Source organism: Nuphar pumila, chromosome 1 (assembly GCF_984573655.1).
Source record: "Nuphar pumila chromosome 1, dmNupPumi1.hap1.1, whole genome shotgun sequence".
NCBI lineage: Eukaryota > Viridiplantae > Streptophyta > Magnoliopsida > Nymphaeales > Nymphaeaceae > Nuphar > Nuphar pumila.
The window spans coordinates 35423954-35496042 of record NC_143249.1 but is presented as its reverse complement, the minus strand read 5'-3'; the positions used below and the strand labels follow the sequence as shown (position 1 = coordinate 35496042).

General features: G+C 38.7%; 2 protein-coding genes across 2 annotated transcripts; one reads left to right on the top strand and one right to left on the bottom strand.

The window, feature by feature from the left end:
• Positions 1-19564: 19564 nt before the first annotated feature.
• LOC149848672 (uncharacterized) lies at positions 19565-41573 on the bottom strand. The gene is made up of 9 exons (XM_090004996.1): positions 41553-41573; positions 31693-31743; positions 31310-31360; positions 30648-30707; positions 30462-30544; positions 24142-24289; positions 21787-21837; positions 20717-20821; positions 19565-19717 (listed from the first exon to the last, which is right to left on the bottom strand). Exons 1-9 carry the CDS (start codon positions 41571-41573, stop codon positions 19565-19567), a joined length of 723 nt encoding a protein of 240 aa, XP_089861122.1.
• Positions 41574-43480: 1907 nt separating this feature from the next.
• LOC149848671 (putative HVA22-like protein g) lies at positions 43481-51096 on the top strand. Its single transcript, XM_089996819.1, has 6 exons — positions 43481-43621; positions 43738-43836; positions 47350-47406; positions 48655-48718; positions 48827-49033; positions 50671-51096. The coding sequence occupies exons 1-6, from the start codon at positions 43590-43592 to the stop codon at positions 50680-50682; spliced, it is 471 nt and encodes a 156-aa protein (XP_089852945.1). The 5' UTR covers positions 43481-43589; the 3' UTR covers positions 50683-51096.
• Positions 51097-72089: the final 20993 nt, after the last annotated feature.

Below are 72089 nucleotides of genomic sequence, written 5' to 3'. Positions count from 1 at the left end.
ATGAAATCATGCATATATGTGTTGTAAGATTGTAAAAAAACTGTCATAGTGATTCAATCATGCATATATATGTTATAAAGATGTCATAAAAATTGTTTAGTGAATCAATCATGCATATATGTGTTTTAAAGGTGTCAAAAAAATTCTTAGTGAGGCAATCATGCATATATGTATTCAATCATACATATACTAGCTTGAAATCTAACAAAATGAAACAAATGACATGAATCTTTATACTTGACGGGCACCAAAGCTCATGTTGAATGCAAACAAAGTTTTCCTATCCCGAAAAAAGTTGCACAACTCATTATGAACAATATTGAGAATGACTTCATTTAAAAGGTACAATATTTTGTCCTCAAGACACTGACAGACACCATCCCAAGACATAGAAGGGTCAATCGGACGTTGGGAGTTGATGCTGGCGGGAGAGCTCTGAGAGCCATGGCTGCAGGAGGCAACGACTGTTGTGGTGTTCATGTTTCTCCTAAACCCAAACACACGACCCTTTTTGGGTTTACCGGTTATAGTCACCCATGTTGCAGGATCAAAAGGCGGATTCTGAGTGGAGTCATCGTCTTATCACTCTACCATTTGTTGCTTGTATGACTCCTACAAAGTAATGATTACAATATAAATTAATAATTAAGAATTACAATATTTATGCTAACGTAATTTATGGTAACTTGTATATTACAATGTTTATTAATACAATAAATACATACTGATGTCGCTCTCGTCTTCTTTGATACAAAATCTCTCGTGCTTTTACGTTTATGTGTTTCAAGAAACACATCCTTGTAAGGCACAATGTCTCTTTTTTCTGCTTCCTGCAATGTTAAATAAAAAAAATTAATTAATAAGTATGCAGAAATACTTATAAATTTGACTATATATATATATATATATATATATATATATATATATATATATATATATATATATATATATATATTGATGAGTTACCATTTTCTTCTGGTGGCTGTCAAAAGTCCTAGATCCACCTGTGTGTAGATGGACATCAGGTATCTTCACTCAGTTTTGTGCAGCCTTTGCTGGGCGGTTTTGAAATTCAATGCTCGCCCACTAGTCGCACATGCCCTCCCAATAATCTCTCCTGATAGTAGAAGGCCTATGACCCTTCCACTACAGTGGATCATCTATCCCACCAGCTGTGTTTTTTGTTGCAGTCTTCATATTGTACAGTATGTCGGCAAATCGATTGACAGTCACCTTCTGCCACACTACCCTCGCATCTTTCTCCTCATTCACAGTCGTGAAGTGATGTGAAGCCTACAAATACTTTTAGAAAGTTAGCACACATGAGTATAACAAAAAAATAAATATGAAACACATTAGTAATGATAAACGATTGCATACCATGAATGAGGACATTAATTTGTCCAATACCTCTGTCATGTACTCTTTTCATTGCACTATCGGTCCTGGAAGATGCTGCAATAGTGACTTCCTAATTTCTCATATTACTTCTTGCTGCTCGAACCTCGTACTGCACATGAATTGATATACATTAACAGTCGATTGTCGATATACACTATTTATAAGATAAGTATTGGATAAGTGACAATAAAATACTTACGATCGACTATCGATATACACTATTTAAACAAGTCATCATGTGTCACACTAAGAATACCCTGCATCTAGCGTTATCTCGTCATGTGTATGAGTAGCTGGTGTAGGTGGGTCATGTGTAGGCGAAACATCACATACAGAACAATGAGTTAGAAATTCAAATAATGCATATTTAAACTAATCAAGTAGACAATTATTTAAATGATATACCTATCGAAGCATTGCGTGAAGACGAAGGCTGAGACTGCCTATCACTGAGCTAGGATCCTATAAAGATGATTAATAAGTAACAATGTTTATATCAACAAATAAGAAAAAACATAATGAATGCCTATATTTAAATATAATACAAAGACATTTACCTAATGATGTCCCACGGCCTCCACTTAGTCATCGACCACTGTGACCTCCACAAACCATATTTTATAAATAAAAATGTTATTTGGATCAGTTACATGATATGCAATTTCATGGATACATATTCAAATAAAAAATAACTTCAAGCAAGCATGAATACAGTCACATCAAACGTGGCAATACATTAAAATCATTCATAGCATATCAATATCAAACACGTACATGCAGCAAACACACTCTAATATTCTGTTAACTACTACCTCATCAAACATAGCAATACATTCAAATCATTCATAGCACTCAAATATGTATTTCACTAGATCGAGTATGCTTCACACAGAAAGAATGCATATCATCATCCTTACCAACTCCTTCATCCATGACACAAACTTATTTTCACGTGCTTTTTGTAATTCTGAATCAGTTAGATGTGGAAGTTCTCTTCGTAACTCTAGATCAAATCGTCTGCATTTAACAAATAATTATATTACCCAAACATGTACGTAGAGAACTAAGTGTAACATATTATGTATACTTACTCGATGTAGGGGTCGATCTTTGAGCAATTAAAAAAGATATAGATTTGTGATATGTCTTGCTCTCGATCTTCCAAGAGTCTTGATCGACAACTGCCAAAAGCCTTTTCAAGTGGTTTAAATATCGATAGTTTGTCAGTCACAATAACTTGTTCTCTATCATCATTACGAGGTGGGCAAGTGTAACATATTGGAATGTGAGGCTCAAAGTATATAGATGAGAAATTTGAAATCTCTTCTAAAGTGTATGTCTCACAAATTGAACCCTCCACTCTTACTTTATTCTGAACCTTTTTTATTAGATCAAACATGCATATGTCAACAACATACATCTCATAATACAATAAATTCTCAATAGCATTAGAGAGAAAAATATAAAATAAATTTTACCTTTCAAATGGACATCCACCGATATTGCATAGGACCACCAACTCTAAGTTCATATGGCAAGTGTATGATCACATGTTTCATAATATCGAAAAATGCTGAAGGAAATATCCTCTCTAGCTGACAAATAGTAGTGACTCCAGAATCCTCAAGATTCTTTACCTCAGCTACTACAACTTCCAATGCACACAATGTTCTAAAAATCAACTAAACTCGGATAATACCCCCCATATAGGTTTGTCTAACAAATCATGAAATGCTAGGAGAATCAATCATTGCATGATAACATGATAATCATGGCTCTTCAACCCATACAATTGACCCTCGTCTATCTTTACAGCCCGTGCAATGTTAGAGACGTATCCATCCGAAAATCTTAACTGTCTCAACCACTGGCTTACCTACTTTACTTGATCTAGTCCAAGTGCGTACCTTGCCTTTGGTTTCAATAATTTGTCATTGTACTCTTGGAGTTCCAATTCTGGTCTTTTACATGTTACTTTTAAATCCATATGGGCCTTCATATTATCCTTCATTTTTTCTTTGACATTCATTACCGTATTGAACATATTATCAAACACATTTTTCTCTATATGAATCAAATTCAGATTATGTCATATCAATAAAGTTGGTCAATATGGTAGTTCTCAAAATATAGATTTCTTTGTCCAATTATGATCCTTCTCAAATCTAAGGAAGGGCCTCACACTACGGGCATCTGTCAGTCCATATGAAAAGTATCACAATCATCTTAAAATCTCTATGCCTGACAACTTTGCAGGTGGACCTTCTATTTCAAATGTGCTTGCTTGGAACACATTCCTTTATCGTCAGAACGCATGATCGTTGGGTAAAAATCGATGGTGACAATCAAACCAACATGTTTTCCTTCCATGCGTCAATCTAAAAGATTTTGTATCCTTCATGCAATACAGACATGCCAACCTCTCATGTGTGCTCCAACCAAATAACATATCATATGAAGGAAAGTCACTAATTGTCCATAGAACAACAACCTTCATATTGAAGTTTTGTTTTTTGTAGGCATTGTACGTGAGAACATTGCCATCCCACAGTATTTTCAGTTCATCAATCAATGGCCTTAAATATACATCAAGATTTTAGCCCGGAGCAGTTGGACTAGGGATCAATAGAGAAAAGAAAAGATTTTGACTCTTCATAAACAAGCTTGGAGGAAGGTTGTATGGGGTGACAAATACTGGCCAACACGAGTATGAGGTTGATCTACCCCCAAATGGATTAAATTCATTTGTACATAAACTGAGCCTATCATTTCCCACTTCCATTGCGAAGTTCTGATGAGTACGATCAAAGTGCCTCCAAGCTTTCACGTCAACAAAATGTATGATCTTGTCTTCATTATGTCGAACTTTATTTGCATGCCATATCATTTGTTTAGTTATCCTCGATGAGATATACAGTCGTTGCAATCTAGAGGTGAGAGGGAAGTAGCGGAGTGTCTTGTATGACACTTCTTTTGACCTCGAGCTACCATTTCCCCTTGTCTTTGGTTTAAACCGAGGATGCCCACATGACGGATATGATTTGTTATTTTCTTGATCTTTGAAATACAGCATGCAGTGATTTGGATAAGCATTTATCTTTTGATACCTCATACCTAGAGCGTTGACCATAACCTTTGCACGGTAGAGAATTTCTTACAATTTCTTATCTTTGGGCAACATACTCTTCACAATAGAGCACAGACGGTCAAAACATGATTGACTCAAATTATACTCTGACTTCAAATTCAGTAGTTGAAGAATTGCAAACAAGATAGTGTGACTCTCGCAACCATTTCACAGTAACTCATCAGCATCTCTAAGTAAGTCATAAAATCTACTAGTTGCATCATTTGTTGCTTCTTTCTCTATCCCAGTTGGTGCATCACTAGGTCTCATAGCAGAACCCATTTCTTGTTCTACGACATAAAATATCAAATCTATATATAGATTATCGTGCAATATATTTACCCATGTATCAAAAATATTCTAAAATTCTTCACCATGAAGCGTCCAATTCTGATAACCACTAACAAAACCCTTTTTGTATAGGTGATGTCTAATGCCATGAGGTTCTACAAATCAGTTATTCTTACACATCGTGCAGGGGCATCTAATCTGACCGGTTGGATCCATTGTACTGACACTTACCGTTGCGAATTCAATAAAACTGTCAATATCATCCATATATTCATGCGACTCCTCATTAACAATTATCCTATGGTACATTGATTTACGATTTGCAGTCATTTTATCCTATAATGTTATAGATATTGTCATCACTAGTTAAAAGAGAATCATAATAATGCTATGATGAAAAAAATATCTAATTAATCTATTAATTCTTGTTTGGTGATTGTTTGTGAGCAATTTTTTTGTTTCAGTTAATGCGTAAATTTTCTTCCTCTCTATACCACAAACATGCTTAACATAAAATGCAATTCCATAAACTATTATACATGCATTGATAATTCAATATTTTTTTGTGTAACACCATCAAATCATATGTATACACATCACAAGAATATTTAGAAATATGAAATCATATTCATAAAATGATACATTCATTTTAAGCATGTTTTCAACATACAATTTCACATGGAAGGCATAATCAAATAAAAAATAACTTCATGCAATCATGGATACAGATACATCAAACATTGCAATACATTCAAATCATTCATATCAAAACAATGTCAAACATGTACCAGCAGCAAACACACTCCAATATCCTGCTAACTACTACCATGCCTAGCATGGAATCCGAACTCCAAAAATAAGAACACTTCTATTTTCATACATTAAAATCATGCTCAGCATGATCTCCAAACTCCATCAAAGCAGTCCTAGTTATCCACAACTAAGTGAGTGTGTGAACAGAAAAGTATTGCATCCAAAAAATTAGATAACGTATGATGTGCTTGCATCACTTACTCACCATGGGTATTTACCTGATTTGCATTTTGCTTGTTTATTTTCGCATAGCATTTTAAGCCGCATGTGATGCTTAGCATTAAGCATCGCATATTTTGCTCTATTACGCACCTGCAATGCATATTACTCTTGCCCGCCAAAGACAAAGACACAATAAAGTACCAGCACAGCAAAGCAAACACAATGGTAGGTGGCAGATCCCTCTGTCGTTGTTGCTTAAACAAGTGCAGGGGGTGGGAGCCCCTTGTTGAAAAGTATCAGCGGTAGGGGTGCGGGCCCCCGTGCCGACCGAGCAAACAGAACGGCAAGGGGGAGGATCCCCTTGCCGTTATTGCTTAAACAAGTGCAAGGGGGCTCTGGCCCCTGCCAAAAAATACAAGCGACAGGCGGGCTCCGCCCCCTGTAGGCAGATTCCCCTGCCACTGGAAAATAGGAGTGGTAGGGGGGCTCCTGCCCCTGTCGGGCGAGCAAACAGAATGACAGGGGGGGTTATCCTTTTGCCGCCCTTGCTTAAACAAGGGTAGGGGGCTCCGCCCCCTGCCGGAAATACCAGTGGTAGGGGAGGCAGATCCCTTGTCGCCCTTGCTTAAACAAGGGCAGGGAGTCCGCCTCCCTGCCAAAAAATAACAGTGATAGGGGGGTTGATCCTTTGCCGCCCTTGCTTAAACAAGGGCAGGGGGTGCGCCCCCCTACCGAAAAATAGCAGCGACAGGGGTGGTGGATCCCCTGTCGCCCTTGCTTAAACAAGGGCAGGGGGTCCACCCCCTATCGAAAAATAATAGCGGCAGGGGGGCGGATCCTCTGTCACCCTTGCTTAAACAAGGACAGAGGGTTCGCCCCCCTTCCCGAAAATAACAGCGGCAGGGGGCTTCAGCCCCCTACCAGAAAATACCACCGACAGAGGGCGGGTCCCCTACCGACAAGTTAGAAAGAGGGACAGAGGGGAGGCGCTGGTATGGGAGGCGAGCTCACCGGTGTACTTTCCTATTGGTGGGTCGCTGGAGAGCGGGGGCAGTCGGCGGAATAGCAGGGGTGAAGATGGTCAGGGCGATCGCCGGATAGCGGGAGGTGGCCAAGGCAGTCGTCGGATAGCAAGAGGTGGTTGCGGCGGTCGCTGGATAGCAAGAGGTGGTCGGGGCAGTCGTCGGATAGCAGGAGGTGGTTGGGGCGATTGCCAGAGAGTGGGAGGTAGTCGAGGCAATCGTCGGAGAGCGGTAGGTGGTCGGGGCGGTCGCCGGAGAGCGGTAGGTGGCCAGGGCGAGAAGCGCGGGGGTGGTTGATGGAAGATCGAGTGCGGAGAGGGCCGAGGCAGTCACCATAGAAAGGGAGGTGGTCAGGGCAGTCACCAAAGAGCGGGAGGTGATCAAGGCAGTCACCGGAGAGCGAGAGGTGGTCAGGGCGGTCACCAGAGAGCAGTAGGTGGCCAGGGCGAGCAACGCAAATGAGAGAGAGAGAGAGAGCAAACACAATTTCGTGCCTTAGATGGGTGTTTTACATAAAAAATTAGCGACATATTCACGATGGAACAATTCTGTCGCCAACACCGACGCTAATTAGCGTCGGAATAATATCCATCGCTAATTTGTCATTGAGTTCTGACATATTTTATGATGGAATAATATTCGTTGCTAATCCATTGCTAAGTAGCGATGAATTGTGCGACGAAATTATTCTGTCGTAAATCCCCCAACTAATTTCAATTTTAGGGATGACTCATTTTCTCTCGCTAATCCGTCATAAAATTATGACAGATTATTTCTGTCGTAAATTTCTGTCGCTAATTGGCATTTTTCTTGTAGTGAATCTTATTGTCGGTTTTCAGAAAAATCAAAATTTTTAGAGTCCTAGTCGAATTAGGACTCTATCTCAGAGTCTTGATCGGATCAGGACTCTGTTCTGATTTCTGTTTTAACTCCCATGTTCACTTGTTTTTAAAACCTTTTCGCCTATTTTTTAAAAAAGGTTCAATTTTGTAGAGTTTTAGACAACTTAGGACTCTATTTCAAGAGTTTTAGTTGGACTAGGACTTTGACCCTAACTTCATTTTTCAGCTCATTTTATCAATTTTTGAGAAAACTTTTTAAAACTCCTTTATTTATCTTTCAAAAATGCTAAAATTTTAGAGTTTTAGTCGAATTGAGACTCTGTTTCTAGAGTTTCGGTCAGGTCAAAACTCTATTTTGATTTCATTGCTTGTTGTTGTCTTCACTTGTTTTTTAAAATCTTTTCATTTGTTTTTCAAAAGAAGCAAAATTCTAGAGTTTCAGTCTTATCAGGACTCTGTCCTAGTCCTAGAGTCTCAATCAGTTCAGAACACTACCATGATTTCATCTGTTACCTTTGTTTTAGTTATTTTTCAAAAATAAATCCAAAATTTTAGAGTTTCAGTTGAACTAGGACTATGTCTTACAGTTTCAGTTGGATTAGAACTCTAATCCTGATTTCAAATTTCATCATATTTCCACCTATTTTCTAAAAACTCTCTCAATTATTGTCAGAAAAACCAAAAAAATATAAAGTTTCAGTTCGATCAGGACTCTGTCCCAGAGTCCTAATCCGGTTAGGACTCCATTCTAATTGTTGTTTCTACTTCTATTCTCACCTCCTTCACTTATTTTTTAAAAATTAGTCTATTTTATAGAGTTTTAGTTGATTTAGGACTCTATTTTAGAGTTTTTGTTGAGTCAGGATTCTAACCCTGACTGTTTTTTCTAACCTATTTTTACTCATTTTGAGAAAATCTTTCAAAAACTTCTTTATTTGGCTTTCAAAAACCTAAATTTTAGAGTTTCAGCTGGTTTAAAACTTTAATCTAGGGTTTCAGTTCACTTAGGACTCTATTCTGAAAACCTCTGATTTTCATTCGGTGATTTTTACTCTGTTTTGAAACCATTTTTAGTCTTTATTTTAACTTTTTCAAAATCCTGATATGGAGCCCACTCAGTTGATGCCACATCTAGAAGAGTTCTGATCCAGTCAGAACTCTATTTGGTTCAAAAACTTTCCATTTCAATTCCAATTTCTAAACCTCTTTTTGAAAACTTTCATTTTCAAGTTTTAAAAATCGCTTTTGAAAATCAAGTGGGGCCCACTCTGGGTGGTGCCACATTTGAAAGAGTCAGGGTTAGATTAGGGTTAGTCAGTGTCCTAATTTGGTTAGGAGTTTGAAAAGGTCCAAATTGATTTTTAAAACTTCATTTTACTTTAGTATTTTTAAAACACATTTTTAACTTTGGAATTTAAGCCTTTAAAAAACCAAATGTAGGCCCACAGGGTTGGTGCCACATTTGGATTGATTTAAGGTTTAATTAGGACTTAGGTAGATTAGGTAGAGTTAGGGTTAGGTTAGGAATTTAAAAAAAAATGCCCCCCTTAGTGAATTTTAGATAGGATTTTGAAAAAGTTAAAGAGGGCATTAATTAACCCTAATTAAGTGGGATTTCAAGAGGCTATAAAAGGGGACCTAAAGGGGGGTGTTTTTCATAAGTTCTCTCACTCACACTCTCTCAAAAATTCATGCTCTCCTCTCTCCCTCAGCCTCCTTCTCCATTGGAACCAGTCCAAGGTAAGGTTTTCTTCTTTTTCTTTTATCTTTTTTAGTATTTTTCATGATTATTTCATGTATTTCACCATTATCGCCCCATCTAAGTATGCTTTTCTTTATTTTTTTGGCTTAAACCACATGTTTTATGACCCAAAAATATGATGTAATGTTGTATTAGAGTATTTTTCATGTTTTTGATTCATTGGAATAGCTTAGAATCATATTTTTTATGTTTATGCCAAAGAAAAGAGGAGATTAGACCCCTCTATGGATCAAACCCCTCTTTCAAGGGCTAAATCAAAAGTTATTTCATGCTTCTTGTATTTTTTTTTTTATTCCAAGCATGTGCATGCATATTTTTAGTGTTTAATACGTTGAAGCATGCCTAATAGCCTTAGTTTCAATTTTTTAGTTATTTATCATGCTTAATTTGAATTTATTTCATGTAATGCAATGCCAGTTGTCTATCTTGATTTCTAGACGTCTATTTATCTATTTTTTTCATCTATTTATGTTCATCATAAAAATCTAATTTTTTTTTACGTTAGAACCACTCATTTGTATTATCTTTTCAATAAAAAAATGGGTTTTTTAATATTCAGTAACCCTGTTAAAAAAAATATAGATTCAAAGCCTGTCTCTGTAGGCTATCAAACTGAACACAGAATCAGGGTCAACTTGTCCCTATTATACCTCCTATAGGGGAACTGTTTTGCAAAACCCACAAACACCAAAGTTGTTTTTTTGTATGTCTACTATTTACCCTAAATTGTTTATAATTTTTGCAGTCTGTATGAACCCCTTTTCTGATTTAATACCGAGACTGGTACAGAACCCAGGTTCTATAACAGGCCTATTTTAAAAAATAAAACCCTGACTTCCCAAAGTCACTCAGCCCTAACCCCGACAGTTTTTTTCAATGTTTTAAGTCTTGTTAAATCCATTGAGATGTCTAAAATCTTTTCCCAAAATTTGGAAAAATATTGAAGATTTTAGACTCTGAAACATCAAAAATACTGGAATATGTTCAAAAAGCCTATTTTCTGTTTTGAAATTTTTCATCTTCAATGTTTCAGTCATAAATCAAGTTTTATAAATTGTTTTTCAACTCTATAAATTCCATCTGATTTCTAGGGATGTTAAAGATTTGTAGCCTCAATTTGAGCTCTTTTTTAACCCTTTTTGGCCAAAACACTGAAACGGGTGTTTCCCCTTTCTTTATTTTTATCAAAAAATTTAATTATTTTCATAAAATATCTTATTTTCTTAATTTTTCCCAAAAGTCTGCATAATTTCTAGATTCTAGGATGTTTTTAAGGCTATTATGAATCTTCAAACCAGTTTTGAGATTTTTTTAAAATCGTTTTGCATGGCATTCATGTGTTTTATTAAAACTATTTCTTTGAAAACCCTAAAAACAAGGGCAAAATTTTCATTTTTATTTGATATTTCCAATTTTGGGCAATATTTTAATATTTTAATATTTCAAACATGTTATCAAACATGTCAACTACCTTTATAATCAATTTTATCAATTTTGAATGCACCAAATTAAAGATATTTCAAATTTGTCTTAGAAAAAACCTTGACTTCAAGGTCATAGTCTTGTTTTCAGGGGTATTTTTGTCATTTTGTCCTGATTTTGAAATTCAATCTTTCAAATAAAGTTGATTTTCATATCTTATTCAATCATACATGCATCCAACATTGTATTTCATAAATTTTCATTTAAGGAAGCTTTGAAAAGGTTTATATCTGGATAAATCCATCAATTTCTAGATATTGTTGGATAAATTCAGAAAAGCCAATATTTTTGCCACTAACAAGTTTGATAGTTTTGAAAGGATATCCAAGACTGTATTTTATTTATTTTTTTATTTTTTTTTAATTATTGATGTAAAATGTAAATGTAAATTTAGAATAAGAATTTAAATTTTTGCTTAGATTAGGGTTGCATAGCATATAGTTTAAACTTTGATATATAACTATTATGCTTATCATTCATGCACATATTTCAATTCCACCATGGTCTACACGAATGGCACGTGCACTATCTTATAAGAAGTTAATAAACTTGATTGAGTTTGTATTTATAACCATAGTCAGAATACGAACAAAATCCAGATTTATCATCTTCTTCTAAGCCACAATCGGCCTATACTCTTAGGCTATCTTCAAAATCCATTGCATATTTCAAAGTTTTCTAAACATTTTTTATTCTTTTAGAATCAAATGGGTTGTATTCAATCCATATCTATGGCCATAGTCAGGGATATGAGGCGAATCTATTCCATTGAAGTTCTATAAGGCACCTAAAATCCCTTTTTCAAATATTTTTCTCAAAATTTCTTCAAAAAGAATATTTTCACAAGATAGCATTCATGCATCATCTAGGTTAGAATGCATCATAAAAAGGATTTTATAAGGCTACATGCCCCTCTTTTGATCAAATCAAGAATCAAGTTTCAAGAAAATTGATTTCTCAAAGTTATCCTGAAATTTCTTTAGAAATTGATTTTTCTCAAAAACATTAAGGTTTTCTTTTCGTTAAAATGATTTTCAAGGGATTTACAAATGCTTTTTAAGTCACAAAATCAATTTTTTAAGTTCCAATAACTTTCCAAAGTTCAGAATTCAAAGAAGTCAATTTTTCTCAAATTTGTTAGATTTTCCTGAGAAACCAATTTTCTCAAGATCCCTTTTCAAAGATTTTCCAAATATTTTCCTAAGTTCAAATCACGATTTTCCAAGTTATAATATTCTCAATTTCAAAGTTCAAATTCAGATAAATCAATTTTCTTTAAGTCATTTTGAGTTCTCTCAGAAATCGATTTTCTTAAAACATCAAGATTTCTTCATAAATCGATTTTTGTTCTTCAAAAATATTCTCTCAACATGGTTCGCAATTTTTAAGTTGTTTCCTTTTCCAAATATTTCAAAGTATTTCAAGCATACATCATGTTTTTCAAGTCAAAATCTTTCAAAAATTTATAGCACATGCCTGATTCTTTGTGCATTTAGGACTAAAACATCGATTTAAACAAGTTGAGCAAAGCAAAGAACATGATTGATCCTTGGTTTGATTACCTCTGATTATGGTGCCAGGAACGGTTGAACCTCGTACCGACAAACGATTCTCATTCTTTGGAATTGTTCTGCATTTTAAAATGGAGACGAGTTATTTTCAAAATCTTTTTCAAATGTCAGTTTGACTTGCAAAAGTAAAATTTTGCAATGAGAACACTTAGTATAGTGGACTTTATTAAGAGGCTACTAAAGATCTTATATGATAATGAAGTTGTTTAGTCCTTCTTGAATAACAACAAGAGCTTCACCTTAAGTCAACACATAGAGTTAAAGTACTATGTTGTTATAGAAATGACTAAGAAATATTTTGTAAAACCCATAAAAAAAAGTCGTATCCAGATCCAACCTAAATCTGGACCCGACCTGCCCCCCCCCCCCCTATGTTTCTATTTAAACATGAGAGAGGGGGTCCCCTTTTATGCAAAAGGGAACCCCTTGACCCTCTCTCTCCTCCCACTCGTCTCTCTCCTCGACGGCCTCCCACTCTCTCTCCTTTTTCTAGCCACCTCTCTTTCTGCAAAAAACCCTCGTTCTATCTCGCTGACTCCACCCTCTCTCCTCGTGCATCTCACGCTCATCGAAGCCAGAGCACGTTGTTTCTCTTCTTCCTCTCTCACTTGACCTCGCCTCGTGGGAGCCTACCTCCTCCCACCACCGGGGACCCATAGGTGAGTCTCTCTCTCTCTCTCTCTCTCTCTCTCTCTCTCTCTCTCTCTCTCTCTCTCTCTCTCTCTCTCTCTCTGCTTCTTCGATTCGCAGGGAGGGGCACTGCCCCCTCCCTCTGCACTCTGAGTCAAGGGAGGGGTGTTGTCCTCCTCCCTGCTCCCTGCTTATGTTTTTAGGCAAGCAAGCAAGCATGGGGTGGTGCCCCATGCCTTTTTCTTTCCTGGCCAGCAGGCAGGGGGTGATGCCTCCCTGCCTCCTCCCTTTCCGACCTAAGGGAAAGGCATAGCCCTTGACCCCTCTCTCATTTCTGTCAGGCCGGCGGGCATAGGCTATGCCCCCTGTCCCTTCCTCTTTCTTCTTTAAGTTGGCGGGCAAGGGTGTGCCCCTCTGCCCCCTTCCTTTCCCCTGTCAACAAGCACAGGAGGGTTGAGCCCTCCTACCGCCCTCACTCCTTGCTCTCTATTGTCAAGGGAGGCGTGCAACCCCTTTTCCTTTCGCACTCTGTCTCAGTTGACAAGGGTGGGGGTGCAGCCCACCTCCGCCCCTTTTCTGAATGCTAGCTAGGGTCGGGCTCAGCCTGGTAACCAAGCCCACTCCCGCTCCTTTTGTGTTTGCAGGCCAGGCCTAGTGGCCAACCTCACCTCGCCCCTTGTATTCCCAGGACGGGGTCAGACTCGACCAAGTAGTTGAGCCTTGCCCCCCCTTTCATCTGTTTCCCCTTGCTTCTCGAACCAAGCTTGGCCCGGTTGGGGGTCCAACCAAGTCTGGCCCGGTCAGGACCTAACTGGCTCACTCACCCGAGTGAGCTCGGTTCTCGCTGATCCTAGCTCAGCTTACCCTTTCTCTGGACCCGGCTTAGCGGGTCGGCTCGAGTCCAGTTTAGGATTGACCTCTGCAATGCAAGCGTTGATTATTACTTTTATTTTAACTAATTGCATTGTTCTCTTTGCAGCACAATAAAATATCTTTTTAGCATGCCTCCATCAGTGCAACAGACTCGACACACATAGCAAGGCATAAGGCATTAAAAATCTACGCTCAGAATCGTCAACGAATCCGACAATCTCTGAGGTAGGAGAAAATTGCGCAAAGGATAATGGAAAAATTAAATTAAGCATATGACATTTAAACTACAATATATATATATATATATATATATATATATATATATATGTATGTATGTATGTTTTTAACTCAAAGACGCAGTTTTGCGATCATTGTTCTTTTCTTTATGTCATTTACTTTGCCATCACGCTTTAGTGCACAGGCTACTATCTACGCATTTAATTCAAGGACACTGTTTTGCGATCCTTGTTCTCTTTCATTTATGTCATTTAATTTGCTATCACGCTTTAGTGCACAGGCTACTGCTTACGCATTTAATTTAAGGATGTAGTTTTGTGATCCTTGCCGTCTTTTTTTATGTCATTTACTTTGCCACCACGCTTTAGTACACAGGCTACTACTTACGCATTTATTTAGCCAGTGTACAGTTTCATACCTCATGCATTGTTTACGTATTTATTTAGTCGAGGTATAGTTTTGTATCTCATACACTGCTTATACATTTATTTAGCGAAGGTATGGTTTTGTACCTCATGCACTGCTTATACATTTATTTAGTCAATGTATGGTTTCGTACCTCGTGCACTATTTACGCACTTATGTGATTTATACTTTGCTGCAATCTGCAGAGGCTTGCATTGTAATATATGTATTACTCTTACATAAATGCAACCTCGTAGGACACGTAAAAGCGTATCCTATCTTACCTGTTTCTTAGTTGCTTATTTTCAAAAGACATGGGTTTGCATATAAGCGTTAGAGTTTTAACGAAAAGGGATTTCTTGCAAGAATCCAATTTTTCAAATGCGTAATTTTGCAAAACAAAGTTTGCTTGCTTATAGGTTGTGAAATTGCAACTATGCTTTCCCAAGTCAACGCGTTTTGGAAGAAATGTTTTACAACTTCAATTTGAATTTTCGATATGACTCGAATAACCTCGGTTGGGGGCATGAACATGTGCTTGGGCAGGATTCTGTTGAAAAACCCATACCTCGTTTATCGCAAACAACACGGGATTCTGTTGAGAAACTCATACCCCATTTATCGCAAACAGTATCGCAAGACATGTGCAACATGCTGATACTGCGATAAATGGATGAGAGATCCATAGCGACTTCGTATCATACAAATTGCACAAGAATGTACAAGTGTTTTCAAAGACTAAATCATGTTAAACTAAATAATATTGTTTTATCATTTCTTTCACGAAACAATAGACTTGGGGTTTCTCTTTGAGAAACTGATACCCCTCTCATCGTAGTAGTACTATCAGACATGCATGGCATGTTAGTACTACGATGATTGGATGAGACGTTTACGATAACCTCATAGCGTGCATAGTGCACAATGATATAAAAGTGTTTTGAAAGACCAATTCATGTCAAATTAAACTAAAATGGTTACACCATTTCTTTCATAATACATTAATGTCGGGATTTCTCTCTGAGAAACCCATACCCTGTTTATCGCAAACAATATCGTAAGACATGCGCAACATGCTGATACTGTGATAAATGGATGAGAGATCCATGGCGACCTCGTATCATGTGAATTGCATAAGCATGTACAAGTATTTTTCAAAGACTAGATCATGTCAAACTAATCAATATAATTGTATTATTTCTTTTACAAACAATGGAGTTAGGGTTTCTTTTGAGAAACCAATACCCCTCTCATCGTAGCCATACTTTTAGACAGGCACGGCATGATAGTACTACGATGATTGGATGAGAGGTTCAAGTAACCTTGAAGTGTGTGAATGGCACATTGTGAAAATCACATAATGGTAATGATTGCCTTCACAGGAAAGATGCGCAAACTGGTTTGAAAAAACAGAGCATGTAGAATAGATCTTCAGTTAAATTAAACCTAACATACTCATTCATCCCATTGTTTTTCATCAAAAGAGAGGATGTGATGGTACAAAAACTTCGATGGACAGGTTGTTGACAACCACCCCTCAGGAAAATGACTCAACGTCCCCAGTCATCGAAGCTAGGGGATGAGACTATCAAAAATTATCTTAGGTGGTAGATCTCATAGACTTCTGCGGAAGTTGGATGCATCCCTTTTTACATATGCCTTTGGAGAATTCTCTCTCAGTCATTGGTCGTCCCCTTAGGAGCGGACTCAGCTAGCTACCCAGGGTATCAAAAATACATGGCATAATAAACCCCCGGATTAGTTTCAGTTGTTTCTATGATTCATGTCTATGCATACCTGCAGGCCAGTTAATATCGAAATAAAGTTAACATTATTTGTAAAATTGTGTATCATATCCAAATTAAATGCATAATCTATACATATTCACATCACATGTTGAATTGAGTATCATATTTAAATTAAATGCATATGTTAGATATGTTCACATTACTTGTTGAACTGCATATCATGTATAAATTAAATGCATATGCTAGATTTGTTATATATTGTCACACTTGTGCACCTACCAGTTTTTCATGAAACTGACCTATCTTATGGGTACAAGTGATTATTAGGTCGGTACGACAAGCAATAGCACAATGATGTAATGGTATCAAGATGAGACTCTTTTCCTGACGTGGACATTTTTATAATTTTGCATAAGGGTTCCTTTGAAAATTCTTTTTTTGGTATTAACTCTAAATTATTAAAACTGTATTTATTTTTAATCTATTTGGTTTTAAATATACGAAGTTTCAAATCCGTTGTGTAAAGTAAAGGTTTTGCAAGTAATGCGCCCAAGGTCCGTTGATTTGTTATTTCAAAAATATCATTTTTCGCTGAATTATTATTTAAAACTCTGATAAAGGAATGATTACAAGGTTTTCAAAATTTTTCTAAAAAGTTACAAGTTCGGGATTTTGAGGCATTACGCATTTAGTGTATATTGATACAATTAATACGAAGAAAATAACTATGAATTCTCTTACTAAAGGACTAGCACTGAGATTATTTTCTTAACATATAATGGGGATGTATCTATTTGATTCCTTATGATGTATGACAATACATTATAATTGTATATGATCACATTTATGAAACTAAATTGATTATCTGTAATTTTTTGTGCGTTGTTGATTATGTATAAAATGTCTCTCATTTGAGAAGAGAGAATAACAGAATGACAATATTAAAATGACCAAAAGAATGGGTTAGAAACCAACATATTCATAAAGGTGTTCTTAACATGCTAAACACTTAAAATAAATAATATTGTAGTGCATGAAAATATGACATCTCATATTGAGGTGTTCATCTTCATGACTCGTATGATTCATTCTTGTGATTCAGTAAAGTATATGAACCCACATGAAAATTGAATCGAGATAACAATAAATAACCTCGATTAGGTGCCTTTTCGTGTCAATGAGTCAAGTAAGAGAATGTTGAACTTTTGGATCAGGTCCAACAAGATGTAACCTGGTTTGACACGAGCACACCAAGGAACATCACAAGAGTGGGGGAATTGTTATGTGAATGTGAAAAGTTTACATTCAATATGCATGAATGTCATGCATGTAACCCTCATTCATCTTCCACTATATAAGGAGACCAACATGGATGCTTGATGAGAGCATACATGGTCATTGGGTTTCACTCTGACTCTCGGGGTTCTAGGGTCTTGCTCATCTTTCGACTTGGCAGCCTGGGCTCATTGAGGGTGTCGATTGACCAAGGAGAACGCTGACCACCCATGTCCATCGTAGTTTCGGATCAGATCAACCATGGTGGTGGCGGTGGCGATGGCGGTGTCTAGTAAGCAGGATTCTCTCATTGTTTACGCTAACCGAAGTGTCATGCTTCCCCATAGAGGGGAAAGTGTGAAAAAAACTTGCTTTCCGTGTATGGGAAGTGTGACAAGTTTTTCATTTGCTTTTTGAATCGCTTTTCACTTTAGTTCCTTTCATTGTTTATGTTTTTCATCTAAGATAAGCCTTCCAAGGCTAAAGTCCAGCTTTAGCTTCAGCTCTGCTATTTTCTTTAACCAGCTCAGGTATTACCAGATGTGTCAATGGTTTGGCTTGGATCCAATACACGTCCTAATCTCAGTCTATTTAATCGGATTCGTTAAAGAAAACCATATCCCATTACCAATTGGACAGGGATTTGGTTTTAGTATTTGTCCGCCCAAATCCAAATGTGAATCTGAATTTAACTCAAAGTCCGATGTGATCCATACTTTTTACATGTAACTGTATGTTTGATTAGGGTGTATAGACTAATTGCAGCAAAGTCTGAATCCAACTCCAAATTCAATTGACCTAAATCCTATTATATCCAATCCAAGTCCAACCCGTTTACAACCCTAAATTTGACGTTTCAACTCGGCTCCAAGGCTTCTTTTTTTTTTTGGTTCAAATGACCCAAGCCTTTGAGTAATTCAGCTCGTTTACCAGCCCAAAAGTTCTCTCTAGAAAGTTGTGAGATGTGGGAGAATATGGTCATCCTAGGTATGAATTTTTGTTGCTTCCGATATGCATAAACCATAAATAGATAAAAAGAAGTGTCTGCTACATGGAACTTTTTCCAATTTTTGGCATTTATTTGTGTTAATATTGTTGTGTAAAAAAAGAAAAAGAAAAAGAAAATGGTCAAGGGAATTGCATCAAAGCTACTTATATTTTGTAACATAATAATATTGGCACTTTATCTTGACTGTTTCCTTTACAAAACAAGCCTGATAAACAAGATATTGAAGCTAAAATGCCTAGGAGAAAAAACATAAATTTCAAATGTCCGCTAAACTTCTTATCAAACTTAATATACTCGTCGTACTCCTCACACTTTTTTTGAATTACCCCCAAACTTTTGCCACCTACCTTTAGTTTGATCTTTATTCAGTATGAGTTCCTTAATTGGTCTAGTTCTTTACAAATACATACTACAGCAAGGATTTTTCCCATCAGATATCATTCAACCACTTCATGAAGAACTTGGAATTGGTCTAGTTCAAAATTAGGTTACAAACTTACAACCACATGTCCTTGACACATATGTGTCATGATCATGCAGCAAATCATGCAAATAGAGTTATCTATATTTGTCAAAAAAAAAAAAAAACCAAGCTAGTTTCCTATCTAAAGAATGTATCAGCAAAAGTAGGTCCAACATGACATATTCCAAAAATATAATCATTGTATCTCAAAGATCTTAAATTACTGCTAAAGCATAATCATGTGTGCAATTCTCTTACAAATGGTATTTCAATAAATGACATGTTCAAGAAGATGAGGTAGGGTGTTCTTGTTATTTCAGCAAAAATTATAATTGAAGACCTCTACAGTCTTCATGAAACAATATGCTTTCTACTTTTTCCAAATAGGACAAATTACAAAATGGAGTAAAAGGATTTGGTCTTCATTAAGGAAACTCAAAAGATGAGATTCCTAGGTGTCGGTCGAGACCCGTGATCTATGTTGTTTGATCAGGTTCGCTACAAAGTGTGCAACCCAGATAGAGCCAGCTTTTGTACAACAAAATGCATGCATATGCCCCTCTGTTTCAATTGATAAGAAAACATCTGGAGCCTGTCTTGAGATCTGCAAACTAGATGACCGAGTCAAGGACGCCATACAATTTTTAGAAAGAAAAGTAACGTTACCATAGACCTACTGTTCACAACTCGGATTTGTTTCAGTTTAATTTGTTCAAGGTCCATTGTCTCTGAGAAAAAAGAAAACAGAAAAAGAAAACTTGCATTTAACTTGCTGCAAAAGGCAATACTCCACCTACTAAGGGAGGTTAATGGAACTCAACATCAAATGGATGAGAAAAATGATGGTTCTAATCATTCATTTGTTTAAAGTCCATGGCGTTCAAAAGCTAAGCAAGTTTGAAAGAAAAGAGATAAGGCCTGATAATGCACGCCAATTGAAACAATGTTATTATGTCAACATTAGCTTGTTAGTAAACCCCATCCTTAGTTTTAGGAAAAAGGAATTCAGTTCCATATAAAGCATCAATGGTTCAAGTGGGAAGAATAATACGCTCAAAACTTGAGTATCAAAAAAGAATAATACGCTGAAAACTTATTATACTAGTTTTATCCAGTGGCACCCAAAGCTAACTAATTACAGAACTAAAAAGTGTACCTAATAGTGAAATGCAGTCATAATGAACCACTTGTGAAGTCTGTGATAAACGTTTTGCCAGTGAATGCACTTGCATGGTCAGATTTATGCTTCCTGGTAATGGGTTATGAAACCTAAATTCAACTGAAGTATGAAATATGCAAATCCAGTAAAATTCTGAAGAGTTATACATTTGATATAGAAATTCAGATTTTATAAGGGTTGGAAGCTACATGACACACATCTAGTAAGGGGCCATCCCAAGTGCTAATATGGATCAGATAATACCAGCCCAATTAGGTTGGATCAGTTTTAGATGGAATACAATCGGATCCAGCCTGTTTAATGTGGATCAGATAATCCCAGCCCAATTAGGTTGGATCAGTTTTAGATAGAATACAATCAGATTCAGCCTGTTTAGATATGCACTCATACTGGAAAATGTCATGCCTTATTGCAACACCTTACCTCTTCAAATAATGAAAGTGGTCCCCAGTGATCATCTGTGCCAAACAAGAAGGCAATTTGATCCCGCTTCTCTTTTACAAATTCCCAATCTGCTTTTTCTGAAAACTATTACATGGAAAAGGTGGCCAAAAAGAGAAACTATCATCACAACCTAACAGAATGAATAAAGATGCCAAGAAACAAACTGTAAACACAAAAAGACAAATCTGTAAGATTGATCAGAATGATAAGCCACTTGCATGTTTACACACAATAGCTAATGACTACTTAGCAGACTTGTACATCCAGCTAATAAATACAGTAGAACTTGAACCCATCAATAGGTGACCATGACTTCAATTAGGAAGTGAAAGCCTCAGCAAACATCAAAATCCATTTAATCTTTCTACATGCAGCTCCATTTCAAGTAGAGTTTCTCCATTTTTTATTTGTAAGTGCACTTCCTGCAACATGCATCCTTAGATAAACACTATAGGAAAAACCTCATAAATTAGTGCAACAGTTTCTTTCTTAAGCAATCACTGCTCCTGTTCAGTAACAAAGCGTAGGAAAGACAAATTGCTGGATGAAATAAGAAGAAAGAAAAGCCTATGTGAGCTTCCACATTGTTCAGAATAAACCTTTTAATCATATTGCGACATACTGATAGGGTTTAAACATTATCACAAATATTGTTCTCAAAATATTCTCGGCAAGGGAAAATGTTTTTAAAAATTGTTTTACCAAAAAAATCTAACCAAATAAAAAATACATCGAAGAGAGAGAGAGAGATGCTAAAAAATTGGGATTTTCGCAAAAAACAGAAATTTATCAAGATGACCCTTACAGGACAGACAAACTCCTCTTGAGGAACTTAAACAACCACAACAACAATTAGGAATTAGTAACTGCAGCATGCTAAGATTCATGAATAATAAGTTTCCATCCCCTATATAAAAAGTATTATTGATACTGCAAGATGGTTACAAAGGATTATTGGGTTGCATTGCATGGAGAAAATGAAAGAAATAGCAAGATTATGCATGTTCTCTACAAAAGAAAAATCAAAGAACTGCAGTTCCATTCACCACCTTTTTGAATTCTGTCATTGCCATAAAGCATAGATTCCTCACTGCATGATATTGCAAGTAGATGCAAATTTGAGCATGTCAGTTAAAGCATAAGTTAAAATTGACAAGCTCAATACAAGCTCATAAAGCCAGTTGATTGTGTGGTCATTCATAATATATGCGTACATATAAACATAAATACACAATATATATGCAATTCATGGTTTGGTTCAAATATGCAACTGATTTTAGGCATCCATGACGCAATAACTTTAAGTTGGAACATTGCCCACCATAACCATAGTACAGTAGCACAACATCATGATAGAGACTCTCTATCACTATCACTAACTAACAATGATAATTTTAGCCAAATTTCAAGGAAAACAAGTTACTTTTTTTCACTATCATTATGGAAAAATGATTACTTTAGACAAACTTCAAAGAAAACAAGTTATTCCTTTCTATGTTGTTGGCCTCCATTATCCCTTCATGCTATGCTATTTGTTCGATGTTGCCAAGAAAAACATTGGCATCTGCAATACATTTCTAGATCCAATATCTATTTACATACACCTTTATCTACTAGTACTGCTTCTCAAAACATCAAAGAGTAATGACAAACTCCAAAAAGTGTATACATTTTTCAAGAAATTAGATTCACATAATTCAAGAGGCAAAATAATGTATTTTTGCCAATTTTTATGAGTTATATCAACATAAAAATGCAAAGGACATAATGTTATCAATTCAGATCCTGCAAAACCCATCTTCATACCAGTCAAGGCATCGTCTGAGTGTCTGCACCCAAAAGTTAAATCCTTGGCAACCACCTTAATCAAGTCTATCAAAACCCACCTGTTACTGATCTTCTTCTATGGTTATGAAGTCATCCCGTGTCTCAGTTGAGTCAATTTGGATTGGACACTCAGACAGTCAAAATTCAAGGATGACTATGTACCAAGACAGTCGAGCTTTGACCATGAATAATTTGACTCAGCCTGAGTCACAATTACCACTTCATTTGGTTATTGTAAAAGCATAATCTGCATTCATTGGCTGAGTTTAGACTGAACCAGTCTCAGTTGATTGTGATGAATCATAATTCATAAGATCTAGTCATTGAATTTGGCATTCCTTTTCTTTTTGTTTGATGTTATAAAATCAATTAAGAATTCTCATTCTCCATCTGTTTTGCATTCGCTAAATAGGATTAATTTAACTTTTTTTTACACGACTTAATTAACATGACCATGCACCCAGATTGCCAACCATGGTCTCAAGCTCATCTTTTTGTATACATTACTGTTTCTGCCCAAAATCACAATAAATAACTTCAAAAAAGTAAATCAGAAACATGTGCTTTCATAGGCCTAGAGGGCTGGACCAGAGTTACAAGAAGCTTATTAGATAGGTAGAAAGCTTGCTTCCTGAAAACTCGCTTCAGAAGCGCGATACTCTTTGCTTCCGAAACTTGACCAGAACCTCGATTCCCCCACTCTTCTCATATGCTTTTCACACGCTTCATCTATTCTTGTTAGATATTCTCTTACTCAACTTTGTTTTTATGTGTTTTCTCTCACTCTTCTCACTCACTTCCATGTGCTTTCTCTAAATTGGTAGTCGTTATTTTAAGTTTTTGTTAAAATTTTAATTCTTACACTAAAAAAACATGAAATTTAATATTTGTCACTTTTATTTTAGTTTTTATTTGTGTTTCATTTTGATTCCCATTCAATTCTTATATTTTTTTTATTCCTCGCTTTCCGCTTACTATACATTTTAAAATGCATTGATTCTCGCATCCGCTTCTCGTATCATTTCCCGCTTCCGCTTCCTAATCTGGCAACCTTGGCTGGACTCAAGTCACCCATGTGAGATACAATCAAAGCCTGCCGAAGACACTTCACATGATAAGGTCAGTCTTCAATCAAGTTTGATCATGTCAGATCCAAGTATAAGTGTAGAATCCAAGTTGACCTTACCAGCTTCAGTGCCCTCCTTTGTTCCTTAAAATTTGCAAACAAAGTCAAACCCTTTTTTGCATATTGGTTGGTTCAATCCGATTTAGAAATAAATGAAAAAAAGGACTAAAACACAGACCCTTCTAACTTGTATTCGGTTGCATGGAGTGGAAGCCAGGGTCAACAGACCAGATCGATTGACAATCCTCACAAAAACATTTCACCATCAACTGGGACATTAATCCAGTTTACATTTTGTTATGAAATTTCAGCAAGTGGTTTAGATCTAAATCCTGAACTGTGAAGAAATAAAGAGGTTCCTGCTTCTAACAAAACCATTTTTTTTCTTACACCTCATTTCTGATATCAACATAGAAGAACTTTAATAAGAAATGAAAAGAACAAAATTCACCTGCAGCAGATGACTGCATATAGCCCCAACAACTGTGGCAGACCAGTGTTTGCCAATACTCTTTCTGATAATAATCTTGGAGGTCCAACTTGGAAGTAATCCCAATACTGCAGCCAAAGAACTGAGAAAAGTCCATAGAATGCCTGACCTGAAAATTTTGCAGTGAATCTACATGCGACCGGGTCACTCAAAGCTATACTGATCTATCTTCTCCAATAAATCATTAGTGTAAATGAGTTATAAGTATTTATTAATTAATATGATTGTCAATTTAAGTACCTCCATTCACAAGACAAACAGGGCTCAGTATCTTGAATACCTTCTTAGGTAAATAGCTATGTGATGACACGGTTATGTACTCAACTCATTCACGCTGCTCCAGTGCCTTTAGTCAGTATGAGCACCTCGCCGATGAGAGTGAGAGATCAACTAAGTGTGGATAGTTATGTGATTGACACGGTTATGTACTCAACTCATTCACGTTGCTCTAATGCCTTTAGCCTGTATGAGCGTCTCCCCGATGAGAGTGAGAGATTGATTGAGTGTGGATGTATGCATTTGTAATGATATGACCTTGCATACCTTATGGGTCCTTTACCTACCCAAGCTCTTTCCCAAGCTATCAAGCATAAATATGATGTGGCTCATATGCATAATTATAACAGTTGCATAAATAACTAAATCCACACAAGTATACATAAATGCTGGAAGGTTCCTTGAACTGTGTGCTTTACACAAGAAACAATCGCACAAGTATGAATCACAAACATTGTGTATTCATAACATAGTAACCTCATGTTTCGCATTAACAACATGCACTACTCATCAAAATATGTAGTTATAGCACATCATGCATTGCATACATGCGGGCTAGATGAATATATGCATATGTGAATGTCAAAACCCAATTTACTATTTTAAGACTACAAGTATAAGTTCTGAACCACATTTTTACACAAGTGTTGTCCACATAAGTGAATGTGTATAATTGCACCATATATATATATAAGCATACTTAAATATGTATAGATTTCTTTCCTTCGAAATCAACATCTTAGTGCTATAAAGCATATATTTTACATACTTAAATGCTAATAAATATAGATTTCCTAAAACCACCCTTTGTTTCACTAATATCCAACTTCCTTTGAGATAATCCCCAAAACCCTATTAATATCAGCACATGTTCCAATACCTATAATGATTAAGCCTGTTTTTGAGAGCTATTCATTGGAAATGGGTTGCAAAATCCGTGAAGCACAGATGTATTTGGGAGCAGCGTTTTACCAAAACAATGACAATGGAGAAGGTGTTGGAGGTCCCCCAATGCAGAAATACAACACCCACCTCCTGAGGTGGGCATGAATGGACACATTCATAGACATGCATGGACATATACACATGGACAATACATGCCTGGAAAAAATACAAGCAATACATCCATGCAGGCATGCAAGGACATGCATGGACAAATATGTGCAAATATACATATGCATGAACATGCATAGATACATATGCATGGACAAATACATGAAATGACATGCATGAACAAAGTGTGAAAATACCTTTGATTGCTTTCACTTCAAAATAGTACACTTGTTTGGAAGCCAAAACCAGTTCCTTGAAATGTTAAAACCACATGCAAACCAAAAGGAGCTCCCAAACAGCTTGTGGTATCAGCAACTCCAAAACCATGTTTTGGCAATACATGGAATCCATGTTTCCATCCCAGTGCAAGGCTCCCAAACATAGCCTAAATGTTGGCTTTAGAGGGTTTAATAAAACATGGTATTTTTCTATTAACCTAGTGAATTTGCTCTTCACAATTCTTTAAATGGGTTGAAGTTGGTCACTAGTGAAGGGATGGTCCAAAGATTCAGCATTGTAATGGGAATGCCACAAGAAATGGCCAAAGATGCACAAGAAGGCCATAAAATTGTTACCAAATATCAACCACAGTTTCAGTATGTGTTCCAACCATCTCCCTTGATCAAATGGTGGTTTTTAAATGAATTTCATATTTAAAGGAAATGGATATTTTTATCTCAAGAACTGATTAACAATCTTTTGAATAACCCATTCAATTTGCCTTTTACAGTTCTTCAAATGGGTTGAAGTTGGTCACTAGTGTATGAATTTAGTTTGTGATGAGAATACCATCAAAAATATGTAAAGCTCCTCGAAATGGCCATAAAAATGCAGGATTGGGGATTACATGGGTAATGATAACAGAAATTATAAAAACCATTGGAATGGTTGTGAAACATGCACACAATGAGGACCTCTAAGCTTCCAAACCATATAAATCTTGGCCATTGAAAGGGTAGACCAATCAGAGAAGGAGAAATAAGGATGCACAAGATTTGAAATATCAACAACTTAATGAAGTGCATTCTACAATCTCAATAAAATGAATGTTTATTTTCAGGTCGTAACAGTTAACCAGGCTTGGTCCCTCTGTAGACATGGCTAACTCGATGGAAATAGATGTAACTAGATGGCTAGGGTAATGGAAATTCTTTAGGTAGATTTTGAATGAGGTATGTTGGTTCCAGATATTAGTCAAAAAGTTGGCCATGCTAATACAAAGATACAGTTCACACACTACGTCACAGGGACTCGCCAAAGAGCCCACTGCACCCGCATCGATGTAAAACAATGCAAATGCGGCACCTAGTGCAACAAAATTCATGTTTTCCCGCACCAGGTGCGGTCAATAAACCCTAGGGGTGGTCAACCTGCACCCAGGGTTATATGTGTCCAAAATAGACTCAATCAACTTTGACCGACCGAGTCCATTTTGACGACAGCGACTCCTCCACTCTTCTTTTGACGACAGCGACAACGGTAAATCTCTCTCTCTCTCTCTCTCTCTCTCTCTCTCTCTCTCTCTCTCTCTCTTCTTCCTTCTCGTCCCACCTCCTCTCTTTCTTCTTCCTTCCTCCTCCTCCCATTGTTGGCTCAAGGGCCGGACCTAGATTTGCTGGGTTGGTTCTGCTGAACCCAAGCTTGGCTTGGGTTCTAAGTTCGGCCAGTTTTTTTAATAAAATTTTATTTTTTGGTTTTAAGGATGAAAATGGTGAATTTATGGATGATGAATGGTAGATTATTAATTTGATTTATTACATGAATTTATGCATGATGAATTGATGATATGACAATAGTGTTAACTTAAAACTATTAAAAATTATATTTATATATATATACCCTCCCCGCACCCCTGCACCCAAATTTTTTTAAAGTGTTGCATCGCCACACCCGCACCTATGTGACATAGTTCACACATAATTTGATAGGTTAGAATGCAGTGCCATTGTCTCAATGAAGGAATAACAAATTACAAGGCTTTGTATATGCCCATGACGAGATGAAACTAATAGAGCTTAACCATGATCTATATATGTGGATATCAGCATATCTTAGTGAATTTCTGGTGTCAATATTGAGGGGGAACGATGATGAAAGTCTAAGCCCAAGTTTCCTGATGATTTCCCTATCATGAAGGGCAGCACAATCAATCTTTTATTTGTATCCAGAAGCCCTAATCCAGGCAGTAAAAAAGCTCAACCATAATATCACATTTTTTCAATATTGCCACATAAGTGATATCACAAAATTTAAAAGTATAATAATCAACATAAGTTTCATGTAAATGGAGACAATGCAAATAATATATAACAAATAATAGAGTACAATTTAACATTTAGGGGCCTATCTACATGGATATCTATGAAGAAAAACCAAAAGCATGTCTACATGGATCCTCACCGCTGCCGCAGGATTATGCTCACATTAAAAAAGTAGTTACAGAAACATGGTGAGAAAGCGACAAGTGTTTTAATTTAGCAAGTCCATTCCTTATCGAGAAGCATGACAATATTGGTTTCTAACATGGAAACATAGACCGGATCAAGGGTGGATGGATTGAATTTGTATATGATTAATCTCAGTTATCTCCAATAAGAAGCTAAAGATTGGGATTAGGAAAAGACTAAATTAGTGGTGCAACTAGATCAAAGTCTTTTGGACATCTAATCTAAATCCATCACTATTCTCGGCTATGGTTTTTAAAATAAGATCCAAATGTTCATTCAGATCAAACTAGATTTATTTCATCAGGCTAAGTTTCCAATCCTGATTGAGATTATATTTTGTTGGATCTGTGTTAAGGTCCAAATCAAATCAAAACCATTTGTATTTTTACAAATAAAGCCATTGTTCACAATTTTTGTCTACCAGGTTTAATATTACTATACAAGATGCATAGTCCAGATTCAACTCCACTTCACAAGATCTAACTCAAATTTAGTTCAAATTTGAACCTATTGCTTAAAATTTTAAATTTCTATCAATCATAGCCAAGCCCGTTTCAATCCATTTCCATGCATGATACGTATTGCACCTAAAATATTACAACTCACACAAAGTATATCAGCATTATAGTACAGTTTTCATGCATGTATAGGTGAAGGCAGTGTTATTAAAAACATGCCTCAAGGCGCAAAAAGCATGTCTCACCTCAAGGCGAGGGGCTTCATGCCTTGAGGCGCATGTGTAAAGCGCAAAACCCTCGAGGCGTGCGCCTCATAATCCTTGAGGCGCACGCCTTGAGGCGAGGCAAGGCGAGCCTCAGAATGAGGCATACATGCCTCGATTTATTTGGTCAAATGAGGGTCAAAACCCTCATTCGACCAAAAATTAGGGCTTAAACAAAGCCCCGACTCCCTTATGTTCTTTTATTTTTTTTCTCACCCCTTATCTCTGTTTTTATTCTCACAACCTTTTCTCCCTCACGGCAGCCATCTCTCCCTCACGGCTCTCACAGGCTCACAGCATTCTCTCTCACGTGGTGGAGCCCCAAAACAGGTACGGTTTTTTTCTCTCTCTCTCTTTCTCGTTCTCCTCTTCTTCTTCTTCTTTCTTCTCTCGTCTCTCGCGTGTTACAACATTCTCTCTCTCTCTTGCGTGATACAATCACCCCTCTCTCTTTTTTCATTTTTGTTTTTTTCTCACCCTCTCTCTATTTTTTTCTCATTTTTATGATGGCATGTGATGGATTTTGTCTCTCTTTGTTTTCATACAACGCATTCAACTATTCTAATTGAGAAAATGTTGTAGTTCATGCACAGATATACGTTGTTTATCTTTTTTAATTTATTTTTTTTTATTTTTATTTTTTTCTGTTTTTATAATGTATTAGAGTTTCAGGATATTGTAATTAAATATTTTTATGCTTGAAGTTTATTTTTAAATATTTTCATGGTTGTGATTCTTTCTAACTATTTTTTAATGTTAAAGTAACACCTTATTGCTCCCATTTCTGTTGTTATTGTGAAGCTTTTTATTATGGGCAAAACTTTTGGTGTGCATTTTAAAATGCCCTACGATTTAAATTTTATATATACCTATATTTTCTTGATATTTTCTTGAGAAGAACTAGATTTTTCAATTTCGCTGCAAATATTCTGTTAAAACCAGATTTACGATTATGTTTTTTCAATTTCGCTGCATTAATGTTACTTTTACATGTTAATCTCATATTTTTCATTATTTATTTGTGATTTTTTATTTCTTGTTGGTTGTTGCTTCATCAATAAAGAATTTTTTATTTTTTTATAATTTTAGATATTTTTTATAGTTTTTTTAAGTTTTTAAAAATAAATTGAGGCTTACGCTTTACACCTCGCCTCATATTTTGGTGGAGCGCCTCGCTACGCCTCAACGCTTTTCACAACACTGGGTGAAGGATATCATAATTACAGATAGACATAGTACATACAATTATTCCAATTTCCATTGGGAACTCAATCCGACAATTAGGGTTGAATCAAACTTAGGGACCCACACCTGCATCAAAAGATTATAGGTGTCTTTTCTTGTTCCATTGTTTCTACATGGTTTTCCTGGAGAGAAAAGTGGATTAAGAAAGAGAGGGCTTTGTATATGGTTCCCAGTGATTGTCACATGACTGGGAGTTGAACAATTGATTCCCCCTCTGGAATTCATTGCAGCACCAGATTTTTGGAGTAGATTCAAGTCCTTGGATTTTTATAAAGGAAAATAGACTACAAAGCAGAAATTTATTGATTTTTTCTTACAGCTAGCAATTTTGGTAGGGAGAGGAACCCTCAAACTTTGTATATTATTAAGTTCTATTGCTAGAATTCTTTGTTTATAACTTCAGAAATACTTCCTTTTTTCTATAGGACTTCAGATATAGTCCACACTTTCAATTAAAAGGGTTAACATAAGAGAAAGCAAACTGAGGAAATCAAGACAAAATAGACAGCAAAAAAGCTCTCATTAGAAAAGAAATTTACCTTGCAATCATCCCTATTATTGATTGTTGCAAGGATTCCTTTTTCAAGGTCAAGAATGGATATAGGCCTACAGCATATTCAACCTGCACCATGTGATAACACTGCCCTTGAAGGAAAGAGAAAAATGTGAGGGAAAATTATATAAAGCAACAATTTGTCAATACACAACAAACATACACCACTAACCTGACAAGGAGATTTCTTGAATACTTCCAAGGATATGTAAGAGCCAAGAGAGTGCCCAACCTGTAAAGGGAAATTGGAAAGAAAAAGAATTAGATGCTGAATAACATATCTTCGGCTTTATAGATCTGAAGTATAAAACAAATAGACTCCCATACAGGTAACTACAAGAAGTTCTACGATAAAAATCAACAAATAAATATCAAAAACTTCATCATGAAATTTTAGTCACTAATAGAAACATCCAACTCAAAAAAAACTTTTTTCCAGTTCAATTTTCAAGGTATAAAAAATGTAACCATAATTTTCTTAACTATTTCACTTTTTTTCATATAATTAACACCTTCTATGCCCACTCTTTAACCAATAGCATGTTCTTTATGAAATCTATAGGGAGAGAGGTGTCAAAGGCTCATACCATTGGCTTGAATTCTTAAACAAATTTTGGTTTCCTATCTACAGATCCAAATATTAATCATATAGGCCTTCAACAAGCTAGTCCAAACAAGTTTCATGAGTTCTAGTTAAAAAACAAAAAATCACGCTGCTCAAAACTAACAAGTGTTGCACTTAGTGTCTAAGCTAATGGTATTTAAGAAAGCCACAAGGGCACATTTACTGGAAAAAAATTTACGCATTACCAACAACGAAGATCACTTACTTACCAGCAATATTGGAGTTCTGGTATTTTGGAGCTCTTGGTTTATGAAATCTATCTGGGAAATTAGAAAAAAAAATTGAAACAAGAACATGAAATAGAAATTTAGCAGAGTGGTATTGTGATCTTGTGTGTGGTGCAAACAAACAAAATGATAAAAATGGATCACCAGGTGGTTGCTAAAATATTCAGATGAAGACATGCACAAGTATGCAGCATAGCATTATTTAAAGAAAGTTGAAACTAGCATTTTAGTGTAGAGAACCATTCCTAACCAACCAGCTAAAGAATTTGATGTTGCTACAAGACATATCTCACAGAAAATGGTATTATCCAGTGCCTGTCACTTTTGATTACTTAAATCACCACAATTCAACATCAGCAGGGCACCTTATGATTGATTTGGTCCTGTAATGTGAACAACCTTCCTCTTTCCCAGTTCTGCAATCAGAAAAGCATTTGTGACAGTACACTAGCAGCACAAATTATCAAGAATGAATGCACCATATGACTCGAGATTTATGCATGCGTACAAGAAAATGATGCTAGATTTCATAAGGTACAAGCTACTAAGCAGTAACTGGTTATTGGTCTAACCTGGGGTTATTGGATTGATTTGGATCCACATCTTTTATTTTGGATATTTTTGTTTGGGGTTTTTGTAATGGATATCGGATCAATGTAATTGATTCTCTGAACTTGGTAGCTTTAGTCGATTGTCTATCAAAATAGGAAACTAAAGTTGATCAGGATCAGAATCTCCTTATCCATAAATAGATGAGAGATTCATGTGGTTAAACAGCAGTTGAGATTTAATTCAGATATTTCCAGTTCTGCAGTTAATGATTTTTAGAATTTCCTGTTTTCATTAGATAATTTTAGATAATCATAGATAGATCTTAGTTTGGGTAGATTTTCTTGCAAACCCAATTTCCGGCTTACATCAAATAATGACAATAGCTAGAATACTAGAGAAGACTTTTTAATCATTCAAAAATTGCCTTACAAAGATTTAACTCATAATTGTTGAAAGATAAAATGGTTCCATTTGCCTTTGCCAAGGACAATTAACCATGCACAATCAGAGAAAACTCCTAGCACACAAACAGTTTTTTTAATTAAAGGACAAAACATTTATATATATAAATGAACTTTACATCTGGATGGTCAAAAATAGAACACCTTTAGTCGGCGGTGGGATTTATACAACTGGATTGTTAAAAATAAAACAACTTTTAGTAATCTTCGGATTCAAACCCATCACGTTTTGATAAAAAGGTATTCACCCTGCCCATTAAGGCAAAAACACTTTTTGGTACCATATGACAAACAAATATTTACATATTATCGAACACAGTTCTTTCAGCTTAATCGAGTTCAGCAGCTTGATCAAGCTCAGCTCGCTTATATAAGTTGAGCCTGGTCTTATGTTCAAGCTCAGCTCATATATCTTCATGGACAATTTCAAGCTGAGCTCGAGCCCGAGCTAAGCTTGACTCATTGTGCACCCCTAAGGTCGGGTACCCAAAAACAATCGGAAGCAGATCAGGTCATGCTGAACATGAGTGTTTTTGCTCATGCCGACATCGTGGCCATCTGATTTGCATTTTAAAAAGCTCAAAACTCAACAAAATTAACCACGTGGCATTCATCCAAAATGCAAACAGACGGCCATGATGTCGGCATGAGCAAAAACACTCATGTTCAGCATGACCTGATCTGCTTCGGAAGGTCGGGTTTACATCATCTCAAATCTTTTTTGGGTTGGTGCTTTTCATGCCCATACACAAGAATTTGTCTTTAGGTTGGGTCGGGTACCTGATACAAATCAGACGTGTTGATATTCATAGATTGGCTGGTTGGAATTTAACTGTATTTATATAAAAGTTTTTCTAAAAGTTGCTAATGATCAGTCATTTGGTACAGTGGGTGGCATTTTGTTTTATATTTGGGAGGTCAGGAGTTTTGACTTTTGAGTATCATTAAGTAGTTGAGTTTACCTTTTTTATACTAAATAAGTTTTGTTGAGACTTCTAGAATAATGGTAAATTAGTAATTATGTTAATTCATGATCGAGAATTTGATTAACCTAAGTAAAAACTTTGATATGAATTTGCAAAGTCTCAAACTTTTTGTGTGCATGAATTAGACCCAAATGTTTGAGGGATATTTGAAAGTTTTCCTTATTAGTTTCATGTGTTAAAGTTGACTCAAATATAATATTACATGTCATTTTTGAACTGCCCTTATTTTCATGAATTGTGAACCTTTGATTTTCACCATCTCAAACATAAAATCTTATAGTTTATTTGATATGATAAAACCCTTCTAATCTAAGTAAATATAGTATGATAAACATATTTGTAAAATTGGACTTTCCTTTTGGTGGCTAGATTTATACAAACAAAAATGCGTACCATTCTATGGTATCATGGTACAAAACCATCATATATATATATATATATATATATATATATATATATATATATATATATATATATATATATATATATATATATATAATGATTGGACTTCTTTGTTTTTCAAAGTTTTATTGAAAAAACTTGTTTTATATAGGGTTTTGCTAACTATGCTTTATTCTTTAACCAACGAGTCTACCCTAGTTGCGAATTTAATTGGGTTTACCAACGGGGCTCCACATGGTTGGTAAGAGCTGGTCAGTTCCCATCTCCTTGTTGTGGGACCTTGCAGGTTCAAACCCCGGTGGTACGTTGAATAATAACGGGTGAGGTCAGCCTAACCACAGCTTACCTTCAAAAAAATTGAATTGGGACTTTGTAGTACAAAACCAGTGATGGAGAGTAACTAAGATCCAATATTACATTGTATGCTCAAACTGACGTAATCCCAAACCCATTTTAATTGTTATTCATTTATTTTTTTGGATAGGCTACGGTGGTTTGGACATATTCGGCAAAGGCCTAATTAATGATGCTCCAGTTAAAAGGATGGAGAAATGAGAAAATATATTAGTTAAAAAAGGTCGGGGTAGGCCTAGGAAGACTTGGATGGAGATGATAGGAAAGGATATGAATGCTTTGAACCTCACTGAGGACATGGCATTGGATAGAAATGATTGGAGGGGAAGGATTCATGTGGAAGACCCAGAATGATTTTCTTTTTTGGTTCATATCGCCGACCCCAATTGTTTTGGGATGAAGGCTTAGTTGTAGTTGTTGTTGTATAGGCTAAAGCCAAAAACCTCCCATTATTGACCACATATCGGCATGCCTCCCATTGGTAAAACATTTTAAGTCCTTTTTACCCATCGAGAAGTACATCCAATTTTACCAAGAGATCTGCCAAAGACCTCCCAACATTGCAAGTTCGAATCCCAATGGTAGGGATCTGCCTAAAAAAAGTACAACAGATTTGACTGGGGACACTAAAGTTAGGGTTTTATCATGTCTGGTTATGAAAACCCTTTTTACCTTAATTTATCTAAATTCAACTCTAAACAGATCAGAACATTTCTATCATTTCAATGATGTTCATGTGTTTCCATTCAACCACACCATTTTAACTGCTCGGACTTCATCGACTTGGCTACGTTGCCCTTGATGCCAAGCACTTTATCCTTGTATTCCTTGGTCCGGGTTCTAGTCCTTTTTTCTGAAAGCCCAGCTGTGGGTTAGGTGGACCCTACCAGAACAACAGCCACCCCATGTGGCAAAGGGATTCGATCCTGGGCCTTCAGCTTGACACAGGACCCTGCCCTGATTACCACATGGGGGTACCACCTTGGTCCAGGTTCTATTTATCATAATGAAATGTATCAATTCTTCTGGACCATGCAAACAAGTTCAAGCTTAAATAATAGTTAGTGACACAAATTTTAAATGGCGAAAGAGAAAAAGAAAACGGTAACCAATATCTAGTGAGACAATGATGCAAACATGCTAAATGGGGTTTTCAGGCTTCTTTGGTTTTATGAGGATAAATTCTTGAAGCTAACACATGGGCGGCGAGTTTTTATAAGGTCCGAAAAATCAACAGTTCAAAATCTTGTAAATTTTTGAGGTTTGAAATATTACTATTTCTTATCAAAAACACATGATCCTGGTGTTGATTACTAATAAAATCGACCATGCCAAAGACATTTATGGGGCTTAGTCTCGTGAAAAAAAAAAGAAAACACAGAAAAAACCAAAAATTCCATTTAGCATGTTTGTGTCATTTTTTGTGAGACATTGATTTTTTTTTTTTTACTGTTTGCATTTTCTGCACTAAAAGTAAAGAAACTAATAAACTAGGTAAAAAAAAAAGGTAAAAGAAATAAATTAGTAAAAATATAAATAAATCGTTTTCCCTCATATATAATTAATAAAAACACAAATGAGCTGCTGTTTTCTCTTTGCTTGACTATATATTATCGCCTAAGGAATTTGATAATAACACGCTTATACGCCAACCATTTCTATTTCTGCTTGCCCTAAGCAATATAGGAATGAGCAATATCACGCAACTTTTCAAACTTCTTCTGTTTGATGAGAATGTGACGTGAAAGTCTTGGGAACGAAACATTACCAACTTCCACCATAAGTCCGGTAGGCAGGGCCGGTGAGACTAGTTCTTTGTTTCTGGAGGTGGATTCTCGGTGTAAATATATATATAAAAAAAAGCGGGGATGGCAGGGTGGCCAAAATATCTTTTATATATCACTTAAAGGATAAGGATGTAGTGCATGAAACGGTTCATGGTTGCTCGGTCTTGAAAGTAGGGATGGCAGTGGACCTGGGGAAAGCGGGGCCCCGCCCTGCCTCGCCCCGTTTGGACCGGGGATGAAGGGTATGAAACGGGGATGGAGGCGGGGACGAAGGTTAAAATCCATCCCCGTCCGGGGGTGGAGGCGGGGAAGGACGTGCACTTTTCCCCGCCCGTCCCCGCCTCATCCCCGCCCCGACCACCTTTCCCCGCAATATCCCCGCCCCGCCCCGCCTCATCCCCGTTTGAACCGGGGATGGAGGACATGAAACGGGGATGAAGGCGGGGATGGAGGATAAAATCCATTCCCCGCCGGGCATGGAGGCAGGGGTGGAGGATAAAATCTTGAGACGGGGCGGGGTGGAGACCTTGTCCCCCGCCCCCACTGCCATCCCTACTTGAAAGAGAGATGCTCTTGGACCAGGTCCGGGTCAATATATAATTTGTATACCAAAATTTCTCTTTTTTATGTAACCAAGAGTTTAATTAGGAGCAATTGGGCTGGTTATACTCCATCAGAACTGACGTGCTGAACCAGTTAGACTCAACTCAATCCGATTTTGATAGACCCATTGATCAAGTTAGGTTTAAAATTTAAATTCATTTCTGAAAGATGCAGGTTCTTCTTCTTCTTTTTTGCTATGTCAAGGAAAACAACCCCTTCCCCTGATCACTGATCGCACATTGTTAGCTGTTCAGTTGGTAAAACCCTTGAGGTTACGGGTGTCAATGGGTCGGGTTTGGTTTGGACTCAAGTGAAACCAGACCCAAACCTAGTTGGACCCAGACCCGGGTCCAAACAGACCCACCATAAGAGAAACCGTACCTGGATCCTATAAGGATTACATGAACCGGACCCGGACCATAACCGTTAAAAATAATATTTTTTTTCTTATCTACATTGAAAATTTGCGGATCTTAGTTGAAACTCGGCTCGGGCACCTGTCTGATATGAAATTTCATAAACCATACTCAGCTCCATATATTAATTGGACCCTTCGGGTCCGACCTGGATCTTAATCCCAGCTTCAACCTTGCGGCAAAGGATGCATACCCCAATATCGAACTTACACATCCTTCAACTTGGACGCTTTTAACTGACCTACTTAACCAGGTGTGTAGAGCCTTTGGGGCTAATGTGGGGGTCGTTTACGACCAAACTACATTTTTTTGAGTAACTAAAACCAATTGCATACCATTGGAGTTATGGAGGTCAATTATCCATGTTGGTTTCGGATATCCAACCTGCCAGATCCATTTTTCTAATTGGTATGGTCCTTTATATGAGTAGGCCATTTAATTTGCACACAAAGTATTAAATTCTTTTGACGATTGATAAGTATACAAACGGTTGGGATTTGGCCACATGTAGCCGATACAAGATCCAACTGATCGGATACTCAGCTAGTCAGATTGGGTTCCGGTTTGAATTTGGATGGAGAAAAGCTCATAATAAATCCGATTTTGTACGTTTTAATCAGATTTGGATATCCATCAAATTCAATAGCAAAACTTAAAATCAAATCTAAATCCTTTATTAATAGGAATTCAACAACTTGATCCCTAAGTATATGTGGCTCTTCGAGCGGTGGCTCCATCCCTCGGATTTGATTGATTCGGCTAAATCCGAGTCCGATTCGAGCAGATATATTGGATAAAATTAAACACAGTTACATCGGTAATCCGAAGTAAAACTTGATAGTTTATGTCATTATTAGAGCTGGTGCATTATATCTATAATTAGGCTACTGTGATATAACTTATTAGATCCTGTAAAACGCTGGGTGATATTAGCGTTTACAACCACAAAACCCACTCCTTTGCACTGTGGCTCAGTACAACTGGGACCCACAGAGGGGTGGGTTTTGTGGTTGTAAATGGTGGGTGAGATTGCTAATGTCACCCAGCGTTTTATAGGATCCGCTCTCGTCCCTACTGGTTGCACTAAGCTATGCATATTTTTTTATTAATAAAATTGAGTTTCCTTTTTTACTCAAAAAAAAACTTAATACTAATAAGCCAGCACTTAGGGATGGCAGTGGACCTGGGGAAAGCGGGGCCCCGCGTCACCCCGTTTGAACCGGGGATGAAGGGTATGAAACGGGGGATAGAGGCGGGGATGAAGGTTAAAATCTATCCCCGTTCGGGGATGAAGGTGGGGATGGACTTACACTTTTCCCCGTGTCGCCCCATCCCCGCCACGATCCCATACCCAGTCCTTCTAAAGGATGGCAATAGACTACGGAGAAACGGGGCCCCGCCCAGCATCATCCCCGTTTGAACTGGGGATGGAGGACATGAAACGGGGATGAAGGCAGGGGTGGAGGTTAAAATCCATCCCGGTAAGAGGATGGAGGTTTTAATCTTGAGACGGGGCGGGGGTGGAGACCCTGTCCCCCGCCCCGGTCCATTGCCATCCCTACCAGCACTTCCTATTTATGATTTCTTGATGGCAATATACTAATGGCTTTCACGCAAATTAAATTACTTGTTTTAGTTGACACGACGACAATATAACGTGAACGTCACACGGGAAATATACATAATAACTTTGACCGAGATTACTAAAATGGCCTCCGAGGTCTAAATGCGGAATTGAAATTGATCGGGATACTTTAATAATTTAGCTCTCAATATATGAAACGCCAACAACCATAAGTAGAGTTGGCACACCAGTTCCAACGGACTACTCGCCAACCAAAACTCTGAATTAAAAAAGTGACCATATTTTTTTTTAACGATTTCCTTTGGGCCCAACACTGCAAAAAAAAAAATTTATTAAATAATTGATAATGATTAGAATTTTATTTGAAAAGATGGATGAAAATAACAGCATAAAAATGAGAATAAAAATCAGCAGATATGTATATATTATAAAAAATAAAATAGTAATAAATGTTGCTAATTATATTGATTTTGGCATCCCCAACAAAACCTGTATACAAGTAAGATTCTGGCGATTCAAAAGCCAATTCATACTAAGAAAAAAAGAATGTAGATGACAAAGAAATTAAAATTTTGAAATTTGTTAAGTCGTTTGTATATAAAAAAAAAATGTTTTTTTTTTTGCGATCATTTTTTAAAAAAAGCTGAAATTAATTTGTTTCTTTGGTTTTTAAAGTTTTTGTTGAAAAGGACATGCTTTAAAAGGAGAAATTTTTTGGACAACCTAATAATTGACATAGTCAAATTGAAAGTTGCGTTGAATGTTCTTGGCTCGCTAGTGGTCGCGATGATTGTGACCTTGTTTTAGCGACTGCAGTGGCTCGGCTTGGTAGTTTTTTTTTGTTTTGATGACTAAGTAAAACCCTCACTAAGAACTGGATCACTTAATGAGCCCGCATTTCTGCCCGGTAAAACTCCCAGTTAAGGACACAATCACCCAGCCTTATGTGCTCCAACCATGATAAAGCAACGGCAGCGGCAGCGGCAGCCTCTATGAACGAGTTCGATATTGGGCCTTCAGCTTGACACAGGACCCCGGCCGGCCACGTGGGGTGACCACGATGGCCTGGCTTGACAGTCATCAACACGTAATAGTCATGAGAACTTGGCTGGAGTCATTAGAAACTAAGTAACAAATGAAAACATGAACCATAGGTCATGATTTAGATAGTATTAATGGTTAACGCTGTTATGCATGAACCTTCTTTGTTGGTCTGTCATGAAAGTGAGCTCTCGGACCAAGTCGTAGTCAATTTAGTAATTTTTATGCAAAAATATATATATTTCTGTCCTTGACCATGTTTCTAGAAGCATTTTTGGTAATTTGGGTCCCTTGTGCAGTTGACTTGCTTTGGAAGGGAGGTTACCTGCTATGAGCCAATTAGCAAAAACACCCTCACCTTTTGAGAAAATGCAAATTTTATACGGACCAATGACGAGCCAGGATCAGGTGCCATCAAGTGTGCCTCTGCACTTGATGCCCTCCATCTTTAGCTGATAGTCTGTCAGATGTGGGGCTCAAAAAACAGACAGACAGGTGCAGAGGCACAATCAAAGTGTGCCATGTGATGGCACCTGATCCTGGTTCATGAGTGACCCACCTAAAGCAATATCATATACTAAAGTCTTAATATTGACAACTTGGACTCATTGAGTTAACTGGGTCAAGTAGATGCAGCTAGGGGCGGGCGGCCAACGAGCTGGCCGATCAACGGTTCACAGCCTAGATCGATTTTGAAATGAGTTGACTGGCCTATTGATGGGTCACGTTTAGAATGCAAGGTGCTAGCCTCAGCTCAGCTCAAACAGGCCACCCAAATCATGGGAAGGAGACCCACTTTCAAATGAAAGTAAGCTTTTCGCCCACTTGGGGTGAAACATACAACCAATCGGGAAAAAAAAAGGGTGGAGTGTCCAAATATATATTGAATGTGAGTTCCCTGTTCTGTAGGGTCCTGTGACAAGCTGAAGGCTCAGGATCGAATCCTTCTGCCACATGGGGCGGCTGTTGTTCTGGCATGGGTCCGCCTAACCCCAGCTTGCCTTTCAAAAGAAAAACAAACTCCACCCCCTTCGTGGCATGAACCATTTTAGCTTTAGAGTGCTCCTTCCAATGGAAAGATGGTTAACGGACGCCCCTTAATAAAGATCAAAGTGTACAAATATGTCTGACCCTGGCTGAACTCAACCTTGAATTTTTCTATTTGTTAGATGCATGGAGAAACTGCCCCCACGATCAGAGACTTAGTTGTACTGGCTCTGCCTGACATACTTATGGTCACTATCCTATCACTGTAAAACTCGGTGGGCTTACCCTTCACCCTCAGAGAGTCGCCAAGCTTTGGCTTTCGCAGGAGGTGACACCCATGGGATTTGAACCCCATCTCTCTGTAGCAAACCCCTTGGGGCTTGACTAAGCCAAATTACTTTAGTGTAGTCAATATCAGCTTGGCTTAGTCAATCAAAATTTTCACCAATGAGGATTCGAGAAATTCAGTTCGACGTGAGCAGATCATGTTAGCCATCAGGTTATTCAACTTCGCCCAAGAACCCAATCAACCGCTATTTTTTTTTGAAAGGCAAGCTGGGGTTAGGCAGACCCCTCTCAGTTATACAACTATACCATTGGGTTTTGAACCTGCAACGTTCGCAACACAAAAGTGACCCACTAGCTACTCCTACCAGACAAGCGGAGCCCCCTGTTTGGGAGCATATAATTCGAGGGAGTTTGTAAATCAAAATTTTGGAGCCGGTATTTGGTGGGTATTGGAGTTGATCCACTGGATCCCCAACACTGACTGGTATTTCAAATTTTGGATATGAAGAAAATTCTGAAAACGAGAAAGCATTTAGCAGCACCAAATCCCTCCCATCTGCCAAATCTAGCTACAACCTCTTAGAGGCAGTAGTTGGCAACTCTATCGTGAACACCCTTGTCATCTCCATTTCCAACTCTTTTTTGGGTTGTAAATGGTTGTTTGGGAGTTACTAGTTAACAAGGATATCTCAGCCCCAGGTGTAGGGATGGCAGTGGGGCGGGGGACAAGGTCTCCACCCCTGCGCTGCCTCAAGATTAGTACCTCCATCCCCGCCTCCTCCATCCCCAGTTCAAACGGGGATGAGGCGGGGATCGTGGCGGGGATGGGGTGGGTAAAAGGGTACGTCCATCCCCGAACGGGGATGGAATTTAACCTTCCTCCCCGCCTCCAACCCCATTTCATACCCTTCATCCTCCGTCTAAACGGGGCGAGGCGGGGCGGGGCCCCACTTTCCCCCGGTCCACTGCCATCCCTACCCAGGTTGGCTACGAAATACCAGCTCCCAACCAATGATGGTTGACCAAGGCTCTCAAATCATGATTTGAGATATGCAGGATATGTCTGCTCACCCACATCCGCTAACCTCTGTGGGTGAGGGTTAGTGGGTGTAGTTGATGAATGATGTCATTCACCGTTTTATATTCATTCTCAAATTAAAATAAAGCTACCGTGATGAAGAAAGGTGTTTCTCTTAAGTACATTAGTATAATTAAAGATATGTATGAAGGAGTAGTAACCAATGTTCACACTTGTGGAGGGGTAACAACCAATTTTCCTATAACAGTTGGGTTACATCAAGGATCTGCTTTAAGCCCTTTCTTATTTGCTATAGTGATGGATGAACTTACGAGATCAATTAAAGAAAATGTGTCGTGGTGTATGTTGTTTGCTGATGATATTATTTTGATTGATGAGTCTAGAGTTGGGGTTAATGCTAAGTTAAAATTATGGAGACAGACATTGGAAGCAAGAGGTTTTAAGTTGAGTAAGAGTAAGACAGAATACATGGAATGTCAGTTTAGTAAGCAACAAAGTAGTGATGGGAGTGTAGTGAAGCTTGGTGAGCAAGAAATACCGGTGGATGATTGTTTCAAATATTTGGGATCTATCATTCAAAAGTATGGAGAAATTGATGGAGATGTAAATCATAGGATAAAGGTTGGGTGGATGAAATGGAAAAGTGCAACTGGAGTGTTGTGCGATCGTAGAATGCCATTGCGGTTGAAGGGAAAGTTTTATAGGACAACTATTAAGCTCGCTTTACTATATGGTATGGAATGTTGGGCTGTCAAGAGACATCATATTCAAAAAATGAGTGTAGCTGAGATGCGTATGCTGAGATGGATGTGTGAAAATACAATAAAAGATAAGATTCGGAACGAGGAGATACGTAAGAAGGTAGGCGTTGCACCCATTGAAAATAAGATGAGAGAGAATCGTTTACGGTGGTTTGGACATATTCGGCGAAGGACTAATGATGCTCTAGTTAGAAGGATGGAGAAATGGAAAAATATATTAGTTAAAAGAAGTCGGGGTAGGCCTAGGAAGACATGGATGGAGGTGATAGGAAAGGATATGAATGCTTTGAACCTCACCGAGGACATGGCATTGGATAGAAATGATTGGAGGAGAAGGATTCATGTGGAAGACCCAAAATAATTTTCTTTTTTGGTTCATATCGCCGACTCCAATTATTTTGGGATATTTTGGGATGAAAGCCATTTTGTTGTTGTTGTACCGTGTTTCCCCTCAAGTACTACTTCTGGACCTAAACACAGATTCAACTTACTAAAATGTCTAAACAACTTTCCGGGTTCCTTAAAGGGTAAAAACGTCATTTTGGCAAAACCAACGCTTCCACGTTACCTTTGTCTTCTTCTCCAAGTATGAAAGGTCAACTTCAAGAAACGGTCCATCGTTCAGAGGTATTTTAGTCATTATTCATTAGCAGAAGGATGTTTTAGTCATTGAGGAAAACTTTCGACGTCGCAACTCGACATTTATAAATGATCACGTCGAGCTCTTCGTGCCTTCCATGTACAAAGTTTCCCGTCATCGGAGACGAAGAACTCCGTCAATTTCCCGGCTGTAGATCGCTCCTTCCGGTCGCCGGAATACCCAATCGGACAGTTGAGGCCGAACCTCCTCCTTTGCTCGCCGTTTCTGGCAGGAGAATTTCAAATCTTTTCCGAAAGTAACTCTTCGTTTGCTCTCTCTCTCTCTCTCTCTCTCTCTCTCTCTCTCTCTCTCTCTCTGAGAGCGTAATTCGAAGCATTAGGGATTCAGAGGGAGGCGAAAATGCTGGGAGATTTCGCCACCGGGAGCCTCACGTGAGTCTCTTCCTTGAATTCTCGAGTTTTGCTTTAGTTTTAATCCGTTCTGAGTTTAGAGTTATTATCATCTGATTAACGATCTGATTAGTTGAGTAATTTGATCTCATGTACAGGTTGCTTCTCGGATACGTTTATCCTGCTTTCGAATGCTTCAAAACGGTCGAGAAGAACCGGGTCCAGATCGACAGCTTGAGGTTTTGGTGCCAATATTGGTAATCTCTAAGCAACTCTTCTTTTTCCTTTAATTTTTCAATTTTTCTGATGATTTGATTTTTTTTCTCGATTCGAATCCTTTTTTCTTTTGCTTTTTTTTTCGTGCTTTTGATGAGCATTTTTTTCTTTTTTCTTTTTGTTATTTCTGTGGGTTTGTTGAGACGCCTTAGTTTTTCTCTTTGGCGGGTGGGGAACTGGAGATAGAACGTTAGGAATGAGGGCAGTTATGGTCATATTATATATAACCGATTTGTGGGTGATATTCAACCCCCGCCGCACATCTCACGTGGGAAGCGTGAGATACGTTCAGAGTGGGGCCCACGTACACCTCCGTGGTAATGGAATATAGCGAGATATGACGACAACTGCTGTCGTTAGGGATGGTTAGTTTTCCAGTTCATTTGTTGATTTCTTCAACTGGAATCTCGTTTTCTGGGGAAGGGACCTCAGGGTCCCTGGATTACACCAAAAGGGCTGGGAAGTCTAGGGATGGGACCGGGGTGGGGGCGGGGGACAAAGTCTCCACCCCCGCCCCGTTTCAAAATTTGAACCTCCATCCCCACACAGGGATGGATTTTAACCTCCACCCCCGCCACCATCCCCATTTCATGTCCTTCATTCCTGGTTCAAATGGGGGTGGGGCGGAGCCCGGTTTTCCCTTGGTCTATAGACATCCCTTGAAAGATTAGGTAGGGGGCGCGGTGGGGCGGGGCCCTGTTTCCCTTGGTCTATAGACATCCCTTGAAGGATTAGGTAGGGGGCGCGGTGGGGCGGGGCCCTGTTTCCCTTTGGTCTATAGTCATCCCTTGAAGGATTGGGGCCGGGGCGCGGTGAGGCAGGGATTGGGGCGGGGAAAAGCGTAAGCCCATTCCTGCCTCCATCCCCGCACAGAGATAAATTTTAACCTTCATCCCCGCCTCCATCCCGGTTTCATGCCCTTCATCCCTCAGTCTCACTTTCTCGAGTTATGGCTGGCCGTATGGGTGCAAAAGGTTGGGTTCAGGCCCGGTCATGGAAAATCCAAATACTAGTCCTATTTTTTTTTTACTTGGAGAAACCGCTCTAGGCACAGAGACTGTCGTACTTACGGTCTCTATCCATGTCAGCTTAAAACTCAGAGGGCTTACCCTCGACCCCCAAAGAGTCACCAAGCTTCAGCTTATGCAGGGGGCGATGCCCATGGGATTTGAACCTAGACCATCCCTCACACGGTCTTGGCCCCATCCCACCATGCCAAACCCCTTGGTTCAAATATTGGGTGAGATTGGGTTTAGATGTATGGATTACTGAATCTGACCTAATTAGGTATTGCCTAAACGGATTGGGACAGGAAGTGGTTATTAATTAGATGCTATTTACTCTACTGAATCTGCTAAATAGATTTTTATTCGGTTGGTATCCAACCTAAATCCAAAGCATCAACACCCATGCGAGCAAGCCAGCGAGCACCATTTTGGATCCAGACATGAAATTGATGCTATGTTGTAGAGTTGAATCCATATTTGAATTTAAGTTATAATACTGGATCTGGATAAAAAGAGAAATACGGATTTTACATTTAAAAGTGTGAATGGATAGATTTGATCCAGATCCAAATGCAGACTCTAAAAGAATACAGATCCTAATCCAAGTCTGAATTCCAAAAAATCCTATCATGTGAGTTTGAATCCCAATGAATATACAATCAGATTTTATTTGCATAACCATATCTTAGAATAATGTGTCGGATTTGGATCAGAGGTCCTACTGAATTAGTTCATTTGCATCTTACTTTTAAGGAGTTTGATCTCCCTGGGCATGGGTAAATGATAAAAGACCCATAGTTACTAGGATGCGAAATGGATGCAGGAAGTGATGTGTGAAGCCAAAGCAGAGAAACTGTGAAAAGATCGGGTGCGATTGCACAAATATTTGTGCATTAAGCACCTGATCACCCTCCATCTCGGGGACAGGCCAGTCAGGTGTGAGGCCCAAGACCTGATGGAGGGCGATCAGGTGCTTAATGCACAATTTTCGTGTAATCATATTGCACCCTATCCGGACTCAGAGAAACGAGTGCTAAAATGTAGCATAAAGCGTGAGGCAGAATTTGTTTTAAAAGTGATTGTGGAAGTGTGAGAAGTGAAAAAAAAAACATGAAGGAAATAAGAGGGAAATGAGTGGAGTGAGGGGAAAGCTAAAATATATATTAACATGAAAAACATAAAAAAATAGAAGTAAACGAGGGAAATAGATCCAGATCCAGATCCGATTAGCTTAAATACCTAACTGGACATGTGTTTGGATTTAGATATCTTTTGGATTCAGATTCAGATATAAAACTCTTAATCATTTGGGTGCCTCAACTCGACGGGATTTAGAATCAGAATGATTTCAAATCATTCTGATTGAAATCTCACGGGTTGCCTGTTGAACATGAGATTTCAGGCTATTAGAACTGAGAAAGCGATTCTGAACGATCCAACCGAACGTCCCTTAATATGATTATTAAACTCTACCAAATCCGATTAAATATATTTAGGTTATGGTGGGCATCCAACCTAACCTAAATCTGAACCGTTGACATCCCCCTTTGGTTGATTATTACTTGTTTGTTAAGAAAATAAGCATGCGAGTAGTTTAAAAGTAGTCTATACCCAAGAACCTTCATGTTTCTTTTGTGAAAAGTAGGGAATCCCCTAGGGATGCCCAACCCTAGTATCCCCTCTTGTCATGTTTACAATTGCCCTTCTTTTGATCTCTTGAGGCTTTATGTGGGGGGCTGTCAGTGCTACTTGTACCCTTACAATGGGCGATTCAAGAGGCATCTTTTGTGGATTTAGTGCTTGAGGAGCTTGGCATGTCACAATTTATTGGCAGCCACAAAAACTCCAAGAATCAAGATTTTCGAATAACCCACCAAACATGCAAAATGTTAAAACCTAGATAATTTCTCCAGACTTGGTACACTACAGTTTTTATACAAACCATATAAACCAGAAAATTAAATATTTAGATTTGGTTTAGTAACATGAAATTTTATATTTAAAAATACTTTAAAAACTCTAATACGGATCCAATGTACCCTGTTTTGAATTCGAACAACATTTTTTGGTCTTGGATTAAAATACTCCGGAGTGGTCTGAAAACTGACAAATTAAGTGACAAACACTAAAAACATGGGTCCTAGGGAGATGGCGGACGCACTTTATGGTTTATACGATCATATTATGCTCATGGTCAATTAAACTACGAGTAATTCGAACTCACAAACTTCCCCTTAATACATGGGGCTCTATCTTAGTGGGACTTTCAGGGAGCACGAACACGAGGCTTTGTTTTCTGAGTTTTTTTATTGCATGGATTTTTTGGAATTGGAATTTCTCTTCTAGGTTGTACGCATAGTTGCATGGAAAAACTGGTTCCATGTATCTGAATATAGAATTTTATATTTGAATGCAAGCTACCTTAAAATTTTACTTCAAGCACTTTTTCAGATTGTAAATATTTTCCGTGTTCACATGTTTTTTCAGGATCATAGTCGCTCTTTTGACAGCTTTTGAAGGTGTTGGAAGCATTCTTGTTTCATGGTAACTGCTATCCTTAGATTCCTGTTTTTCTCGTCTTGGTTTTGACTGTGTAACTTATCGTCCATTGTTCTGTATTAGATGCTTCTAAGAGAAAACTACATTGTTGTGATTTTTTTTTAAATAAATTGTTATCGTGATTTTGAAATTGCTATAATTCTAAACCATGTTCAAAATGATTTCAGAGATTCAGGAAAGTCCTTTCCCTTCCCAAATTTAACTTCTGAATGCTTAACTGGACTAGAAGCTGACAATATGATGTTATCGTAGCGATTTTAATTCCTATTAATGGACCTTGATCCGGTCATAATCACCTTGGATTTGGATTTGGATTTGGATTTAGATTCGGGTTTTAGTTTGGTTTGGTTTGGAACCAAACTTTTTAGTAATTGGGATGGATTTAATCTCCAAATTTAAAACTGACCGTTGACCGACCCATTAATAGACCTTGACCCAGTCATAATCAATTTGCATTTGTTTTTCGACCTGGACTCAACCTTTGTGCATTTATGGTCAAACGGTCCATGAGCTGCCCTTCTCTTTGACCATTAACTTTTGACCCATGTTTGGACGGTCTTGACCTCAAGAGGATCATTTTAGACCTAGATCTACTCATTTGTCCATTTTTTGGCACCCTTCCTTGGCTAGCCATTTGGGCCTTTATGGCCCGGGCCCATTATGGCTAGCCGTTTGGACACCTTGAATGCCTTTTTATGGGGTTTTTATGGCCCAGGCCCATTATGGCTACCCAAGCTGAGCCTTAGGTTAACTTACATAGTCAAGAGGCTTTTCAAGGTGGTCTGTGTCGAGTTACTCGATCTCACCTAGTTCTGGACGATGGTCTGATCTTCGCAAGAAGGTGAGAGTGTGGTTATATCCATGGGAGCCTACTTGCATAGATACACATTGCACTAAGGACTTGATCCTAAGTGAGACAACTATAGTTTGAAAGATAAGGAGGATAACACATGCCTCCTAGCACATCTGGTTCAGGCTCAGTTGCCTCATCATTACTCACTGCGTGAAGTATTTTCCAACAATTTATTATTTCATCAATCAAACAATAAGTTTAGGGATCACGTAGTCAATGTTGTTTGTCTTTAATAGATTTTAGGAATCATTTTGGTGTTATTTGTCTTTCAGAAACTGCATTATTAGTGCATTCGTCAGTTTATGATAGAGAAGAAATTGGTATTTTCTGGGTGCATAGATGAATTATCGCTGACTTTTCTTTTAAATATGACTTTGTAGGTTGCCAATGTATGATGAATTCAAACTGGCATTCTTTGTTTATTTGTGGCATCCAAAGACAATGGTAAGCTTTGTGATATAGCTGCTTTTAGATTAAATAGCAGGTCGAGTTCTTGTTTTGTAGAGAATCATTTGTTTTTCTTCTTCTCTGTTGACTTGTGACTGGTTGCAGGGAGCATCTTATGTGTATGATACCATCTTGCTGCCATACATAGCAAAGCATGAGTGGGATATTGACCACAATGTGCTGGAGTTGAAGACAAAAGCTGGACATGTGGCAGTCCTTTACCTGCAAGCAGTTGCTGATTATGGGCAATCAAAATTCTTTGAACTCCTCCAATTCTTTTCATCACAATCGCCAAAATTGAAATCTGATCGGGTATTTTCTACCAATCTTTTATGACAATTTTCACCAACATAAGTATTCTTGTTGTCATCTATGCACTATTTAATTGTTTATGCGGCAGTGTCATGGTATCACCTTTCCTTCTTTGGATGCAGTTGATTTATATTTAATTTATTTATTGAATCATTTATTTTATACTTATATAACTGTTTAGAAAAATAATAAGAGTAAAAAAAGAAGGTATCCTCTTACTTTGTTCCAGTAGATCATTCATGGATGTGCAAAACCTTTATTATGTCCAAGCGGACTGATATGTCAAATTCTCTTTATCTAGAAAGGGAGCATGTGGCATTATATTGACTGATATTCCTGCTGGTCAAACAAATCCGCTAGCTCAAGCCCAACAAATTCTATGACCCTCTTTTGTCAACCTAATTCGAATAGTTTATGAATATGATAGCATGAAAAAATGGGCATACATGTCCTTGGTTGTTGTGCATTAGTTCTTCAATTTCAAGGTTTAGTAGGCATTGGAACCTGACCAACACAATGATGTGTGTGTTGAGCCAAACAAATTCTATGCCCCTCTTTTGTCAACCTAATTCGAATAGTTTATGAATATGATAGCATGAAAAAATGGGCATACATGTCCTTGGTTGTTGTGCATCAGTTCTTCAATTTCAAGGTTTAGTAGGCATTGGGACCTGACCAACACAATGATGTGTGTGTTGCCTTCTTCCCTGTGATTAATGATGGAAAACCTGAAAAAAATGGAAGCCATATATGTTTGTTCACACTAGGTATCATATTTTTGTTCAATAGCTTGTGCAAGAAAAATGCCACTTCTTTAAATACTGCATTTTATTGCTATGAAATGGACTCCTGTTTCTTTCTATGTAAAAAGATGTGGCAATGTCTTGATTGGTTGGAGAAGTATGAACCAAATTATAGAGCTGAAAATTGGAAAATTGCAATTAAATGATTATATTCATGGAGACTTATGACTATGTCAGTCTTCCTATTTAGCCATCTTCAAAAGAAAGGCCCTTTTGGCTCCAAAATTGTTCTTGGTTTGCTTTGAATTTGCATGACTGAAAAGAAAAAGTAAGAGCCACAAAGTGTTTATGTGTAAAGGATCTGAGGAGGTATCTATCACACTGTTGTATTGTGAAGGTGGTTGATGCGATACTTGATTTCTGTCTGAATTTCTATATCCATGATTGGACCGACTGTATTGAATGGCTTCCTAAGCAAATTGTGATTTTGGAAGTTGAACGTTTTCCACTAATAATAGGTCCTATTTTGTATATTTCATGTGCTATGAACGAAAAGACTGTGATAGTTACTGGAGGGTGGAAAATAGTGTTAGTTTTCAACTTTTATAAGGGTTAGATATTTATTTACCTGAATAGTTTTATTAGGTTCTTTAGAGTGGTCATTTAGCAGATATAGGGATAAAAGGGTGACAAACAGCTTATCATTAGATACTGGTTGTTTTATACTTTGTTCCATACACAAGGGTGTACCACAGGCTGCATCTTCTTCTTTATGTGATGAAGGGTAAATTTTGAATGTGCCATTATGAAGATAGAATTAATCTATTGGTTTTTTCTTTGGATGTGCCACTATGAGGATACCACTAAAACCTATTGATCTTTTTAACTGTGCAGGATCAAGAATGAGCATATCATCATTTCTTATACTTTCTGAAAAGTGTGGAGCTACCCTTTGTAATATATGGAGTGTAGGTTGAAGAAGTTCATACTTTTAAAATCAAAATTAGTGCACCAAAGCTAGAGATATGACTGGAGTCCATAGATCGATGTGGTGACAAATTAAGCATGCCATCGATGTAGCAATATCTACTTACTTTCATGAAAAGTGCTCAACCCCTGTAATATAAAATAGTGTATTCTGAGAAATGTCTTCATTATTGTCAAAAGATGTCTGTGCATATGAGAAGGAAGTCTTGGTGTACACGGAATTTTGTAATTAAGATAGGCTTGTTGATGCTCTGTAGCAGCTAACAAAATCTTTGTTTCAGTGTTTAGGAGACAACATGCTTATGAATTGCTTTCTACGTTGTAGTTTACCAACCCTTCTCTATTTTTGTTTCTTCGCTACCACGATTGCATTTATCTGTCTGTGCCATAATATGAAACTTACTTCATTAAGGACAATGCAGACATGTCTCTGATTAACAAGGGAAACCTGAGCATCACAATCTTTTTAGATATATCTATTCTTGGTTGATCCTGTCAATGAATCAGACTTGTGCATCAAATGGTTGGTGGATGTTTAGATCGACCAAGATGCTATGATATATTTGTTCTAGATATGTCGTGTCCTTGTATGAAATCCAATCTTAGGTGAGATTACAGGTGTCAATCCTATCTAAACAGCAAACGTGTATCAAATCCAAGGAAAGATGAGAACAGAGGTCGTCTGCTTTGTTTTATTGTCTACCACTGTCACTCCTCTGGATGTACAATAATAATTTTGGACCTCTTTCATGTTATTGTATTAACAAATGAACCTTTAAAATATCATTCCATGGATCTCAAATTCACAAATTACTTCTTGGAGATTTTATTGTATATTTTTTTCTGCTTTGGGGGCATCAATCTGTCTTCTACAAGTTTATTTTTCACGGTTTGAATGTGACAGCTGGATCAATTGAGCCACACTATCTCACTATGTCAGGTTCAATTCCATTAGGAGCTATCTGTTTGCAAACAAGGAAGGAACAAAAGTTATGTGGTTCGGTCATTGACGACCTACATCCACGAGGAGAACAGGACTGGCTTTTATTCCGATAATTTTGTTGTAGCCATTACAAGCTTATATAAGCTCCTCACACAATGAGGTGATAAGGGCAAAGATAACAGCCGTAACAACTTAACAAAAAAGATGGCCTACAGAAGGAGAATACACAGCTGGGTATGATGATAATGCTTATCTAGAGGAGATAAACTTGCTATAGTTGGAATACCTATAGCACATCCGATAACACTCCCCCTCAAGTTGGTCTGCTAATATCTATGAGACCCAACTTGCACATATTCATTTGATGCTTTTCACGAGCCAATGCCTTGGTGAAAATATAAGCAGCTTCATCTTCGCTGCTCACATGAGTAGTAACAATCTCCTTTTGTTGAACCTTTTCACGAACAAAGTGACAATCGACTTCTATAAGTTTCGTTCTTTCGTGAAACACAGGATTAGCACCAATATATATAGCAGCTTGGTTGTCGCACTGAAGTTCCATTGGATCATTACTTTCAATGCCAATGTCCTTAAGAAAAATTTTCATCCAAACCAACTCACATGTGCATAGAGCCATAGCTTTGTATTCAGCTTCTGCACTTGATCTTGCCACAACAGTTTGTTTTTTGCTTTTCCAAGTGACTAGATTTCCTCCAACAAACACACAATATCCTGATGTAGACTTCCTATCATTTGGGTCTTCTGCCCAATCAGCATCTGCACATCCCAGAATTTTGGAGTGGTCATTTCTTGTCAACAAGATTCCCTTGCCAGGAGTACTCTTTATGTATTTCAGAATTCTATGGGCAGCATCAAGGTGAGTGGTGCTTGGGCAATGCATAAATTGACTGATGACATTAACAGCATAACAAATGTCTGAGCGAGTAACAGTAAGATAAATAAGTCTTCCAACTAGTTGTTGAAAGACTGAAATTTCATCCAGAGCCTCTCCTTCATCTGTGCGCAGCTTGTGATAGGGATCCATGGGAGTATCGGCTGGTTTGGATCCGAGAAATCCGGTTTCTTTTAGAAGATCCAAAGCATATTTTCTTTGACATAAGAAGATGCCTTCTTTGGAGTGGGCAATCTCTATTCCCAGAAAATATCGAAGTTTTCCAAGGTCTTTGATCTCAAACCTGCGATGGAGAAAGTTTTTAACCTCCTGCATAAAAGGAATAGCATCTCCTGTAAGAATAATGTCATCAACATACACTATCAGTATAGTTATACCAGACTTTCTTTTTGCAACAAACATCGAGTAGTCGGAAGTGCACTTTTTGAAATTCAGTTCCTGGAGAGCCTCGCTTAGTTTAGAAAACCATGCTCTTGGGGATTGTTTCAATCCATAAATGGCCTTTTTAAGTCTGCATGCCATTTCTTCCTTTTGCTCATATCCTGGAGGTAGTTTCATGTAAACGATTTCCTCCAAGTCTCCGTGCAGAAAAGCATTTTTGACATCCAATTGGAATAGTTTCCAGTTTTTATTTGCTGCAACAGACAACAATGTTCTTATGGAGCTCATTTTAGCAACTGGAGCAAAGGTTTCAGAATAGTTTATTCCTTCCACCTAAGTATACCCTTTGGCAACGAGCCGAGCTTTGAATCTCTCAATGGTTCCATCGTTGTGATATTTAATCTTGTAGACCCATCGACATCCTACTGCTTTCTCCCCCACTGGAAGCTTTGTGAGTTCCCATGTATTGTTTTTGGTTAGAGCCTCTAACTCTTCGTTCATAGCTTTTCTCCACCTTGGATCAAGTTGAGCCTCTTCATAGGTAGTCGGTTCATGATGTTGATAGGTTTTGGCCAAGAATGATAAGTAGGAGGGGTTTAGACGGTCGAGGTCAAAACAGGTTTCAATGGAATGGGCAGTTGTATTGGTAGCCAAGTAGGTATAGTAATCTTGAAGTCGTGTGGGGGGGCGAGTGATCCTCGCAGAACGCCTGGCATTCTGGTTGCTTCCTTCCAATATGGAAGCTTCATTGATCTCAGTTTGATCTGAAGAGGTTCCAGGTTCAGATGAGTCACTTGAGTTTTGAGGTACAGGTTTTTTAGAAGAAGAGATGTCATCACACCATGACAGACAGGGAAGAGTGAGAGAATGATCAGTCTCCCCCTGGCTCATGTCCATGGAAGAACTAAAGAAAGGCTCAGTTTCAAAAAACTTTACATCTCGAGAGATAAACATGCTGCGATTCTCAGGATTAAAACACTTATAACCCTTCTTTATATTGGAGTATCCCAAAAAAACACATTTGATGGCTCTCTTTTCAAATTTACTCCTATGTCTCTCTTGAACATGAACAAAAACCTTGCACCCAAAAACACGCATGTGGGACATAGAGATATCTTTGTTGAGAAGGGTCTTCAAGAGAATAGTATTTTGAAGAGTTCTACTAGGGAGTCTGTTTATAATGTAACAAGCAACACTTATGGCTTCAACCCAAAAAATAGATGGAACGTGCATATGAAACATGAGAGCACGAGCCACATTAAGCAGATGTCAATTTTTTCGCTCAGCCACACCGTTCTGCTGAGGAGTGCCGGAACACGAGTTTTGGGGAACGATGCCTTGTTCATCCATGAAGTTTCTCATAGATTCGTTCACATACTCTCCCCCATTGTCGGATCTAACCACCTTGATTTTTCGCCCATATTGTCTGTAAACCATTTTATAAAAGACTTGAAAGATTTTTGAGACTTCATTTTTTTGCTTCAAAAAATATATCCATGTGACTCTTGACTTATCATCTATGAATGTAACATAGTACTTGTATCCTTCATGGGACACGCTTGGTGCTGGCCCCCACACATCCGTGTGCACAAGATCAAACACATCATCACTTCTAGTGTTGGAAACTTTAAACGGAAGTTTAGATGATTTTGAAAATTCACAAGCATCAGAAGCATGAGAAAGAGGAAGTAAATCAGAAAATAATTTCATCAAAACTGGATTAGACGGGTGTCCTAAACGAGCATGCCATAACCTGCTGCTTCTTCCTTGCTTTGTCGAGCTATCAATCCGTGCATAGCCGTGTCTAACACATAAAGACCATCCCGTTCAACCCCTTTACCAATCATCTTCTTCGTCTTCATGTCCTGAAAAACTACATCCTTAGGTGAAAAAATAGCAAGACACTGATAATCCTTTGTAATACGACTAACTGACATTAGGCTTGAGGGAAATTTTGGCACATACAGAGCAGTTGATTTACCATTTTGGAAAAAAGATGTAGTTCCCTCACCTTGGACAGGAATGGATGTCTCATCGGCTATAAAAACCGGGTTTTTTTAATCAAAATGTACGTTAGAGAGAAGTTGTAATTTTCCTGTCATATGGTTCGTGGCCCCTGTATCGATGATCCAACTTTGATCACTTCTACTGGATAGTAAGGCAAGATGATTATCTGTAGGAGTATCTCCGGTGGTGGATTTGTTGCTAGTAAGATGGGCTTTGCTGATCTGCTGGAAGAATTTGGCTAGATCATCCATGCTGACAACATTGGCAGCATCGGATTTTGTACCCTTGTCACGATTCGGTTTTCCGTAGAGATCCCAACATTTGTCTCGCATGTGTCCCAGTTTTTTGCAATAGGTACAATGGCTCTTCTGACGAGTTCTATGCCAATCTTTGAAAGGTTTTTTTTCGGTAATCATGGCTGAGTGATCAGCGCCTTTATCTATTCCTTTGACTTCAGCAGAAAAAATGACACTCTTGATTATGATTGTCAAGTTTGGGTTCAGAACGCATAACTCGTTGTCTGCTTTCTTCCTTTTGGATAATAGAGCAAACCACATTAAATGAGGGTAAAGGAACAGTAAGAAGTACCTGACTTCGGATGTTCTCATAGTCGTCTCCAAGACTAGCCAAAAGTGAAAAAACTTTGTCTTCTTCTAGCCTTTGTCTCATGATGTTAGCGTCAGTCGTAGGGGGGCGATACATAGTGAGTTCATCCCAAAGACTCTTTAACGCGTTGATATGCACATGTAATGGCTTCTCACCTCTTTTGGCATTGACGATTTCTTGTTAAATGAAAAAAATACGAGCTAGATTATTCTATTCCCCATAAACTTCATGCAGCGAGTCCCATATCTCTTGAGCTGTATCAAGGAACATGTATCCTTCTACAATGGTTGGATCCATGGAATTCAACAACCAAGACATCACCAGATGGTTGGTAGACTCCCATTCATCGAATTTTGGATCAGTACTTTCTGGTTGTTTGATCTTCCCCGTGACATAACCCAGTTTAGATTTTCCGCTAAGGAAAAGGCTTGCAGATTTGGCCCAACTCAGATAGTTTGAGCCATTCAACGAAACTGTAGTGATCTTCAGCGTGGGGTTCTGTTCTTGAACAACCATCTTCACGCCTGATTCTGTCATGGTGGAATAGTCGATCTTGAGACTGCCAGGGCTCTCTCTTGTTGGTCTCGATCACCAATGAACGGCCCACAGATCACCCGGATAGCAAGGGCTCTGATACCATGTTTGCAAACAAGGAAGGCACAAAAGTTACGTGGTTCGGTCACTGACGACCTACATCCACGAGGAGAACAGGACTGACTTTTATTCCGATAATTTTGATGTAGCCATTACAAGCTTATATAAGCTCCTCACACAATGAGGTGATAAGGGCAAAGATAACAGCCGTAACAACTTAACAAAAGAGATGGCTTACAGAAGGAGAATACACAGCTGGGTATGATGATAATGCTTATGTAGAGGAGATAAACTTGCTATAGTTGGAATACCTATAGCACATCCGATAACACTATCTTCAAGCATGGCTGAGAAAAATAATTAAATTGTGTTAAAACTTTCATTTTGCATTAACCATCTGACATTTCTCTTGAACTTTTATTCTTTTCACGTCCTGGTTTTTTCTTTTTGTGAGAACTCTTTATTCTTTAAAATAAAGAAATAAAAAACTTAGATCTTTTAATGATTGAATAAGTTTTCAAGAGTCGAAACAAGTTGAGGGATGACAGTTGCGAATGAGGCTATCATAAAGTTAGAACCTCTGGATTGCATTTGATCATACTATATCAAGGTGCCTTGACTCCCTCTGACCTATCCCGAATTATAAACCAAATCTCGATCCTACTGTTTTTGTACTTCTACCTAGCCATTCATTTGTATGCCACTGAAAAGTCACAATGCATTAAAGATGAAATTGCAGATGTGATTATTGCAAGTTCCAGTCTGTTTACGTTATAGAAATTTCGATATCAACTCCAAATATAGATCTTTATGATCAAATCAGAATAGGATTGCATATCTTGTATCAAATTATTTGCATTTCTGACGTCCTACTTTCTGCCTGAAATTCTAAAACCCGACCATCTCTTTTAAAAAATACATTTTGGTGCAGGCTTTAAAGACAAAGGATCTGCATCTATCTCTTATTGTCATTGTTGACAAATAATATTAGGGAAATTTACAAAACGAGGACCCCTTAATTTTTTTACTAAAAAACATCACTGCATCAATATAGCACCAGGAATGCCTTAATTAGAAACAAAGTTTCCAGGTGGCTATTAACTGAAAAGTTTGCTGTTATCTGTAAATATATGATACTAGGTTGCATAAGAAGACCTAAAAAATCTCAGGGAAATATAAATTGATCGTGTCTGACCTTGAGTTGGATCAACGAAACTATGTCTGACAGCACAGACGTTACGGTAGCTGGTTTTATCCAACGGGCAACAGTTACTTCTTAGTTGATTTCAAATATCATCCCTAACACCCATAGGTCCGATACCATCGTCGGCAATTAGGAATAAACATAAATCGGGACACTTTTGGGTTGGTTCGGACGCAGTTGGAACCAGATTTTCGGTTATGGTATCGGGTCCGGACTCGAGTCTAATCAAGTCCACTATTAAAATAATCATACCTGGACCCAATAAGAACTACATGAACCGAACCTGGACCATACCCAGTAAAACCATAATTTTTATCATTTTTACATTGAAAATTTGTGGGTCTTAATCGGAACTCGGGTCAGGTCCGGGTCTGGTCTAAATTCTCACAAACTATACCTGGGTCCATGTATTAATCTGACCTTCGAGTCCAGACCCAGGTCTTAATCGGGTCTTCTTATTTATCACCATACTAGGGTTCGGTTAGGGTCGGGTCCAGGTAAACCAGGCCCGTTGACACCCTAACTAAGACCACATAAATCCTTTGACATCATTGTTCGGAGGATAGGATCCCTTTTTATATATAGTTGGATGTCTGAATGCCTCCTCCGACCTTGGCGTGGGGCCCAAGCCGCATCACCATGCCACCCCACTCCAGATCAGATCCTCGGAATGGTGTAAAACCCTGGTCCAAGCACATAAATATGGGTCTAGGTCTAGGTTGGATCAGGTCATGGTCATCAGACCTTTGATCAAATTAGCAGCTTGCCTGCAAGTAGGGCTGTCAATGGATCGGGCACCTGACAATCAGTCAGGTCCGGGTTATGTCAAGACAAGAAATGGAATTCCACAAACGACTTGTATAATTTAAAAAGTATCTAAAACAAGAGTAGGGCGTAACAGTGGACAAACATTTCGTCCACTGTTGTCCGTCGGCCGCCTCTGATTGCGTGCAATCAGTGGTGGGGCATCGGTTTTCTGTCCAGACAATTGACGGCAGTCATGAACGCTGCTAATTGTCCCAGATCTACGCTGGACGCGCGTTCGACCATCGGGCATTCACTATTACGCCCAATCGTCTAAAACATATATCTTACACTTAAAAAAAAGTACATACATAAAACTTGGGTCAGTCAGGTCAGGTTGGATATCTAGGCAAAATTATATCCCAAACCCGGCCTGCATATTACTCGAGTGAATCCGGGTCAGCATTTTCATTCCCGCACTGGGATGTTTGGATTGATGGTTACAAGTTTGTTCCAGAGAACAATTTTGTAAAAGTTACGGGTGTTCAAGCTATTTTATGCTGTAGCAGATCTAGCACACCAATGAGGTGCTTGGTCCCACTATCACCGTTCATCCCCAATAAGACATCTATAATCAACCATGGGTCAAATGACTCAAATCCAACTTGAATGCAGTGGCTTTTTTGTTAGAGATGTAAGTGGGTTGGTGTAACGCCCCAAAATTTTTAACTCGTAAAACTTTGAAAAAACTTCAGAAAAATCTTTAAAAATTCAGAGCTTTCGATTTCGGAAATCAGCGGTGGCAAATCTTTCTTTTAAAAGAGGATAAGTTGACAAATTTTGGGCACGTTAGCGCAAAAATCCATGCTTTATCAAACACTCAGTGGCCAAAAATTTGTATTATATTATTATTATTATTTTTCTATTAGAATTATAGTTGATACAAAAGTTAGAGGTTCCCCCCCCTCCGATGCACAAAAGTACAAAAGACTCCGCAGATAGTCAAGATGCAAGAAGAAAGAGTGCAGTCTTGAGCCATGTTGCATTACATCATCGGCTATTCGCAGAACCTACTTGCCACCTGCCCATAAAACGAATCAGTTTCACGAAAAATTGATAGGCACACAAAAGACCATAAAGAACAGGAAGCTAAAATAAGCAAGATAAGCAATTACAACAGAACTAATCATTCATGCCATCAAGAATAGTTAAATATAGTAGCATTACAAAAGTGTACGTCTAATTGTAGTGTGAGGTTATTATTATTATTTTTTTTTATTAACTGGTCAGGTGGGTACGCACATGGCATGAAACGTAGAAACAGTTGAGATCGATTCGAGGGTTTATTATGCTATGTGTTTTATGATACCTCGGATGACTGACTAAGTCCGCTCCTAAGAAGACGGCCGGTGACCAAGAGAGTAAAACCCCAAAGGCATAAGTAGCCTATGAATGCATCCAACTTCTGAAGAAGTGCCTGAAGCTACCATTTGTAGTTTATTTCTTCTAACTCAGATGATTGAGAAAACTGAGTCTTTTACCCGTAATAGTCATTAATAGTCAATCCAACAAAGTTTTTGTATCATCCATCATCTCTCTTGATGAACCTTAGCGAACGGGCACAATGGAGGTTTCTTAATCGTCGCCCCGTTGTACATGCTCTGATCTATTAGACCCACTCGAGTATCTTGCTTGTGAAGGCATATATTCACCATTTTGTGAATTTTAATATTTAGGCTCATTACACGTTGAGGTTTCATCAACCTCATGAGCTACTCATCATGGTGCAACTCATCGTCCATGTCCAAAGGTACGACTACGATGGTAGATAAGGGTTACTCAAAAAGTACCCCACTACAAAGTAAGTAAGTCCATGCATGTGTGCACTCTCAAGAAAATCCAACATCCCCATACAAAAACATTTTCTCGAGATCAAGGCACCAATACCCAATTTCACATTTTTGTCGAAAAGCGCAAACATTAGTTTGTGCGTTCACATGCCCTGCAAGGTTTGCCCTGGAAGAATCGCAAGAGGCAAATCCTTGCATCATGTGTGGTAGCTCAAAACAGTAGTAACAGAATACAAAAACATAATAGCATCATCTAACGAATATCATACAACGAGAACAAAAGGTAAGACAAAAAGTAAAAGCAGAAACATAAATATAAGCAGGAGAAGACTGAAAAGTAAAGTCTGGGCACATAAAGCGTGATGGCAAAAGAAATACAGAAAATACAAAGACAGGAAAATGAAATGCCTTGGCACATAAAGTGCGGCAGCAACAAAAAAAGAAAAGTATAGGAAAGTAAAAAGACAAAAAGAAAGTAAAAGCCTTGGCACATAAAGTGCGGCGACAACAAAAAAAAAATACAAAAAAACTGAAAAGAATGAAACAAAGTAAAAGCCTGAGCACATAATGAGTGGCGATAACAAGAAAAGAAAAGTACAAGAAAGTAAGGAGGACAAAGATCGTGAAACCGCGTCCTTGAGTTAAAAGGAATATATATATTATACGTATACTTATATAATTATCCTTTACTTTCTATTTTTAATTATCTTTTCATATTTTTAGTTTTTGTTCATTCATAGTCCTTTCATGCAACTTTCACCTACCTTGGGGGGTTGTGGGTTCGCTTACGCCAATAAGCCTAGGTAAGCATGGGCTCGGGCCACGGGGCACGAGTGGGCTCCATTGTGTAACCTGCGAGTGTAAAGATATTAGTATAAACATATTTTGAAAAAGGAAGGGGGGTCGATAAAAACGGTAGTGGGTTCAGACCTGGCCCTGAATTCAGTTGATGTGAAGGTAGGCAGGGGGATCAGATTCCCCTGCCTACAGGCTGCAGAGGCAGAGCCCTACCTAGCAGGGGGGAGGGGGCTCGGGCTCTGCACTCTTACTGCCAAAACTGTAGAGGCAGGGACTGCCCCTGACTGACAAGAAGCGACAGAGGTAGGGGATGCCTCTGCCTAACATGAAGTGGCAGGGGCAAGGAACCCTGCTCCCTACCTGCCGAGATCCAGGCGGCAGGGGCAAACCCCAGCTAGCACGATTCTAGGGGAGGCAAGGGTTTGCCTTTGCCTGACATGCTCGGGCGCAGGCAAGGGGCAAACCCTCGCAGGACAGGGGAGTCAGCAGGGGCCAGCCCCTGCCGGAAGAAGAATATGCAGGCAGGGGATTTTGCCCTTGCTTGCTCGAAGAGTAGTCAGTTAGGGTGATCCCCTGCCGAAAAACAACCGACAAGAGCTTTGCCCTTTCCTAAAAGCATACCGAGGTAGTGGCTCTGGCCCTGCCTAACAGGGTACGAATGGCAAGGGAGAGCCCCTATCAAAAAACTAGTCGACAGGGGCTAGCCCCTGCCTTATCGAGAGGCATGGGTGGCAGGGGCATCGCCCCTACCATCCTGTTGACAACCAAGACAAGCGGCAGAGGCTTTGCTCTTGCCAATCTCGATAAACATGGATCAGGCAGCAGGGGCATCGCCCCTGTCGACCTGCCGAAGAAATCAGGCAGGTGGTGTGAGTTTTATGAAAATGCTTTTTAAAATAATATTTTTAAAGAAAATCAAGTAAAAGTTAGACACCAAAATTAATAAAAATCGTCTCGTACAAGTGGTGGAGTCTGGGTCGATCTCAGGGAATGAAAAATATCTTGTATTCAACACACAATCTAGACTACGCTTTATTGCCTTAAAAAGGTCGAATCTTGATCTTTTCTGGGCATTTAGCATAATAAGCATATCATCAATGATTCCAATGGATCAAAAATGTAAAAATAATCATGGATGATCAGTGGATCATCATCTTGAATCATGGGGCATGGGCCTTGAACGAAAAAAATGAAAAGAGCTCATGTATAGGGGGAAGGCAATGGCAAAAATGCATAAAAAATAATGAAAAATAAAAAAATGAAGAAGGGAGAGAGAAAGCTCACCTTGGTTGCAGTAATGGAGGAAGGAGGAAGCTTGAGTGAGAGAGAATGATGGTCGACCCCCCTACAACCCTTTATTTATAGATTTTTCAAGCCTTAATTAAAGAGTTTTGGTTTTTTGAAATTCTTCCTAATTAATCCAATTAAGGGGGGCAATTTTCTAAGAAGAGTTTCAACCTATTAAAACTCTAGTTAGTCAACCCTAATTAAACCTAACTAAGACTCCTAATTACCTCTAAAAAATCTCAAATGTGCCGCCACCTATGTGGGTCCACATTTGGTTTTTAAAGCCCCAATTACAAGATTTAAAAACAAAATTTTAAAATGTCAAAATAAAGGTTGAATTTTAAAATCACTTTTGGCTTTTCAAATTCCTAATTAAATTAGACCACTAACTAAACTTGAACTAACCTAAACTTCTTCAAATGTGGTGCCACCTATTGTGGGCTCCATTTGATTTTTTAGAAAATGATTTTGAAAATTTAAAAATAAAGGTTTTGAAAGAAGTTAAAATAAAAGCTAGATTTTGAAAATAAGAGTTTTCAAATCAACTAGAGTCCTAAATGAGTTGAAAATCTTTCAAATATGGTGTCAGTTGTGTGGGCCCCACATTTGGGTTTTGAAAATGTTAAAATAAAGATTAAAAAGGGTTTTTAAAACAAAGTTAAAATCACCAGACAAAAATTGAAAGTTTAAATAGAGCCCTAAACTAACTAAAACTTCAGACTAGAGTCCTAAACTGACTGAAACTCTGAGATAAAGTCCTAAATCGACTAAAACTTTGAAATTTAGTTTTTTAAAAGACAAATGAAGAGTTTTTTAAAAGATTTTCTCAAAAATTAATAAAAATGAAGTTAGGGTTAGAGTCCTAAACCAACTTAAACTCTGGAACAGAGTCCTAATCCGACTAAAACTTTAAAATTTTGGTTTTTTTTAAAGGTTTTCTTGGAAATAGGTAAAAGTAGAAATAAAAGATAAAGTTCTAAACAGACTGAAACTCCAAGATAGAGTCCTAATCCGACTAAAACTCATGAAATAAATGGCAAGGGGTAAGGCCACTTCTTATTTAAAACCAATAAAATGAAAGATTAAAAAGGTTTAAAAGGTAAGAAGACAGAGTCCTAAATCAGCTAAAACTCTGAAATAACTAAAATTTGATAAATCTAAATAAAAGAAGTGATCCAGAAGCGACACCACCTAGAAGGGTCTCATCTGAGAATTGAGATCAGTTAAAAATTCAGTTTAAAATGAATCCATATCGCTTTCTAAGGAAAATATTTTAAAATAAATGAATATAAGATCCTGGGGGTTGGCCAAATGGCAAATGTTGATTTAAAACCTAGTTTTTTTTAATTAATTTTGAAATAAAGGTTTTAAAATCAAGTCTAGATTTGAGATTTTGAAAAACAAGAGTGTTGGATCTCGAAAATGACATGCAATACGATAAAATGACATGAAATAATATAAAATAATATGAAATAATGTGAAATGACATGAAATGATTACAAAATGTAAACCCCGGATGAGGGATTTGAAGTCTTCGACCCTTGCAGAGACAAAGAACTGATAATTCTTGTTAGTGGATAAAAATTGATAATCGGATATCAGATTTGATATTGGATCTTATCCAAATGTAAATTGGGTCTCGAATATAACTAAAATTTTCAGAAAGAGAACTGATTTGAGCTCCGATTAGTGGTTGTACTGGCTGGAGGAATGATAAAATGAAGTTCTTGACAAGAATGATCTGAGAAATGATTTTGCCCCTGCAAGGCATGGAGTGACACTGAAAATGAGGTTTGAATGAGTTTCAACTGGTTTTCACTGAATCTTAGGGTTTCTGAACTCAGGTGAACTAAAATGACACTGACTCAAATAAATTCTTCTATTGAATGATTGAGAAATGGTAAGAAATGACCATTTGAGTGAAGTCGACTACAAAATACACTAGGTTTGAGCTAAAATAGAGGTCAGTAATACTGAGATGAACTAAATCTGAAGTTCAAACACTAGCTCAACTAGCAAGGGTTAGCTCAATTTTAGCTGAAGTGAGCTGAGATGGGCTAAAATGGACTCCTAGACTGCGAGAAATGAATTTGAACTGAAAGTGAGCCACTTAAACTTCTGGTGAACTCAGGTTAGACTCAGAGGAATAGGGTCGACTGAAATTGACTAACTTAGAAATAATCGGCTATAGATTAAGCAAGAAATGAGCTCATTTCTCGAGAAATGAACTAATTTTAGCTGAAATAATCAGAAATGAACAGTGTTTGCTCATCGTGAGCTTAGGGAAGCTAGAAATGATTGACATTCTAACTGTTCTGAACTTAAAAATGAGTTTGATCGACTCTGACTGACTGAGATCTAAAGTGACCTAGAGGTAAAATGGTAAATTTTCTAACAGAATGGGATAAAATGACACCTACACTGGGACAGACTTAGGGCTAGACTCCTAAGGGAATGTGCACCTGTTAAAGGGGGTGTCTAATGAAAGAAGAAAATTTGAGGTGTTTACAGATAAATGTCGACGTTGACAGCTCCGGTGACAGGCAGAAAAAGAAAAGAGGGAGAAGCGAGAGAGGTTTCGCGGTCGTCCGCGATGGTCGTCGATCGGAGGAAGGGGGTAGCAATGAAAAAGGACCGGTGACACTATTGTCGGTGGCTACATGGAAGGGGACAAAGGGAATCAGAGATAGGGAGGAGAGAGAGTGTGGCGAGGGGTTATGCCCCTTGCCGACTCGGCCTGCATCTTTTTAATGAGGCATGTTTGAACCTTCTCAAACCCTAATCGGGTTTGGGTCTGGATCGGGCCTGAATCTGATCTGGGTCTAACAAGTTGGTCAGATTCGATCCGAGTCTGATACGTCGGACTTGGATCTGATCCGAGTCTGATACGTCGGACTCAGATCCAATCCGAGTCTGACACGCCTTGTCGGACCCGACATGTGTCCAGTACGAGTCTGGCACGTGTTCGACACATTTTGTTTTTTTGTTTTACCGTTGGATTCAGATCCAAAAAATGAACCAATGTGTCGTGCATAATAGGACATGAACCAATCAGATTTGTAATCAGATTTGGATCCTGGTGGAGAAGACCTTGGTGGATCCTATTAGCTATTTGCCCTAGTCAAATGCACTTTACATATAAAACATGTTATCATATTTTCGGATGTTAATAAGATTTTTTCACATTTTCATGTAAATAACCTCAAACCAAATCCAACCTGCTTACCCAGTTGGATCCAGATAATTTATCAAACATGACTGAACCGGTATGGTCTGGCTTGATATTCAACCCAAACCTGTGCTATTAACATCCTTAACTTTGGATGTTAAGACAAGCAAGTTGCCTGTTTTAGTCCAACCAGGTCTTGATAGTATAAGACTCGGTGTCTGGACAACTACATAGGTAAGACCTATATCCAAATCCAATCTGTTCAAAACCCTACTCAACATCAGGGCTGGAGTGGGTTGTTTTAGCCTGATTCAGATGAAACTGACCAAACTGAAGCACATGGAACATATATAGTGGCTTGAAGTTTTTTTGAATATGTTAAATATCACTTGGATCATGTTCAATGTTCATGAATTGGAAAAACATGACTAAGAATGGCTTCACAAAATGGGAAAACGATGCCAATGATAGGGTTGGGCAACAGCTTGGTGAGTCAGTGGGCCAAGCTAACCCAACCTATCTTTGGCTGAGTCTGGGTCAGGTTTTTAAGCGCTGACTTATTAAGTACCTGGTCCAAACCCGGCTTGTTTATAACGGGTCAGACCAGGGTTGGCAGTGCATCAACTTTTGCATATAAATGTTCAACATGGGCCCGTTAAAATGGGTCTGGTTCATGGGCTGCCTTTGAGACTGAGGCCTATTAAAAACTGAACCGAATCCTTCTTCATAAATGGATAGGGTCATCTCCAGACTAGGTCACCCACAAAATAGGACGCTGAAAAAATCCGCGTCCAAGTTGGACCAGATCGGCCCGAATGTGTGCTTACCCCTAGCTAAGGATGAGTGAAGGTCTGAGCTCCCTGATGCATAGTTAGCCCAGGTTCCAAGTGAGACCCAGTTGGCTGAATCCATACAACCACCATGGATATCAATTTGTGCAAATTTGATTGCTTGCCAATCACATGAACTAGTTAGGGTGCGTTTGATTGTTTTGATCTTGGATCCAAGGGATCTGTTTTACAATTGGGCCCACAATAATATGCCACTTAGGGCTGGTAAATGAGCTGAAGAGACTAGTTTGAAGTGTTCAAGCTTGGCTCATTTTTGTGAGGCCAAGCCGAGTTCTAGCTCATAATTTTAAAATCGTGAAACTCAGAAATTCACACTCACTCACAAGAAAACATTCTGTCCAGAAGCAAAAGCTCAAATGCGAGTTTATGGATGTGTTGTTTATGTTTGGTATGACAAAAATCTTGAAAAGGGCTTCCCATAAACAACACCAACTTGACTGGGGCATCACCAGTTCGAAACTCGCAGAGAGCATCCCTTGCCACAAAGCCCAAGGTGGGTGAACTTCCTAATGAATAAGGGGAACCTCTAAGATTTTACCAAACAGAGGCCTGCCAATATGCAGCAGGTGACTGAAATTGTGACCAAGCTCAATTTGAGATAACCTCAAAACTATTTCCCTAATTACTTTTAAAGGTTTTTTGCTACATTTGGTGTCATTTAAAACATGATCAAGTTAATGAACTACAGGATTTGGACATGCACTTGGGTCCCCATGAAAACACATACAATGACCACAATGAAAAAGATGATGATATCTTGCACACAGGGGATTTGCTCATTTGGTAGAAGCGACTTGTGAATGTCACACCAAGTTGACAGAAACCCAGCGGCGACGTTCTTGGCCCTAAGGTTGAAGTTGGGTGAAATCGCCTGCCGACAGGGATCTAAAGGTTTGTATGTATCAACCAGAGGCCAGCCAATGTGCAGTCGGTGAAGAAATGGTTTTTAGCTAAAAAAGGAAAAACTGTTGTCCACAACCAAGGCCACCACTTTGGGGCACTAAGATACCCTCATCATCAACCACCCAAATAATAAAGTCATTACCATAATCTTTCATTAGGCAAAAAATCGGGAAAAAAAAATAGAATCTCTTATGAGATCCTAATTAAATGTTTCATGGATTGTCTTTCTGTCAAAATCAGCAACTCCTTCAGTAGCCAAATAAAGAAGCTCTATGATTACGGAAAAATTAAAATTTTCAATTAACCAAAACCAAAAACTTTCTATAATTGTAAACCAGTAATTACATTTGCCAATTCTACACCACCACCACCATCGTCATCATCACCATCGTCAACCCTTAAGAAAAAATGGAAAAAGCAGAAAAAAGATCAAATGAAACCGTTTACGGTCACAAAAATAATGGTAGCGGCCTATTATCACAGCCCTGATATTCTATGGAGCCAACCCAACGCTCTGGAGCACGCCGAGAAGACGCAGTCCTTGACGAAGCCGAGGAACGAGGTCACCGGATTCCCAGTTCGGCCGGAGGGGAGCATTCCCCAGAGTCGCCTGAAAAAATTTCGGCCGGCGGTGCTCGGAGAGACGCCCATCGGCTGGAGGTACGCTCGGGCCGCCTGCTTCACCAACCGGTTGCGGATGAGGATCTCTTGGCCGTCGACCCTGGCGGCTCCGCCGCAGGGGCACTGGTTTCCGCCAGTCGGATAGGGACTTCCGGCCGGATACGACGGGAGAAGGTCCTTGAGGCTCGTGTAGGAGACAGGGCGGATAGAGATGAGTTTCAAGTCGACGAGCTCCGTGGGGAATCCGTTGCGGCGGTCTGCGATCGAGAAGCTCGAGCTCTGCGACCGTGCCGGTACGTGGGCTTCGCCGGAATCCGCCGCCGGGATGGTGTTCCGCCGCTGGAGGGACGCCGGGGGGTCGAGTTTCACCGCCATCATAGTTGGTCTTCTAGAGAGAGAAAGGGGGTGGAAGGGTTTGGTGGGCAATGGATAGCCGGAGATGACCGGAATTCGGCCGGATTCCGGTGATGGGGAGGAGTCTTTTACGTGTCAATTGGTGGAAAGGTCCGTGGGAGTTGCTGGATTTATGGGCTGTGAAAATTGCTCAATTTATTATTTATTTATGATTTTCCATACATTTGGATGTGTTTCTTGTGATTTCTATATTTATTTATATTTAGTTGGTCAACGTTAAGGATGTTAGGTCAACGTAGAACGGACGTTGGATAAAGTTGATTTTGCACATTTTGAGAGCCTACTTATGAGGTAAATGCCATAGTTTTGTTTTTTTTGGCCTCTGACGATCTATACGTCACCAGGATACCCCGATTGACTACGTGTCGTGTCACTGTATGTATTGATTTTAAGTTTTAAATGAAGTGTTAACACAACACAACGTGTCCCACGTCCTTTGTCCATGTGACGTAGCTCACAAGGTTCTTGACATGGAGTTGTTGTGGACTCTCTTGAATCTTGATCCTGAATGGGATTTGTTTCACCTTCATGGATCCTTATCCATGTTCTTTTTAGAATTCTATTTCTTCACTGCTTCTTTAGAGCCACATCTTTAGGGGCGTTCGCATCAACCCGGGACAAATGCCACCGAGGACAATTCGTACCCGCAAAGGACTTGTCGTAATGAGTGGCCCCAAGGACAAAACAGACTCAGCGAGGGGGATGTCAATCGATCCGATTTTATTCAAATACCCGACCCAATCCCACTTCATTTAGTCAGACCAAAACTATAGCCAATTATAATTGAATGCGGACAAGGTTTTTATTTTTTGCTACCAAATCCAACCGATATGCAGATTTGATGGATATCCAAATTTCATTACATGTAAAAAGTGGACTTGGTATGAGCTATTCATCATCCGAGTCTGAGTCCGAAACTAGGTCCGACTGATATGCGGATTTGATGGATTTGGTAATTGTCTTGAGCCTAGCTAACTTAGGTTGGCTTCACAGTCTTGACTGTGTAGAGGCAGAAATGTTTTTCCTATCTAACTTAGGCTCATTTAGGTTGGTTTGACCCAGTTGATTAAACCTAGCAAACCCATTGATCAACTCAAACACCATAAGTTTGGGGAATTCTATATTCCATGGTTGGTTCGCTATCCCGATTCAAGAGGGGAACTTGAGGCACAGTGACAAAAGTTAAATGCGGCAAAACTATGGGCATCGAAAAACACGTGAGAAATTGAATTTTTTTTTAGTATCTTATTTTTTTAGCAAAATCTTGGCAATAAAAAATGTATAAAAATATTTTTTTATAAGAAAATATAAAAAAAAATTACTTAAAAATAAAAAAAAAACACATGGTTTTGTTACGATAAATAGCTGATAAAAACATAAATCACATTTGAAATGTGATATTTTTGTTTTTTTGCAAAATACTCGCGTGAAATTATGATTTTTAGCTTTAGGGTAATTTCTAGTGATATTTTTGCAAGATTTGTCAATATGACTTCAGGTGAGTCATGCAGGTCAAACAAAAGGGCTCCTCTTGTCTGGCAGGAAAAGTTAAGTGTACGGCAACTTGTGTTGGGTAGGGTTGGCAAAACCTGACACGACCCCCAACCCGGCCCGCCAACCGGCCTCTTAGGCAGGTTCGGGTTTGGAAAAAATGAACATGTTTAATAAACGGGTCGACCCGCCTAACCCGTTTATTAAACGGGTCGGGTTCGTGTTAGGGGTATGCCAACCCGCCTGACCCGTTTAATAAACAGGTTAGGCGGGTGGGTCGACCCGCCAACCCGACCCGCCGACCCTCCAACTCGTCTGCCAACCCGCCAACCTGACTCGTCAACCCGACCTGCCAACCTGCCTACCTGCCAACCCGATCCGTCAACCCGCCAACCTGACCCGCCAACCTGAAAACCCGTTTACCCGACCCAACCCATTTATTAAATGGGTTGGCGTGTAAGACCCGCAATTTTTCAGAAAATATCTGAATAAAATTCATGAGGCATTTACCGGTAAAAATAGCATTTCTTCTCAGAATGCGAAACGAATCAATTCCTGCGAGCCAGTTATACTTAGGGTATTCGTCGAATTGCGAATATATGCTCAAATACTCGGGAAGCCATAACTTCCTAACTAAACGAAATCAATAGATTCGTACGAGCCAACTTTCTTAGTTACGTCAATACGAAGAAAATGGCGTACTCAGAATTTTTCGGAAAAAATCGCCGGAAACCCGAAATTCTTGCGGGACCCACGGAAATATTGGTGGGACCCACAGAAATATTCCTCAGAAAATATCTGGTGGGACCCACAAAAATATCCCATGGAATATCCAAGTGGGCCCCACACCAAGGAACCTCTTGGAATTAAAAAGAAGCCAAGGGGGTAGTTTGGGCATGGAAAAACCCAAGAGGAGGTGGGCTTGGGCTATAAATAGCCCTCCCCACTCTCTCTCTTCTCATAAAAATCGACCCCCTCTCTCTCTTGCCTTCTCTCTCTCTCCTAAACCTCCCCTACCTAGCCTAGCCCACCTGAGCCCACCTGACCTGGTCTGAGCCTGCCTGACTTAGCCTGAGCCTGCCTGACCTGGTCCTAACCCACCTGACCTGGGTCTGAACCCACTTGACCTGGTCCAAACCCAGTTGACTTGACTTGAACCTAGTTGGGTTTAAAGTCAAAGTCAAAGTCCTTTTTGGTCCAGATTCCGGTTTGGATTTCTGAACCCAGACTTAGCCTACTTGAGCTGAGTTCGAACCTGCTGAACCCAGTTGACTTGGATTGAACCCTGTTAGGTTCAAACCACTTAGGTTGAGTAGCTTGACCTGCTCTACCTCTTTCTCAACTAAGTCAGCTTCATCTGACTTAGTCTGACCTCTCGAAGGAAGGCTCGAAGCCAAAGAAGCAACCCGGAGCCGTTTCTTCCACGATTTGAAGTAAGTTCGCTTCGTTGATCCATCTCTCTCAAGTATTTGACTGTTTGTATATAGAATATACTTTCTGAAGTAGTATCTTGCTTTAGTTCTTGGTTGAGCCCTCTAGGACACTTCGGTGTTCACGCGCTCGCCTCGTAACTATCGTCGGATATATATGTTCGAATACGCAGTATATGCGTTCTTCAAAATAGTATCTCACCCTAGTTCTTGGTTGAGCCCTCTAGGACACTTCGGTGTTCACTCGCTCGCCTCGTAACTATCGTTGGATACAGATCTAGGTGTATATCTGCTGATACTGCCGACGCGTCTTATATCGCACAGGCCATGTAATTTACCTTTGCCGTCGCGTCGTATGATGCCAAGGCTCCCTGCTTTCTGTACTTCCGATTACTGCACTTCCGATTATGCATTTACTTACGTCGTCGCGTCGAACGATGCCAAGGCTCCTGCTTTCTGCAATGTCTTTACTTACGCCGTCGCGTCGAACGATGCCAAGGCTTCTGCTTTGTTATATATGTAGAATATTTCGTTCAGTTACGCACCCTGAACAATAGTATATGCATTTCTTTACGCCGCCGCTGTATAAAGCACAGGCTTCTGCTTATATTACATATATGGCGCGTAAGTGAGCGTTCAAACGGAGATCAACTCCAAAATCGCCCATGCGATTCCCTTACCGCTCCTCGTACAAGATTCTGCTTGACGAATGAAGCCCCTATTGGAAAGGCTTCGCCTTTTGGCAAAATGCTCTTTACGTAAAGACTAAATCAATTACGTATGGCCTAGCTATGGCCCAAGGTTCCTGCAACCTTGATGGATGCAAAGTACGCACAACGGTGCGCATCCATTTCCCGAGTTAAGCGTAGCGATTTCCCACCAAAGAGGGGAGATGCCGCTGAAATGGATAAAAGAAACGCACGCTTTCTCCGTAAAAGAGAGGAAGTGCTGCTGAAATTCCTGAAGGAGCTAAGAATGGCTCAGAAAGAACGTAGCAGAAGTGCTACCCAGTTATGAAACGCCTTCTACAATGTAGAAAGGTTCGTCGCACCACTGCCGGTAGAACAGAGAAGGTGTTGACAGAATGGTTGGCAGAAGAGCTGCCAAAACCAGTTAAGTG

Bases quoted from the DNA above. Each gene is read 5' to 3' on its own strand.
- LOC149848672 (XM_090004996.1), bottom strand. From the start codon at position 41,573: ATGGAGGAGGCGGGGATGGAG. The intron at 31,361-31,692 runs GTGCCCTGCTGA...CTAATTTCCCAG, and splicing joins AGGACCAAATCAATCATAAG to ATAGATTTCATAAACCAAGA. The intron at 20,822-21,786 runs GTGGTGAATGGA...TCCATGTAATAG, and splicing joins CAATGACAGAATTCAAAAAG to TTTTCAGAAAAAGCAGATTG.
- LOC149848671 (XM_089996819.1), top strand. From the start codon at position 43,590: ATGCTGGGAGATTTCGCCACCGGGAGCCTCAC. The intron at 47,407-48,654 runs GTAACTGCTATC...ATGACTTTGTAG, and splicing joins GGAAGCATTCTTGTTTCATG to GTTGCCAATGTATGATGAAT. The intron at 48,719-48,826 runs GTAAGCTTTGTG...GACTGGTTGCAG, and splicing joins TGTGGCATCCAAAGACAATG to GGAGCATCTTATGTGTATGA.